General features: G+C 41.0%; 1 protein-coding gene across 3 annotated transcripts; it reads left to right on the forward strand.

The window, feature by feature from the left end:
* Positions 1-21,008: 21,008 nt before the first annotated feature.
* On the forward strand, positions 21,009-45,940 carry WRNIP1 (WRN helicase interacting protein 1). 3 transcript variants are annotated; one of them, XM_021696913.1, is made up of 7 exons: positions 21,009-22,101; positions 24,302-24,493; positions 25,713-25,954; positions 39,146-39,375; positions 43,659-43,814; positions 44,533-44,612; positions 45,208-45,940. In XM_021696913.1, exons 1-7 carry the CDS (start codon positions 21,286-21,288, stop codon positions 45,481-45,483), a joined length of 1,992 nt encoding a protein of 663 aa, XP_021552588.1. In that variant the 5' UTR covers positions 21,009-21,285; the 3' UTR covers positions 45,484-45,940. The 3 variants fall into 3 exon arrangements, with proteins under 3 accessions (XP_021552588.1, XP_044773532.1, XP_044773534.1); XM_044917597.1 differs by having other exon boundaries at positions 25,788-25,954; XM_044917599.1 differs by lacking the exon at positions 44,533-44,612 and having other exon boundaries at positions 45,208-45,902.
* The last annotated feature ends 22,117 nt before the right edge of the window (positions 45,941-68,057 follow it).

The following is a 68,057-nucleotide window of genomic DNA, read 5'->3' on the forward strand; positions in this document are numbered from 1 at the left end:
TTGAGCGTGCCTTCCTCTTGACTGTAAAAAAAAAGGGGCGTGGGGAACAAAGATCTCATCACTTACTCACATATTTGACTTCTGGAGAAAATGACCAGTGAGAATTTTGAAGTCCCTTCTTTTTTTTTTTTTTTTTAAGATTTTATTTATTTATTTGAGACAGAGAGCACATGAGAGGGGGGAGGGTCAGAGGGAGAAGCAGGCTCCCTGCCGAGCAGAGAGCCCGATGCGGGACTCGATCCAGGGACTCCAGGATCATGACCTGAGCGGAAAGCAATCGCTTAACCAACTGAGCCACCCAGGCGCCCTTGAAGTCCTTTCTATTTAAACTGGAAAGAAGACCCAAAACTAGGAAAAGAAATGCTAATGTTAATATCAAGTTTCAAATGCTGGAACTTTGAAAGAAAAAAAGGATTTTTTCCCCCAACTTGTCCTACAAAAGTGAACAGTAAAAGGCAACCTTCAGTTTCCCTGGGTGACTGTATCTCTCAGTGCATAAAATGAGATGTATATCAAGTGGCCAATTTAAATATAGAATATAAAATTTCGTTGGGGTTAATTGGGATTGCAGGTTTTGCTCCTCCCATCCCCAGTAGGAAGGGCTCTTTCCTGTGTGAGGGGGTCTCTCATGCTTCCCCCAGGGGAATTTTGTCCCCATATGGGGAGTAATCTCCACCAGATGGCCCATTTCCAGAGCCCTTCTCTGCCTACACCAGAAATGTTTGGTGTTTATTCTAAAAAAGAAATTTCCTTACAGCGCTGTCACGCAGATAAAATACCCAGATAGCTTTCTTCGATTTGTCATTAACTGCTAGGTATCGAGTGCAAATCCTTGTGCTTTCTTTGAAATACTTTTATTCCAAATTAAGTAATACACATAATACCGCTCTGATACTAGAGATCTACACATAGTTTATGTCCACACGCTTGATGGTATGGGGGCTTGGGGAGAGAGAGATTGATTGGAATTTGCGGCGGGTTCCCACCGCTGACTGCTGAGGCCCCCTGCTGGAGATTTTCTGAAAATTGTTTCCAGCTTTTTTTTTTTTTTCATTTTTTCAAAGTTGCAAGAGTTTGAGAGTAGAAATAAAGCTTACTCTCACACACCAAAAAAAAATTTTTTTTTTATTTGAGAGAGAGAGAGAGAGCATGAGAGGCAGAAGGGTCAGAGGGAGAATCAGACTTCCCCCTGAGCAGGGAGCCTGATGCAGGACTCGATCATGGGATTCCAAGATCATGACCTGAGCCGAAGGCAGTCGCTTAACCAGCTGAGCCACCCAGGTGCCCCTGCTTCCAGCTTTTTCTCAAATTTAAAATCATCTGCAATTATGTCCACAAAACTTCATTTTTCATTCTCTCAACTCAGATAGTAAAATTCATATAAACCTTAAGTTCCAAATTATTAAAAATCCAATGCTCTGCAAAAGTCTTCTTAGCCACACAAAGACCTTACTTCAAACACACTGAAATGTAATACCAACCAGAGTTCTAGAACTATGATACATTATAGATCAATACTAGCATTCTTTCAAATTGCCCTGAAAAAAAAACATTATTAAAAAAAGGAGGCAGATGCATGGCTATTTCTAAGGCAAACTATGACTTATACACAATATGTAGTTGCAGATGGTACTCACGTTGGATCAGGAAGCCACATAAAAATTAACAAATTAAAAAGAAAACAGGTCCAAGATATAATAATTTTGCAAAGAAATAATAAATGTTAAGCTCTACCTGGAGTTTGGTACAACCTGTTATTTAAGGCAACATAGAAAGAAGAGATGTGAGAGGTTATAACAATTATTTAAAATAGAGTAATTACCATGTATAGGAGGACATCCTAGGGTTCGGACCCCTTCAAGTGCAGAGTATAATATCCAGCAGATAAAAGGAAGTTTTACAGAGTTCAAAATGACTACACAATTCTCTGGTAAAGGTCTTTACTCTCAGTCAGAATAAGTCTTCTGAAAAGACAAGTGTCCACTCTGAAAGGAAGTATCCTCTCTCTCAAATGCCACTTTGAGCCCCTGTTTAAACTAATATGGTCCTTGATCTCATGTTGCTCAGCTGTTGCCTTCTTAGTCAGATGGGGAAGACTATTAATTTTAGACACCAGGCTTTTCAAGGCCAATGGCTCCATTTCAGAGGTCAGGTAAGGAGAGGATGTACTGGGAACAGTGGATGAAATATCACCTTCACCTTTTCTTCTCATCAGTGTGGTAATACTCAGAATTACCAAGCAGCATTTGCCTTTGGCGATCAGATGCCCCTGTTATCCACATAACTATTGAATTTTCTTCCTTTCAAAAACCATCGAGAATGAGCCGTAAAAGCAAAAATTGATAAATTGCACTTCACTGAAATTCAAAATTTGCTCTTCAAAAGACAGCATAAGAAAATGAAAAGACAAACTACAGACCTGGAGAAAATACTATGAAATCACATATCTGATAAAGGATTTGTATACTGAATATACAACCAACTCTTACAAATCACCAATATAATAACAACCTAATTTTTAAAAATGAACAACAGATTTGAAAGACATCTCATCAAAGAATATATATAAATGAGTGGCTACAAAGCACAAGAAAAAATGCTCAGAGTCAGTCATTAGGGAGATGCAAATTAAAATCACAATAAAATAACATTTTATACCCACTAGAAGAGCTATGATTAAAAGAACAGACAAGAGTAAATGTTGGCGAGGATGTGGAGTGACTGACTGGAACACTCATCATACATGTTGGTGGAAACGTAAAATGGTACAGTTTTTGGAAAACAGTTTGGCAGTTTCTTAAAAAGTGATTTCCCAAGGGACCTAACAATTTTTTTCTAGATATCTACCCAAGAGAAATGAAAACATGAATACTCAAAGCTTTGCACATGGATGTTCATAGCAGCATTATTCACAATAGCTAAAAATTGGCAACAACACAAAGTTCCATCAATTGCCTTGGTAAAAAGAGATATGTGATACATCCATTCAAATGGAATACTCCCCAGTAACAAAAACGAATGTAGTACTGATCCCTGCTACAACTTGGATAAACAAAAACATTGTGCTAAGTGAAAAAAGCCAGAAATAAAGACCACATACATAATTCTATTTGTTTGAAATGTCCAGAAAAGGCAAATCTACAGACACAAAAAGTAGATTAGTGTTTGCTTGGGGCTCAGAGCAGGAACAGAGATTAAATATAAATAAAATCTTTTTGGGGTGATAGAAATGTTAAAAAAAAACTATTCTGTGGTGATAAGTGTGCAACTCATTAAGTTTCCTAAAACATTACTGGATTGTATACTTAGAATGGGTGAATTTCATATGTAAATTTTACTTCAATAAAGTAATTAAGAAAAAGGGAAATCTAGTAATATGATTAACAAAAAGTAAACTTGTTAAAAGAAAACAAAAGAACAAAGCACTACTGAACATTTATGGCCAGCTTTTCCAGGTGACCAAGGCTGGGATCCAAGGGGACGTAAATTATACCCATACTTGCTGGGTCACCTGGGGCCAAAGAAAAGGGGAAGGGAACAGTGAGTCGGGGAAAAGTCAAAAATCTCACTCTTCTCGTGGTATGAATACTACGTAATGCATGACTTGTAATTAATAGAAAAATTAATGGCAATTTAAAACTAAATTCTATCTCATTTTCTACTCAAGCCAGGATTCTTAGAGCAAGGAGGATAATGACATTACAAAAGTCCAGATGTATTTACATTAAACCCTTAATATTTCCAAGTGACTTTGAGTAAGTAGCTGAATTCTGTGTAATAAAAAATGAACATAAAAACAGGGGAGTTTAAAAAACTAGACAAAAATATAGATGGGACCATTTAAAAATTAATCTCCTTCAGAAATATTAAATAATGTTTTAGTTCATTACTTCTGTAATGGTTTCACAATTTGTTCATCTAGTTATACCCTTTTTTACTTTCTTATAAAATGTAAATGCATGTCATTGAGTAAATATGCTGTGTATTAAACAATACACGTGATATTCAATTGGAACAAAGAACATTGTGTAAATACTATTCATAAATAAATTTCCAAAGCTCATATGACTTTCATATAATTTTTGTTAAATATTTTTCCTTTCCTCTGACTTCTTTCTTTTTGTAAAGATTTTTTATTTATTTTATATATGTAGAGAGAGTGCATGCAAGCAGAGGCAGTTTGGGGGGGTAGAGAGAGAGAGAGAGAATCCCAAGCAGACTCCCCACTGAGAGAGGAACTCACACGGGGCTTGATATAAAGACCTCGAGATCTTGACCTGGGCCAAAACCAAGAGTCCCACTCTCAACCACCTGAGCCACCCAGGCGCCCCTCTTCTGACTTATTTCTTAAAACTTAAAACCTACAGAGAATTTACATGAATAGAACAATGAGTATCCATATACCCTTTACGTAGATTCACCAAATGTTAACGTTTGCTATATTTGCTGTCTCTCTTTTCTGAGAGTAAGTTACAAACTTCATGAAACTTTATCCCTAAATACGTTAAGCATATGTCTCCTGAGAATAAAGACACTTTCTCACCTAACAGGATCCAATCACAAATCACATAGCACATTTAGTTGGCAAGTCTTTTTAGTCTACTTTTATATATTTGGGGAACAATCACCCAGTCTTTTTTTTTTTAACCCTCATGACACTGATGTCATTGGAGACTTCAAACCTATTTTTTCACAAACTATCTCTCATTTTGAATCGCCTCGTTTTTCTTCATATTTGGAACTGGGCAAACCATTGGGTATGAAAACCATGGAAGTGATGTTGTGTCTTTCAGAACATTACAAGAAGCAATGGTGTAGCTTGCAGCATGATCTGTCATGTGAAATTTGGTTATCTGATTAAGTTTTCTCCAATGCAAAGTTACCCTTTTTCTTTTTGGAATTAATAAGCAGCTCTGTGAATTTATGGATATCCCATTCCCCAACAATCTATCACCCTATGATTTTAGTATCTATTCTTGCCTGAATCAATTATTACCACAGCAATTCTTTTTTTTTATAAAGATTTTATTTATTTATTTGAGAGAGAGAGAATGAGAGAGAACACATGAGAGGGGGGAGGGTCAGAGGGAGAAGCAGACTCCCCGCCGAGCAGGGACCCCGACGCGGGACTCGATCCCGGGACTCCAGGATCATGACCTGAGCCAAAGGCAGTCGCTTAACCAACTGAGCCACCCAGGCGCCCTACCACAGCAATTCTTAAGCGGTGATTTTCTAATTCTATCATTTCTTCTACATTTATTAATTGGCATTCATCTGTAAGAGAAGAGCTCTCCATCTCCATCCTGGTCCCCTTTGCTTTTTAGTATCGCCACGAACTGGTGGATTTTTTTAAATGAATATACATTCCCTATATTATTCATTTTTAAGCTCAAATTGTTCCAGGTTTGGTCCATGGGAGCACTTTTGAGCACACTCCTGTGTACTTCTGACATGCCACCATTATTTTTTGAGTACTTCCTTACTTTATGGCATAACAAGATGTTCAAAGCCCATGTTGTACCTTTCCAGCTCTATTTCTAGAATCTGCCATTTCTCAAAGGAGCCCTGGTTCCTTTTAGAGAAGAATGTATTTAGAAATTAAGACAAGGGCAATAGGAGTGTTCTTTGCTACTGGGGGATCATTGCTTCTAGCTCCTTCATGGACAAAGCTAGGAAATATAATTTTTTAAAAATCATGAGTTCATACTTGTATATTTTTAATTCCAACCCAACACCATAGGATTCTTTCTTCCCCTTCCCCCATTCCATATACATATCTCCCTCCCATTAATTATTTAACCATAAAAAATTTTTAAAACACAATAAAATGCTTGCTACAAGGTGAAATCCATGCTACAATGTGACTACCTATTCCAAACAATGGAGAAAAGTCTAAGCGTGTTTATGTCCAATTTTTAAAAATTCCATTCTACAGCATGAATCATCAATTTCTTGGTTTCTGGAATTGGAAGAAGGGTATATTTATGTTTACATTCTTGGGTATGCTTTTCTGCCTTCTAAATTAGAAGTGAATTTCAGGAGTTAGAAGAAGCTTCTGATAGTAACAAGGCATGAAATTACAGAAGTGCAAAGCCCAAGTCACGCTCTTCTGACCAAATGTTGGCCTGCTCTTCCCTTCCCTTCCCAAGAGGGTAAGGTTCAGGAGAGAGATTTTCCATAGGGAAAAATGCTGCAGTAGAGAGGGTATTAGTGGCCTATGAGGAGATGGATGAAAACTTCACCTACTTTTAGGGATGTGTTATTCCCTACTAAAGGTAAAAGTTGTATTTTTAGGTAGAAAGTAAATCTGGCTATTATGTAATGGTTTCTAATAGGTTCTTAGGTTTTATGCTCTATGCTCAAAAGCATTGAATTATTATTATTATATTTTTTTGGTGCAAAAGGACCATAGGAACTGGCAAAATGGCATTATACAGAAAGGACCACAGGAGTTGGTAGAGTTGCCTTATACAGAAACATCCTCAGTGTAAATGAAGTCTGGGTGGGCATAGAGCGATGGACACTCTCATATACTTCTGGTTGGAATGTAAATTGTTCTAATCTTTATGAAAGGCAATTCAGCCATACCCTTTGACCCTCAAGTGCATTCCTAAGAATTTTGCCTCCCCCAAAATAGAGTTGTACACAAAATATTATCTTTGGGGGCGCCTGGGTGGCTCAGTTGGTTAAGCGACTGCCTTCGGCTCAGGTCATGATCCTGGAGTTCCAGGATCCAGTCCCTCATCGGGCTCCCTGCTCGGCAGGGAGTCTGCTTCTCCCTCTGACCCTCCTCCCTCTCATGCTCTCTGTCTCTCATTCTGTCTCTCAAATAAATAAATAAATCTTTAAAAAAAATATTATCTTTGAATTCGTATATGATGACATTATTTATTGTATTTAAAACACTGAAAGAGAACCTAAGTATAAGCTGGTTGAATAGATATGGTACTTTTATAAAAAGAATACTATGCTTCCATTAAGTCCCATGTAGAAGAATGTTTAACAACACAAGAAAAGATGAATGTGGTAGTTAGGAGGAAAGGGACAGATTATAGAATAGTATATGCAATAAGATTCCAATTTTGACTAAAAAAAGATGATTTATAGATATATAGATGAATGGTAATACAGATAGACACACAGTTAGGAAAATGGATAAGGTTGCTACACCAAATATTAGCAATGCTTAACTCTAGAGTGGGGATGGGAATTAATGTTTGTGCTTTTCAAGAATTACCAGTTTTTCTAAAATAAACATGTATTTTCTTCTTAATCTGAAAAAAATGCCATTAAAATAACAAGTGCCTTAATAAAGAGACCAACCTAGTGGGTAAAGCATGGGCTTTGTAAACAGCTTAGGCTTACATTTGAGATTTACTTGTGTGAACTCAGCAAAGTTGCTCCATTTTCCTAAGCCTAAGCTTTTTTCATCTGTTAAATGAAGATAACATTTACCTTACAGGGTCATTCAGATATAAGAAATGAGATAAAAATGGCTGATGCATCAGAGGGACTTAATAAATGTCAGCCTTGATGGTTATCGTTGGTAATATTATTGTTAATATTACCAAATCTCATAAAAAATAAAAGATTCCAGTTGAAAACTTAAAACTTAAATTCTAAGGAGGAAAAATACTTCCAAGTATCTCAATTTTCTTAACTGCAGGGCAAGATCACTTACTGTTACTGTACATCAGGGCCTTACCAGCCTATGGCTGCAAAATGAAGTCATGCTAACTTGAAATATATTTTTCTTTCATTGGAATATACACATTTAGAAAGGACATACAACTGTATGTACAGCTAAGAAATAATTGTAAACTCCCATAAAACCACTATCAAAACTAGAATATTGCTAGTGTCCCAAAATCCCATTCCCTTGTCCTCCCCCTTAAATTAACCACTATTTTGAACTTTTTATAAAAATTTCTTTGATTTTCTTTGTAGTTTTACCACTTATAATGTGCACACTAAATATACTGTTTTATTTTGCTAGTTTTGGATTTGTTTGTAAATGTATTCATACTATTTGCATTATTTTGTATCTTTTTTTCAGTTAAAACTGTCTTTGATTCATCATATTATTGGAGATAGCTGTCTTTGTCATTTTGCATTGTTGTGCAATATTTCATTCTATAAATATTATGAAAGTTATGCATGCACCCATTTTGGCTATTTTCAGCTTGGGACTTGTATGAATATTATTGTGCATGCATGATGTATATTTTCAATGTATATACCAATATAGACTCTCGCCAGCACTGTGAGAATGTTCCTGCTGTTCCATATCTTTAACAATACTTTACTTTTTCCTGATCTAATATACAATAATTTATCATTTTTAACTTATATTGCATTTCTCTGTCTCCTGAAGAATCGAGAACATTTTCATGTATCATTTGGCCTTTGTCTTTTATTAAGAACATATTTCTTTGCTAATTTTTTATTAAGTCTGCTATCATTTTTTCTTACTGCCATGTCATTTTTCATGTATTTTATTACTATTAATTAATTAAATTTAATTATTTTTAAATAATTTTTTAAATAATCTAAATACTGTGCTTGACAGTAGTGTGTAAAGTCAGAGAAAGAAATAAAGGGTGCTAAGGGTTGGAAACAGGGAGAAGGCCAATCTCACTCAATAACCATGTAACATTAGAGATGTACATGAACCATGAACATAGATGTAACATTGATAGAAATGATGCTCACAGACATCCTGCTTCCGTTCCTGATTTTAAAAGGAAAGGTTTTACCATTTACCATTAAGATTAATATTTGCTCTAAAATTTTCATGGATTCTCATTTTCATATTAAGAAACTTCCCTTTTACTCCTAGTTTTCTAGGAGTTTTTAAATCATTAATGGATGTTAAATTTTATTAAGTGCTTTTATTTTTGTGTGTCTTTTGAGATGATTGCATGGTTTTCTCCTTTAATCCATTAATGTGGTTATTTACATTATTGAATCTTCTAATTTTTGAATCTAATTATTGAATCTAAAATCAACCTTGTGTTTCTAGAATAACTCAACTTGGTTATTCCTTATTATCTTTCATATATTACTTAATGAGATGTGTTAATATTTTGTTTTTAAGATTTTTCCATCTATGGTTCTTGAGTAAGATTAGCCCACAGTTTTTCTTTAAAAAAAAAAAAAGTCCTTATGGGGTTTTCAGCCTTCTTTCTGTTATAATAAGTGCATTTAAGATTATAAATTTATCTCTAACTATTGTTTTAGGTATGTCTCTCAGGTTTTGAAATGTAATATGTTTGTATCATTGAGCTCAAAATATGTTCTTATTTCCATTCTGACTTCTTCTTGGACTCATGGGTTATTCGAAATGTGCTTCTTTCTCTAGAGAAAGGTCTAGAGAGGGTCTCCCTGTCCCTCTGCCAAGCCCTGGGAGCACTTCTCAGAAATCCAGGACCTAACAAGTTTTCGGCTTGAGGCTCAACTCAGGAAACTGCAAGGCTGCAAAATCACACAGAGCTGAGCCTGCAGCCACACTGCTCAAAGACAGACACTTTTTTTTTATTATGTTATGTTAATCACCATACATTACATCATTAGTTTTAGATGTAGTGTTCCATGATTCATTGTTTGCATATAACACCCAGTGCTCCATGCAGAACGTGCCCTCTTTAATACCCGTCACCAGGCTAACCCATCCTCCCACCCCCCTCCCCTCTAGAACCCTCAGTCTGTTTTTCAGAGTCCATAGTCTCTCATGGTTCAAAGACAGACACTTTTAACATTATTGCTCAGTGCCAAGGCAACCTTCCCCATGGTCCTACAGGAGTAGTTATGGCTTTGGATTTACTTCTGGTTCACTCTCACCTTCAGGGTATTGCCCTTTGGGGGGCACGAGCTTAATGGAGGAAGGTGTAGTAGACCCCTCTGCTTGGGTAGACCCCAAGCTGGACTACTGTCATCCTCATCCTATAAGGCCACCAAAATCCAAGCCCACATTTGGCAGAATTGCCAAAAGCCCTCAGGGCAAGAGGAAATATTGTGTGCAGGTCCCTCTTGTCTCTGGATTTGGATTTCCCTTGAAGTTTTGCCTATTTTATCAGGCCTTTGATACTTTAAAGATTTTTTAAATATTTTACTCAGCATCTTTAGTTGTTTTCAGCAGGGGTGTTGATCTGAATTTCCCAGCTGCCATTGTTGAAAATGGAAGCCTCTCCCATTCATTTTTTTTTAACCAAGATAAAATTTGCTTATGGTGAAATGCACAGATCTAAAATACTATACAGGTCTGTGGGTTTTGAGAAATGTGCATACCCAATTAACTAACATCCTAATCAAGATATAGAATATTTCTATTATAACCCCTTTCAGGGAATTACCCCAGAGACAACCATCCTTCTAATTCCTTTTTTTAAAGATTTATTAACTTATTTTAGAGGGGGTGCAGAGGGAGAGGGAAGGAGAATCCCAAGCAGACTCCCTGCTGAGCATGGAGCTGGATGCAGGGCTCAATCTCACAACCCTGAGATCATGACCTGAGCTCAAATGAAAAGTCAGACGCTTGATGAACTAAGCCACCCAGGTGCCCCCATCCTTCTAATTTCAAACACTATAGTTTTCCTGCTCTTACCTTTTCTTGAGCTTCCTATTAATGAAATCATAGTCTGTGCTGTTTTGTGTCTGGCTTCTTACACTCAACATAATATTTGTGAAAATCTTGTATGTTGTTGCATACATCAGCAGTTCATCCTGTTCTATTACAAGGTAGTATTTCACTGTGTGAATAGACCACAGTTTATTCCTTCAGCTACTCATTTACATTGTTTCCAGGTGTTTTTTTGTTTTGGTTTGGTTTGGGGTTTTTTTGCTGTTAAGAATAAAGATTCTAGAAGGGGGGGAAATCGGAGGGGTAGACGAACCATGAGAGACGATGGACTCTGAAAAACAAACTGAGGGTTCTAGAAGGGAGGGGGATGGGAGGATGGGTTAGCCTGGTGGTGGGTATTGAGGAGGGCACATTCTGCATGGAACACTGGGTGTTATGCACAAACAATGAATCATGGAACACTACATCTAAAACTAATGATGTAATGTATGGGGATTAACATAAGAATAAATAAATAAATAAATAAATAAGAATAAAGATTCTATAAACCTTCTTCCACAAATTTTTTTGTAGACATGTTTCATCTCTCTTGGGTAAATACTTAGGAGTACAAGTGCTAGGTCATAGGGTAGGTGCATGTTTAATTTTATTAAAAAACAAGAAATTTTTCAGTGTTTGTACCATTTATACTTCCACCAGCAATGTACTAGCAACGTATGAGAGTTCCCATTGCTCTACATCCTCACTGACATTTGGTATTGTCTGTCATTTTGAATTTTATTCATTTGCATGGGTATGAAATAGGATCTCACTGTATTTTTTAAAATCAACATTGTTCAGATAAAATCTGCATTAATAAACTGCACTCATTTTAAGGGTACAGTTTGATGTGGGTTTTTTTTCAGTTTGATGTTTTTATAAATATATACAACTGTGTAACCATCTCCTCAATCAATATACACCATATTGCTATCACTATCCCCCAAAAACCCTAATACTCTGTCACCATCAATAACGCCCACCTTTCTGCCCCAGATAGCCACTGATATGAGTGCTATCACAAGAGATTAGTTTCGCCTCGTCTTGAATGTCACATAATTAGAATCATACAATATAGACTCTTTTGTGTCTGGTTTCTTTCATTCAATGTAATGTTTCTGAGATTTATTTATCTTGCTGTATATATTGGCAGTTTATTTTTTACTGAGTAGAATTGCATTGTATGACAAAACCAAAATTTGTTTTTCCATTCATCTGTTGAAGGGCTTTTGGGGTGTTTTCAGTTTGGGGCTATTATGAATAAATCTGCTATAACCATTTGCATACAAGTCATTTTGTGGACATGTTGTAGATATGTTTTCATTTCTCTTGGGTAAATTCCTTAGAAGTGGAATCACTGGGTTATGCAGCAAGGGTATGTTTCACTTTTTAAGAAAACTACTAAATGATTTTCCAAAATGGTTATACCATTTCATACTCTCATGATCAACACATTAGGGCAATGCGTTAGAGCTTCCAATGCTTACTATTTCCAGTCTTTTTTTCTTTTCAGTCATTCTAGCAGGAATGTAGTAGCATTTCATTGGGCTTTTTGTGGTTTTTAAGATTTTATTTATTTATTTGAGAGAGAGAGAGAACAAGTTGGGGGTGCCGAGGAAGAAGGAGAAGCAGACTTCCCACTGAGCAGGGAGCCTGACGCAGGGCTCAATCCCAGGACCCTGAGATCATGACCTGAGCTGAAGGCAGATGCTTAACCTACCAAGCTCAGGCCCTCCTCATTGCAGTTTTAATCTGCATCTCCCTGTGCATGTTTCATGTGTTTTGGCTATTCATATATCTCCTTCATGAACTATTCTTTTATACCTTCTCCCCATTCTGTTTTGTCTTCTTATTGAATTGCAATAATTCTTTATAAATTCTGGATATAAGTCCAGTATAGATGTATGTATTGAAATATTTTCTCTCAGTCTGTGGCTTGTGTTTTTATTTTCCTAAAGCTATCTTTTGAAGAGCGGATGTTTTTAAATTTTGATGAAGTCTAATTTATATATACATATATTTTTTAATAACTAGTGCTGTTTGTGTTCTCCCAAAAAATCATTGCCCCAAAGTCATGACGACATTCTTCTATGTTTTCTTGTAGAAGCTTTATACTTTTAGCTTTTACATCAAGGCCTGTGATTCATCCTGAATTAATTTTTGCCTGTGGCGTAAGGTAGAAGCCAAGGTTCATTTTTTCTCTTTTGTTTATTCAGTTTTTGACAAGAACATTTGTGACCTTCATATTAATTTTTAATGCCTTTTTTAAAAGATCTCTGAGATTCTCCTTTGCAATGCCTCACTCTACCAACCAGTCACCTAGCAGCTCCCAAAGTATCCCCAACTTATTTCTGGAAATTCTTCACCGGGTTGCTTAGTTTGTGTTACAAACTATTCTGTTGACCGCATCATCCTGTGTCTGCAGGGCTCTACGCGTACTGAAGGCCAATGCTCAAGAGCCTCCTTGAAGAAGCCTGACTACTTCCAGTGTTCATGGTGTCCTCGGTGCAACACCAAAGTCTGTGCTGTGGGTGCTGTCCACAGGTGCTCCTTAAGCTGCCCATCCTCGGGGGCCAGAGCAGAGGTGGGGAATATGGCCTCCTCTCCAACTCAGTGCTATTGGGTCTTTTAGCTCCCAAAGCAGCACCATTTATGCCCAGAACATCCAGTTTCTCGCAGTTTGTTCATCTTCTGGGCTTCAGGCCTCTCTGCATGAGGTTTCAAATGCAGTTTGATTGGCAAGAAGGAAACAGATGTCATGGTAAACCCTCTGCCATCTTCAATTAAAATCCATGTTTCCCCAAAGCAACTCAGTCTGACTTCCCAGTGGCCATTCTCCATTGTTGGAGATGACCATCTTATTCTCACCCGAGGGAAAAAAAAAAAAAGGTATCTTTTTTCTTTATGGAATGTTGTCTAAATACCTCCGTGTCATTGGGAAGTCTTCATCAAACCTTCCCATACCTGAAAACCCAGTCAGGTGACTTTTACAGAAGAAACAGAGTGCTCCAAAGGTGAACCTTAGGAAAAAGGCATTAAGTCTATACTTGAAGCCTGCCTGATTGCTTTTATTCATGGATTCCATTCGAGTACATTCCTAGTGTCTGCTACATGGCAGGCCTGGGGTCTGACCCTGAGCATACAAGGTGAAAAACTCTGTCCTATAATGGAAGTAGAGGCAGGAGAGCAATGGGAAGACCTGTAATTGGGAAGTATAATCCTATGAAGTGTCCACTATAAGGAATAGACAAGGTGTCAATAGTCACCAGAGCATATGGCAAAGGGCACCAAAGCAGCCTGGAGGGTCGGGGCAGGTAAACAGGACTTATCTAAACTGGAGAGTAAATACTTACCCAGACATAGCAAAGGGCTAGAAGGGAACTCTAGGGCAAGGAAGTAAGATGTGTATGTGTGAAAATATGATGAATATCTTTAGTGTTTTTACCATGAAACATAACAATGACTGCTAGTTTGTGGCAAAAAAAAAAAAAAACCTTAAGGAGGTATCTTTCTCCTATTTTACTAGAAGTTTTTTTTTTTTTTTAAATCAGAGATTGAATTAGAATTTTGTCTACGCAACTTTAAATTTCACTTCAGAAGATTAAGAGACCTGCTTTCTCCAATAATTTAATAATACCTAGTACTGGCTAATGCAATTCAAAAAGAAAACAAAATAATAGATAAATGCATTGAAAAGGAAAAGGCAAGAGTATTGTTCTGACACCAATTCTCTGACACCAGCTCGGTGTCCTGTAATTCAATTCGATTCTGACACCAACTAACCAGGGTTAGTATCAGGCTAAGGGCAAAGTCCTCCACAAGACTGCCCCCACACCATCCTCAAGTCTGAGGGGCCAGCTACACTCCTGACCAACTGGATACAAATCTGGGGGTTCTCAAGACCCCCTCAGTTTTGATAATTCACTAGAACAAATCTTAGAACTCACTGAAAGCACTCTACATATAATTACAATTTTTTGGTAAGGGATACACAGAATGCAAGGTCTGGGAGGATACCAGAAGCAGAGCTTCTATGCCCACTCCCATGGAGACAGGGCTCATTACTCTCTCTGCCAAGAAGAGAGATATTCACCAGCCAAGAAGCTCAAATGGGCTTTGGTGTCCAAAGTTTTTATTGGAGTTTCATTATGTAGGCATGATTCATTAGATCACTAGCCCTGTGATTGAACTCAATCTCCAATGTCCCTCTCACCCCCAGGTTGGTCTGAAGTTCTAATCATGTGGGTGGTCTTTCTGGGGACCAGCCACCTTTCTGAAGCTATGTAAGAACCCATCAGAGGCAAACTGATTAGCATAATAAAGACTCTCCTGTCACTCAGGAGAGTCCAAGGGTTTTTGAAGCTCTGTGTCAGGAGGTAGGGACAAAGTTCAGATATATTATTTTTATATTATATCAATAGAAAATCACTTAAAATACAAAAAAAGAGTTTGAAAAAAGCCAAACATAAAATAGATTAATAAAAAGTCAATGCATTTCTTTTATACCAGTAAGACCAGTAAGAAAATAGAACAATCAGAAGACATTATTACAATATCAAGAAAATGTATACAACCTATAAGAATAAACTTAATAAAAAATGTGGCATAGATTCCAGAAGATACAGGGGAATATTAGGAAAGAAAGCAACATGAGGTTAGGTTAAGGGAGAGGAATCACAAAGCAGAAAGGAGAACAGATAATTATAGGGCTCACTTCTAAGATGGTGACTAAAGATGTCAGGGATTAACTGGACTCAAAATGTCCAACATACCTTGGGTATGAATATGAGGAGGCAAGATGATGCCTGGAGGTTCAATAATACTTGTGGTTACTTATTTGAGTCATCCACTGAATACATCATTCCCAAACTGACTCTGGGGAAGGAGGACAGAGAAGATCGTTACACTGCTCAAAGTAAACTGCCAAGGGCAGTTGAAAATAATTAATCATTGGGTTATTTAAAGAGAAAATTTAAGCCTAGATTTTACTGTTTTACAATGGTCTCATTTCCTGCAACCTTATCATATGGTTTAAATTTATTTGTATTTAGCTGAGTAAAAAAAAAAAGTTTAAATTTGGTTAGAAAAGTTGCTATGGTAGATTCACTTTATTTTTCTACCATCACCATCTAGTGGAGAAAACTTTGAACTTCAGGCAGAATGAGCTAGGGTTCAGGAATAAAATAGAGGCATTGTGTGTCAAGCAATATACTACACACTTTACATTTATAAGGTCATTTGCTTTTCACAGCAGATCATTTAGTGCCTCATCAAGATAGGCATTGTTGTTCCTCTTTTAGATTTGGAAAGTGAGTCTGGGAAGTTGAGTATCTTGCCCAAGGTCACACTGTGGACAACTCAAACCCAGATTCCTGAAGTCCACGTCAAATGCCATTTTCACCTCACAGTACAACCAAATACCTCAACTTTATTCATGGATATGACCATGGATGCACAATATACATACATATGTGGAGAATTTTGTCTTTTCTTTATATTCTTTCCTTTTTCTTATATTTTCTTATATATAATATATACATGAGCAAAGCACATGTATTAAAAAGAAAATACTGTATAGTTTTGAATTCTAATTTTTACTCCATATTATATAAATACTTCCCCTTATAATAAATACTTTTGATTTTACCCATAAATACATATACATATTAGGTAACAATGAAGACAGATATAGAATCACATTTATATGTAAATATACAGTGTAATCTTGAAATGCATTTTATTTTTTAAGGCATTTTTATTTATTTATTTATTTATTTATTTATTTATTTATTTATTTATTTATTTATTTATTTGACACAGAGAGCACAAGCAGGTGGAGTAGCAGGCAGAGGGAGAAGGAGAAGCAGGCTCCCTGCTGAGCAAGAAGCCCGATGAGGGGCTCGATCCCAGGACCCTGGGATCACGACCTGAGCCGAAGGCAGTTGCTTAACCAACTGAGCCACCCAGGTGCCCCTAGAAATGCATTTTAAAAAATTGGAAGAAGCTGCTAAAATATTAACGATGCTGATCTCTGTCTGAGTAGATTTTCCATAATAACATGTATTATTTCTAAAAATATATATATTTTAAGCCTTACATTTACCAAAAGAAAAGACATTCAAGAAACTTCACAGTTGTCTAATTTGTTGTAATTAAAATAATTTGCTTGTGTTAGGGGTGACCATAAGTCCCTATCTTTCTATAATCATTTAAAATTAATGTAGTGTATTACATTTCCATATTTAGTAATACTTTCTTCCACAACCTGTTTTGAGGACAGCCCTAGAACCTGAAGGGTAGCGGAATTTGGCACACCAAAATATACCACTTTGGCATAATGATTAAAAGTGACCCTTGAACAACACAGATTTGAACTCGGCAAGTCCATTTACACATGGATTTTTATCATAAAAACAGTACTGATATGTGGAATTTAAGAAACAAAACAAACTAACGAAGGGGAAAAAAAGAGAGAAGCAAATCAAGAAACAAACTCTTAACTATAGAGAACAAACTGGTGGTTGCCAGAGGGGAGGTGGGTTGGGGGATGGTTGAAATAGGTGATGGGGATTAAGGAGTGCACTTGTCCTGAGGAGCACTGGGTGATGTATAGAAATGTGGAATCACTATATTGTACACCTGAAACTAATATTATACTGTATGTTAACTCTCTGGAATTTAAATAAAAACTTAAAAATAAAATAAAATATTTGAGCCTGCCAAAAAATAAAAATAAAAACAGTACTGTACTGTAAATGGATTTTCTCTTCCTTATGATTTTCTCAGTAACATTTTCTTTTCTCTAACTTACTTTAAATACAGTATATAATACATAAAACATATAAAATATGTGCTAATCAACTATTTATGTTATGGGTAAGGCTTCCCATCAACAGTAGGCTATTAGTAGCTAAGTTTTGGGGGAGTCAAATGTTATATATGGATTTTCGACTGAGTTGGGGGGGAGATCACTGCCCCTAACACCACAATTGTATGAGGGTCAACTAACTGTATTTTGACTTGAAAGCAATTAAGAAGCAGCAGATACAAGAAAAGCTCTCTGCTCTCCCCACATTTGCCTAAAAGCAGAACATAAATTTGTAAAGACGCCCCTCCTGCCCTCTCTACCAGAAAGGACATGGCTTAGTTGGCTAAGCCTCTGACTCTTGATTTCAGTTCAGGTCATGATCTCAGGGCCGTGGGATCAAGCCCCACATCAGGCTCCGAGTTCAGCATGGAGTCTGCTTGAGATTCTTTCTCTCCTTCTCCTTCTGCTCCCTCGCCTGCTCGCATTAGCTCTCTAAATAAATAAATAAAATAAAATCTTAAGAAAAAAAAAAGAAGAAGTTAGTTACCCTCAGAGACAACTCCAGACCTTTATCAGCCCACAGATGGCACCAGAGAAATCACAAACTTAACTGGCCCTTATCTTCCATTAGTTTCCCATATATTTACCTTTCCACTATTTGCCACTCTTGAAACTCAGTCCTTTTCCTTTGTCTTGTCACTCCTCTACAGATTATTCTTTGGTTAAGATGTAGTAAGCCCAAGTTCAGCACTAAGTGATGAACTTCCATGTATATGAGTGCCTTACATGTTAATAAATGTTTTTCTTTCTTTAATTTGTTTTCTCTTTTTAGTCTCTTTTGAAGATTTAATTCACGGGGGCCAATAAACTTAAGATGGGTAGGGGAAAAAGACTTTTTCTTGCACTAACAAACCTCAAAGTACTTGCTTCTGTGATGTTCCTATGTTGGTTGCTCTGGGGATAGGTAAAAGGTTATAAGAGGTCATGCTCTTTCATTTTTGCACAGTTTCAAATTATGATGACCAAAGAATAAAGATTCTTAATTGATTTTAACATACCTTTTCTATTAATTTTATTTTTGAAACTAACATATCTAGTCAGAAAACCATGAAAAAATCAGATCTCACACCTTTTCACAATTACCAGGAGGCTGGGCCACACACTTGACATCCAGTATCAACAGAAACAATGCTTCCTTTACCCTATCTTTTGATTACTATTCTTTATCTACTTCTAGTGCCTCGAGAGTCATTCCCCTATTTGTAAAATCATCTTGCATAAAGAGACATAAAATCCTTAGGCATTTGCTTTGGGATAAGTTTCATGGAGATGTTCTTGTGCAGATTAAATAAAAATCTCATTCTGTCAACTTTTAGAAAAGTTCATTCTTTCCTAAAATTCATTATTTTTTCATTCTTCACTCTCCCTCAATTTATTTTCTTCCAAAATACCAAAAAAATAAATGCATGCTTCTGATACATTTTTGAAGGAGAGGTTTACAGAAAAGTAGAAAATCTATCCAAAATCTATAAAGAACTCATCAAACTCAACACCCAAAGAACAAAGAATCCAATCAAGAAATGGGCAGAAGACATGAACATTTTTCCAAAGAAGACATCCAAATGGCCAACAGACACATGAAAAAGTGCTCAATATCGCTCGACATCAGGGAAATCCAAATCAATACCTCAGTGAGATACCACCTCACACCAGTCAGAATGGCTAAAATTAACAAGTCAGGAAACGACAGATGTTGGCGGGGATGCGGAGAAAGGGGAACCCTCCTCCACTGTTGGTGGGAATGCAAGCTGGTGCAGCCACTCTGGAAAACAGTATGGAGGTTCCTCAAAAAGTTGAAAATAGAGCTACCATATGATCCAGCAATTGCACTACTGGGTATTTACCCCAAAGATACAAATGTAGGGATCCGAGAGGGTACGTGCACCCCGATGTTTATAGCAGCAATGTCCACAATAGCCAAACTGTGGAAAGAGCCAAGATGTCCATCGACAGATGAATGGATAAAGAAGAGGTGGTATATATACACAATGGAATATTATGCAGCCATCAAAAGGAAAGAAATCTTGCCATTTGCAACAACGTGGATGGAACTGGAGGGTATTATGCTGAGCGAAATAAGTCAAACAGAGAAAGACATGTATCATATGATCTCACTGATATGAGGAATTCTTAATTGCAGGAAACACACTGAGGGTTGCTGGAGTGGGGGGTGGGGTGGGAGGGATGGGATGACTGGGTGATAGACACTGGGGAGGGTATGTGCTCTGGTAAGCGCTGTGAATTGTGCAAGACTGTTGAATCTCAGATCTGTACCTCTGAAACAAATAATGCAATATATGTTAAGAAAAAAAAAGAAGAAGAAGAAGAAGAGGGTAGCGGGAGGGGAAGAATGAAGCGGGGGAAATCGGAGGGGTAGACGAACCATGAGAGACGATGGACTCTGAAAAACAAACAGGGTTCTAGAGGGGAGCGGGGTGGGAGGATGGGTTAGCCTGGTGGTGGGTATTGAGGAGGGCACATTCTGCATGGAGCACTGGGTGTTATGCACAAACAATGAATCATGGAACACTATATCTAAAACTAATGATGTAATGTATGGGGATTAACATAAGAATAAAAAATAAATAAATAATAGCAAAAAGGCACATGTAAATCCAACTACATCAATAATTATAGATGCAGTCTAAAGGCAGAGATTGCCAGACAGGAATTTTTTAAATACAGCTGTATAATATCTATAAAAAAAAAAAGAAAGAAAGAAAAGTAGAAAATCACAGAAAATGGTAACCCTATCATTTGAAAATGTGTAATACACTTTTTATTTTCATTTTTTTTTCACTTATGGCGGGCATTATTTGTCACTGCCTATAACGTTAATTTTAACTGATTGCCTAACATTTTATTGCTGTGGGGGTAAATATACCTGACTTGGCTAACCCTCCTTTAGAATTAAGTCTGTTTTTAATTTTTAACTCTTAAATAGCAGACTGAGACAAGCATCTAAGTTTGTGCTTCAAGTAAAAAGCCCTTGGATGAAAAGGCCAAAAATCAAAAAGGGGGTGAGGTGGGGGTATGTTCTCTTTATTTGCATTTCTCTGACGTAAACATTTTTTTCAGACGTGTAGTTGCTTGCATTGTTTTGTTTTGTTCAGGTCCTTTGTCCAGTTTTCTTCTGCAGGATTTGGGGGTTTTCCCCATTTCCCTTTAATTAGAAACAACCTGTCGTGGGCCTCCCCACCCCTCCCCACACGCCCACTCAGTTCCCTGGGTGTGAAAAGCCGCTTTCCCAGGTGCAATCTCGGCGCGTTGTCACGGACTCCGCCCCGGTGTCACACGCCCCGAAGGGCGCGGAGGAGCGCCGTTTTCGCCACCGCGCGCTCTTGCGCACGCGCAACCCGTCAGTCTCACGGCCCCTCACAAAGGTGGCTCTCGGGGCCGGCCGGAAGTGGACGGGCAGCGGCCAGGGCAGGGTAGTGCGTACTACATTTCCCGAAAGGCTGAGGGATGCGAGGCCAGCGGTGGCTCGGTTGAACCGCCGCGGACTACACTTCCCGACGCGACGCGCGAGACGTTTCCAGCGGCGGCTGAGCTAAACGGCTGCGGACTACTCTTCCCGACGCGCCGCGCGAAGCGCCGCCGGCGGCCAGCCGAGGGCGGGCCGACGCGGGAAGCTCCGGACGTGAGGCATGAGCGGCGCCCTCCCCCGGCCCGCGCGCGTCGTGCTACCTCCCCGAGCGAGGGTCGCGCGGCGCGGGGCCTAGCGACGGGCATCTCGAGCCCTCGGCGTGCGCAGGGGCTGCTGCGGCCGCGCCGGGCGCCGGCGAGGGCGGCGGCCACCATGGAGGTGAGCGGGCCGGAAGACGACCCCTTCCTGTCGCAGCTGCACCAGGTGCAGTGCCCCGTGTGCCAGCAGATGATGCCCGCCGCGCACATCAACTCGCACCTGGACCGCTGTCTGCTGCTCAACCCCGCGGGGCACGCGGAGCCCACGGCCGGGCCGCACCGCGCCGGGGAGCGGGCCAAGGGGCTCTCGCCTCCCAACGCCAAGAGGCGGCGGCTCTCCGAGAGCTCGGCGCTGAAGCAGCCGGCTACCCCGACGGCGGCCGAGAGCAGCGAGGGCGAGGGCGAGGAGGGCGACGACGGCGGCGAGACCGAGAGCCGGGAGAGCTACGACGCGCCGCCCACGCCCAGCGGCGCCCGCCTCATCCCCGACTTCCCCGTGGCCCGCTCCAGCAGTCCCGGGAGGAAGGGCTCGGGAAAGAGGCCGGCGGCCGCGGCCGCGGCGGCGGGCAGCGCGTCTCCGCGGAGCTGGGACGAGGCGGAGGCGCAGGAGGAGGAAGAGGCGGTGGGCGATGGCGACGGGGACGCCGACGCGGACGGCGAGGAAGACCCGGGCCACTGGGATGCGGACGCTGCCGACGCCGCCGCCTTCGGGGCCAGCGGTGGGGGCCGCCCGCACGCCCGGGCGCTGGCGGCGGAGGAGATTCGGCAGATGCTGGAGGGCAAGCCGCTGGCTGACAAGATGCGCCCAGACACGCTGCAGGACTACATCGGGCAGAGCAGAGCCGTGGGGCAGGAGACGCTGCTCCGGTCCCTCCTGGAGACGAACGAAATCCCCTCCCTCATCCTGTGGGGCCCGCCGGGCTGCGGCAAGGTGAGTGCCGCCTTGGCAGGAGGGTTCTGAGTATTGATCTGTACGGGTCGGGCGTGGATCTAACGGTCAGAGAGCCGTGGCGGAAGCCGTCCCCGAAGAATCCGCGCGTCCACCGTGGATGTTGAGACCTGAGGGCAGGGCCTCAGATACCATCTGAGCCGGGGCAGCACCTAGTCCACAGGTGGAGTTAGTGATGGGTGTGAAAAAGACACACCCCGTCAGATTTGTAAGACACGTTTTCCGGTCATTTTCAAAATGAAGATGTCTGAATTCAAAGGTTTACAAAAATATTTGCACTCTTAGATTTGATCTTTGTGTTCCAACGTGTACCCCCACCCTCCCATTAATGACCCAATTCTCAAGGAAATGACATGCTACAAATTGCAGAGGAACGTTTGTATATTCAATTTGTAGGTACGTAGGTTTAGCTTCGGGGCGAAAGATCAAGATTTTTTTTTGTTTCATTTGTGTTTCTCTTCCCTCCCTCTAGCTGTTGGTTTATTTAACAGACTGATGTTTATTTATCCTTGAGAATATATTTATTTAACAAGACTAATATGAAAACTCTTTTCCCTTTCCAAGTCGTTTTCATCTAGCACTTCTGTAACTATCCTCACTATGCTTTCTACTTTAGGGAAGAAACATCTATGCATTTTGGTGTCCAGTTGTATGTACCTTGTTAGGAATTAGCACATGTCCAGAGGAAGGTGGTTCAGATATTGGGGTTTAGAAAACATATCATTGGAGAACACTTGAGAAACAGTGACAGAGTTAAGCAAAACAGAGAAGGCTAAGAGGTGTTTAAATACATGATTTTTTTCTATCCACAGGAAGAGAGAGGAAGATGAGCACCCGTGAGTAAAAGGCAAAATTCAGTATCAGAACGTAAAGGGGCCCTCTTAGCTTTGTGATTCACATTCCTTAGTTAGTATACAAGGGCTTTGATGATTTTTCCCAGTTTTCTTTCCAACTTCATCTCCAACTTAGTCACACCTTCCTTTGCTCCAGTTCCCAGAATGCATCTTGCGCATTTTGTGCCTTCTTGTTCGCGCTCATACTTTCCCTTTGGCCAGGAATAAATCATATCTATCCCAAATAATTTACCTGGTAGTAGATTTAGTTGCTACCCCATTTAGGAGATTGAGCGAGAGCATTATTAGTAATTGTTCACAAAATCTTTACATAAGGTCATGAGAATGGCTAATCAGCTGTTGGCAGACTAGGTGGCAAGAAAAAACTCCAGAGGAAAATGAGTAGGGTGAATAATAGAAGACGCCACACAAAAGATGTGATGGGCTGCTCAGCATAGTGGTTGGTGGTCACAAGCCTAGGCATATGTGGTGTGGGAGCCCATAGGCCGAGATTTGATGAAGAAGCAGCCACAGTATCTTAATGGTACTATAGAAATTTTAGAAAATAAAATGCACCTTTCCATTCATTCAGGACCAAATTTGTCCCTCTCATTAAACACACTTTTTTTAAATTCTCATTCTTACTATTATACTCTTTTGCTAACAATAATGATATTAATAACAGCATATGCACATTTATGGAGCACCTGGTAAATGCCAGGCACTGAGCAGTGGTTTCCTTGGATATCGGCATTGTCTTCTCGTAACTGCTAACATGATCAAAGTGCTATTGTTTAATCTACTTCCAAAGTAGACATTCAGAGGGGGCAGCATGCAGTCATCTTAAATGCTAGGTAGTTGTCATTGGCCTTTCAGTTCAAAGGCTCACTCCTTTTCTAAGCTGCACTGATGAGCCTCCAGTTGTAGAATTGATTGATTCTGTGGTTCTGCACTCCATTTCTACAACTAGTCCTTCAACAGTAATGCTTTCTTGGCTGGAAGAGGTCACAGCTGTCACTCAGGCTCTGCTAAATCAAGACAGCTACTCTTTATGGGGATTCCAAAGATCTTAGAGTCCCCAAAAAAGGAATCAAACAGGGTTAGGTATAAAGGAGAAAAGGTCAGGATTAGACTAACGTTTAGCTACTTTCCTGTTTTATTTTTAACATTTTTTTTTTAATTTTTAAAAAATGTGCTGTGGTATTTCGGATTGTATCTGTGCTGCTGAGCATTCTTTAGAGTTCAAGTTGCTTGGTAAATAGTGCTGATGCTGCTTGTGTTGGTGCCCATGGGTGCTTTTCTCTCTGTGTCTGATCAGCTTTCCAAACTCTTTGTGTCATATTTTCTAGACTACTCTGGCTCACGTCATAGCCAACAACAGCAAGAAACATAGCATAAGATTTGTGACATTGTCTGCAACAAATGCCAAGACAAATGATGTGCGAGATGTCATAAAACAAGCTCAGAATGAAAAGAGTTTTTTCAAAAGGAAAACCATCCTTTTTATTGATGAGATTCATCGGTTCAATAAATCTCAGCAGGTATATTAACTTCCTTCTACCTTTTGGTCATTGTGAACATTACAGTGAATATAAAGTATGTGAGATTACTTTGAAAAGCATAAAACACTATGCAAATGTAAGGACTGTCGTTATCATTAATTTTTTGTGTATAGAGAGGTATAGATTGTTAGCCCATCTCCTTTGAGCCTATTTCCCCACTTTTTCTTAGTGTTTTTTGGTGACAAGAAAATGGTTTTCTCTGTCTGATAAATGAAATTATTAGTATGGTCCTGAGCTATAAGCAATTTAACTTGATTTTAAGATCCTTATTTTAATATTTTTAAACTTCTCCTCTATACAGTGTTACTTTTTTATTTTCAAAATTAAAGAGTGTTTTCTGTGACCTCAGGCTCTCAGCAGGGTGAATGTTACAAGAGCTAATCCCCACTACTTATTTAAACGGCTTTCTGAAATAAAAGTAAAAGGACAGTTTATTTATATAAACAAAGCCAAGTCACTTTTGTATCCTTTCTAAGTAAACATTAACTTTTTTCTTCAAGTACACTTTTTTCTTTGATATAGGTGTTAATGCTTTTTAATCAGAGATAGAAATATTTTACAAAACCTTACTAAGCTTTTGTTACTGATCTGAATCTCTCTTTATTTATTTATTTATTTTTTTATCTGAATCTCTTTTTAAATAGACTCTTCAGAGTTCTGACGGGATGTTATCACTTTCAGTTTCATTAGACCATTGACTCATCTTAGCATTTCTTCCCTGTAAGACAACATCCAGTGGTTACATATTCACCAAGGCATATTTACCAAGTTTGTTAGGAAGAATAACTTATGATTGAGTACTCGAGGAAAATTTTAGAATTACTAATGTTTTTGTGTTTTCTTAAACTTAAATAGCTACTGTATGTAAGCTATCTGCCAGTTGGGATAGAAGCCCAGTTGGGATAGAAGATAATTTTCTAAGTAAAAAAATCATTTATGTTGAAATTACGTTAGAATTCTACTTTGAGCTGTTAGTGTGCCAGCAGGTGGCCAGGCTTAGACATTCACAGTCCAAAAGGTGTGTTTTTGGCTTAAAAAGCATGAGTGCTTCCACTCCCAACAGTGCAACCATCTCCAATGAATATAAAGCTGTTGTTCCTGAACTGAAAACTAGGAAAAGGAAGGAATGGGCAACTTACATAGGATTCTGCAGGTTGTTGACTGGAATCAATTTCTTCTGTTTTCTTCCCATGATTAGGACACTTTCCTTCCTCACGTGGAATGTGGGACGATCACTCTGATTGGGGCAACCACGGAAAACCCTTCCTTCCAGGTCAATGCTGCTCTCCTAAGCCGCTGTCGGGTTATTGTTCTTGAGAAGCTTCCTGTAGAGGCAATGGTGACTATCTTAATGCGGGCAATCAACTCACTGGGAATCCACGTCCTAGACTCCAGCCGTCCCACTGACCCTCTGAGCCACAGCAGTAACAGCAGTTCAGAGTAAGTTGACTGTGGGCAGTATCCTGGGGGCACACACCTCTCAGAGAATCCCCTGGCAGAGGGCCAGAAAGGGCTGGACGGCAGTAAGGAGAGGGCGGGGACAGAGAAGTAATGTTGATCTAGTAATGAAAACAAGAACGGAGGAAAGTGCTCAATTGTACCAAATGTATCTCTGCAAACATTTCCTTTTTTTAAGATGGATTTTATAGCCCTCTAAGGGGTACATCTAATTTTTCAAGCTTTAACATTGTTTTGCCTATTATTTCAGTCCTTGGGTGTTTGCTTTTGTGCTTAAGGATTTTGTTTTTTTTCCTAACACACTTTTTTTTATAAGGCTTGGAAGACTATGGGAAGCCTTACTGATTATTTTCTTTCATGGAATAGGCTTAACCCTCAAATCTTTTGAGATTTATATTCAGATTCCAATTTCTTTTTTCCTGCAGTTTATTCCTCTTTTAAAAGTACTAACTACAAATTAATATAAATGTTATCATAACAATTTTTAAATCTTTTTAGAATTATTTTCGCACATTTTAAAAGTCAAGCTCAATTCGATAAAAGTAAAGAAATTTTACCTGAAAATGACACATTAAAAGCTCTCTCTTTCCTTTTGGCAACCTATTTCTGTGTCATGAGTACTGTGTGAGTTCATTAATACACAGAGTATATATATAGTGTATAATCAATTAGATTACTTGGGTTAGAAGTTAACTTTATATCCAGATATATTCTTCAGATGTCGTTTATTCATGTGTCAACTGAAATAACACAGTGGAACATAATCTGGTGTGATGAGAGACTAATGCCTGCCTCTTCATGCTGTGGACCCCACAGCTGCTGGTGCCTGCCCTGAGGCCAAGTTCTGGAGCCACTCTTCTATGAGGATTAAAGAACAAGACATAGTTTTAGGTTCAGGGTTTAAGTTTCAAGAGTCTCTCCTTGTGTGTCTGGCCTCTTCCATTTGCCCCTTCTCATCTAGGAGGAATTATGCTGTGCCTCACAAAGCCTTGAAACATGGCCAAGGACCCCCAGGTGCAACAAAGTCACATCAGTTTAGGGTAGAGTTGTGATGGCAGAGCCATCAAAATTGTGGCTTAAAAGAAATATGGAACTTGCTGGTATCCGTTAAGTGTATCCATACTTAGGGGCCCTTTGTGTGCTTGGCCCTTGTCGGGGTTAAAAGGGTCTACATACAGCCAGTCCTCACATCTAGTATAGCTGTCCTGTAAACAGTATTTTCACTACAAAACTCATACAACCAACTGATAAAAATGGAAAGGCAGAGGAATAAATATCCCAACATATTCCTGTGTATTTTATTTCTGGGTACTGGTTATCATAATATATCTGCAACTGTATATCCTGCATTTTTATTAATCTAGGGTAGTTTTATTGATTTCAGTCATGTCATGATTTCATGGAATTGTTATTCAGGTACCCTCAGGTTTTTTCTCTCCCCAGTCTCTCCCATGCCATAATTAAGTGAAATGAGAAGGACAGTGGAAGAATCATGGAGCTCATCTTGAAAAGGATTTCTGCATTTTAACCGGATCCCCGAATCATTTGCATGCACAGTAAAATTTGAGAGGATCAAGTAAAAGAATTAAGATTTCTCTTATTACTGAGACTGGGAGCCTGATACAAAAGTGAGCCAATGATTCTTAATCTGCTAAAATTGCATTTCAGTCAGAGAAAACCTGCCATGTCCAATAGATGTTTGCTTTTTCCACTATCACTCATTTGGAAATGATCCTAATTATAACTTATTTTTATTCACTTGTTTCCTTTCTAATTCCCACCCCTCCCCTTCCTGGGAGGGCTAAGAGGATAAGAACTTGTCCTCCTTGTTCATATTCCCAGCACAGTGCCTAGTGTATACATGCTTAGTAAATGGTTTGTGAATGAATAAATTCTAACTTTCAATATGGGAAAAATAGTTTAATTTTATTTTTGGGTAGTCCAACATAAGGGATGATTGCCCCATTGCCCAGGTATCAAGAACCTTTGTCTTTAATACTATTGCCTAAGCAAACAGAATGAAATTGAAGATTATTAAGCTTAATTAATTGATCTACTTGTTAGTAATTCTGACAAGAAAGTTAAGTTGGGAGATGCCATAGGCCACAAAAAGAACTCTTACATTATAAGTGATTTCCTAACAGAAGCATCTGACCACCCCAGTTGCCATGGAGAATTAAAAATGGATATTGTTTTCTTTCAATTTTAGGTAAAATTGTACTTTCACATCTATTGATTGTCTTCAAATGTATACACATTCTTGTGGACATAAATTAGATTTGGTTACACTAATTTAGCTAGAAGGAAAGACTAAACCCCAAATAATTACTTCTTTGGGAAACCATGAGTGTATTTGTAGTCTTGTATTTTGGTGCCCTAGTTTACAGAGAAATCTAGACTACTTATGGCTGCGCATGAGAGGAGCTGAGCAGGTACTGGTCTGGACACTAGTCAAGCTGATCCTTAATTGTTGGTTTTTCTTGAGGACTTGTGAGTTCTCATCTAGTATGTGTTTGTACATGATGGATTCCCATTAGAGTAAGATAAAAGTGTTCTTTTTAAATTTTTCCTTCTGTATTTTATTTGTTCAGCATTAATTGAAGGCCCCACATATGCTAGGCATTGGCTGAGTGCTGAAAAGCACATTCCTGTGCCTTTACAGAGCTTAGTATATGATAAGGAGATAGGTAAGTAAATGGCTTCCAGGAACATGCTGTGATTGAGTTATGACCAAGGAGTGGTAGAGGACAGAGAAGAGGCATCTAGAATATGTGAAATCGGATCTCTCACCTGGTAGATGAGGGGATGCTGAGTTGAATTTTGAAGGATAAGCAGAATTTAACTAGATGAAATGGAAAGCTCATTTTGGCAAGGGAATATGGCCCCTAAAAGTCAAGGTGGTAATAAATAGTATGTTCCATTCATTATAGCTGAGTGGAAGAGTGGGCGTGAGGAAGTGATGGTCAATGAAGTCAGGGAGGGAGGCAGAGCCAGATTTATGAAAGACCTGTGTTCTAAGATAAGGTAAGTGATGTGGAGAGCTATGGGAAACCATAGATTTTGAGCAAGAGAGTGACATAACAGCTCTACGTTTTAGGAAGATGAGAATAGCATTGGAGAGGGTGGGTTGGAGGGAGTCAAGTTCCATCTTCCCTACCCCTCACCAGGGAGCAGGAAGACCAGTTGGGAAGCTATTGCAGTGGTGCTGAAGACAAATGACAAATGCAGGTGACTTGAACAAAAGCAGGAGCTGCTCTGAGAAGTTGCAAAGTCGGGTTGTGAGCCTAGGTGTGAGGAGGGAGGAAAAAGGATTGTCTAAGATGATTCTCATACCTGGTGACTGGGCAAATAGTTGCACTTTTGACAAGAGGGATTTAAGGAAGAGGAGCAGAGGAGGTGTGGAGTTCAGTTCGGGACTTGTTCAGTTTGTGGGGCCTCTGGATGATTCATATGGAGAGGTTTTCTAGGCAGTTAGGTAAAGAAGTAGGAGAGTAATAGAGATGTTTAAGCCAGAGATTTGGGAGCCGCCAGCACTTCAGAGAACATATAGCCCATGTGTTTGAATAGGAGAGGTGAAGAGAGCCAGGAACTAAGGGTATAAGTTGAGGTCTTGTCAGCATTTGTTGTGTAGGAGAAGAGACAAAGTTTAGAAAGGTAGGAAAACTAGAAAGATGCTCCACAGAGAAGAGCTTCAGCAAGGAGGAAGTACTCAACGTTATTGAACCATTTAGGATTAGGTTTGGCTGCATGTAACAGGAAAAAAATCAAATTAACTGGCATTAACAAGATAGAATTTTCCTTCTCATGTGGAAGAGTCTGAAGGTAGAGAAGTATAAAAAAATGCAGCTGCTAGTCAGCCTCATGGTATCATCAGGGACCCAGACCCTTATCTTTCTGCTCTACCACCTTCAGCACATGGCTTCTACCTCATGCCCCAATGTGGCTACTAGAGCTCTAGCCATCATATCTGCATTCCAGGCAACAGGAAGGAAGAAGAGCCAAAGAACAGCATCTTCCCCATCCCTAGTCCCCTATTTACCACCTCACAGCTTTAGTGAGACATCTGCAAAGTAGTACTCTGTACTCAATTGTGATTTGATTGTGAAGAGAAAGTTAGAGGTAAGCTGGTAATTTATGTTGAATTATCCATACCATAGTTCTTTTGGTCTGTTTGGTTAATCAGCAGTTTTCGTGTACTTTACTATAAGCATCTTGGTCACATGGTACAAACTGTGAAGCATGGTGTCTGCACTGGATTAATTTCGGAGACCAGGAAAAAAAAAAAAATCCATGGTCTGTCATCCAGTGACCTTGTGCTGCTGGCAATAAGAAAGTGAACTAGTGTTTAGTCACTCTGAAAACTTGCTTTGAAGGGTTATAGATTCCAGATAATAAGACACACGCATATTCAAAAACACCCCTAAAGAATCCATTGTTTGTGGGCTAGATAACAGTGCACTTGTTTGTGGGTATGAGGAGAATAGAGCGAGGAGCCAGGATTGCCCTGTTGCTGTCCAACGAGGCAGTTCCAGCAGTTGGTTGGAAGTTAAAATGGCTCTGTCCTGCTGGAGTGAGGGTGCTGCGGCTTGACTCTGAGACTGGGGCTTTTCTCTATAATCACCGGGAGAAGAGAGCCCGCACAGACCGGCTGCAGGCTGGTTTGGTTGGATTTTATTAATTAATATTATTAATATTAATATTATTGCCTGCCTTTCAAAAATAATCTTTTCTAAACGCTGAATGGAGAGAAAGAAAGGTAGTGGAACACCAGAATAGAAAGTACTGATCGGAATGAGTTGTGGATTTAGTTAGAGTGGACTTTAATAATTCTCCTTAAAAATGGTTTGCTATAAAGAAAAAAAGGTATATAAGAATATGTTACGAAAATGATGACAAAAATAATGGCAACCGGAAAGAAACACCAGTCAATCTCACTGACCTTGCATCTGTTTCCTGTTCCTGCCATCACAAATTATGGGTATCCTCTACTTTCTGAAAGTTCACATTATACCACTTCACATCCATGGAGGAAATCAGAAGAGGATTTTCCCTCTTACCAAAAAAAAAAAAAAGGCAAAAAGCAAAAACAGCATTCAGCACTTGTTTTTCAGTGAGTCCTCTATAGAGGCAGTGCCCACCCAGCTCCTTCCCCGGGAACCACACTCAACATCTTGAATCGCGCCACCATAGCTTTGGATCATGTCTGTGAGCGTGTGCTTTATCTTAATTTATTTTGTGTATCTGTTAGCAAGATGTGCCCTAAGATCTCAGAAAAGCCTAACAGAGGTCACTTTTTGGGTCTGGGAACACTAAAAAAATCTCCATTATAAATTAATGGTAATGGCCTTTTCACTTTATGCCATTTTGGCTTGCAAAAGATTTCAAAGGAACCCTCTACTTTCGGATAGTGGGGAAAACCTGTATCACAAACTGGGTGGCTTACAACAATAGACAGTTATTCTCTCACAGTTATGGAGGCTCTTAAGTCTGAAATCTGGCTGTCGGCAGGCCACATTCCCTCTGAAGACTAGGATAGAGTCCTTCCAGCTTCTGGTGGCTCGTGGCATTCGTTGGCTTGTGGCAGGATCACTCCAATGTCTGCCTTCATCTTCACATGGCTGTCTCTGTGCCTCTGTCTTCTCTTACTGTCTCCTATGAGGACGTTTAGGATTAGGGCTCATACTAAATCAGGATGATCTCATCTTGAAATCCTTAATATGGCTAAATTCACAGATTCAGGGATTAGGATTTAGGTACATCTTTGAGGCCACTATTCATCCCACCATTCTCTACCAGGTGTAAGGTATAATGTAATTGGGAATGTGTGCTGCCATGGAATTAAACACAAACGGCATCATCTGTGAAGTTGATGTTCTCTCTTTTTGGAGAAAGTAGTTTTGTTTTGTGTTATATTTAGTCTGGTTATCCTGGAAGCAGCAGAGTTGAGGGCTCTGCTTTGAAGATTTGCAATTTTAGAGAGTATGTTACTGAATAGGCTAATTAGAATGATTCTCTTCGATATAGGTATCTTTACCTCCTTTTATTAGATGAGGAAACTGAGGCACAAAAGGGTGTAAGAATGTGTTCAAGATCATCCAGCTTGACATCAGGAGGGCCGGTTTCTGAGGCATATTTCTAACCATAGGCATACCTCAGACGTAATTTGGGTTTGGTTCTAAACCACTGCAATAAAGTGAGTCAAATGAGTTTTTGGTTTTCCAGTGAATATAAAAGTTATGTTTATACTACACTGTAGTGTGTTAAATATACAATAGCATAATGTCTAAAAAATCAACGTGCATACCTTAATTTAAAAATAACTTTACTGCTAAAAAATGCTGTCCATCATTTGAACTTTCAGCAAGTCTTAATCTTTTTTCTGGTGGAGGGTCTTGCCTTGATGTTAGTGGCTGCTGACTGATCAGGGCGGTGGCTGCTGAAGGTTGAGTGGCTGTCGCAAATTTGTTAAAATAAACAACAGTGAAGTTTGCCACATCAGTTGACTGTTCTTTTCACAAACAATTTCTCTGTAGCTTGTGATGCTTTCTGATAGCATTTTACCTACAGTAGAACTTCTTTCAAAATTGGAGTCCATTCTCTCACCCCCTGCCACTGCTTGATCAACTAAGTTATGTCATATTCTAAATCCTCTGTTGTCATTTCAACAGTCTTCACGGTATCTTCACTGGGAGTAGGTGCCATCCCAGGAAACCACTTTCTTTGCTCCTCTGTAAGAAGGAACTCCTCATCCATTCAAGTTTTATCACAAGATTGCAGCATTTCAGTCTCATCTTTAGACTTCACTTCTAAGTCTAGTTCTCGTTATTTCCACCACATCTGTAGTTACTTCCCCCATTGAAGTCCTGAACCCCTCAAAGTCATCCATAAGGATTGGAATCAGCTTCTCAAGGTCCTGACATGAATGTCCTGTTCATGTTGATATTTTGACCTCTTTCCATGAATCACAGATGTTCTTAATGGCATCTGGAATGGTGAATCCTTTCCAGAAGGTTTTCAATTGACTTTGCCCAGTCCATCAGACTCTCTAGCCTTACAAGATGTTGTATTTCTTAAATAATAAGACTTGAAAGTTGAAATGACTCCTTGATCCATCAGCCACAGAATGGATGTTGTGTTGGCAGGCATGAAAACAACATTTATCTCTATACATCTCCACCATAACTTCAGGATGACCAGGTGCATTGTCAATGAGCAGGAATATTTTGAAAGGAATCTTTTTTTCTGAGCAGTAGGTCTCCACAGTGGGCTTAAAATATTCAGTAAACCGGGCGCCTGGGTGGCTCAGTTGGTTAAGCGACTGCCTTCGGCTCAGGTCATGATCCTGGAGTCCCGGGATCGAGTCCCGCATCTGGCTCCCTGCTCGGTAGGGAGTCTGCTTCTCCCTCTGACCCTCCCCCCTCTCATGCTCTCTGTCTCTCACTCTCTCTCAAATAAATAAATAAAATCTTTAAAAAAAAAAAATATTCAGTAAACCATGTTGTCCACAGATGTGTGGTCATCTAGGCTTTGTTCTTCCATGTATGAAGCAACAGCAGAGTAGATTTAGGATAATTCTTAAGGACCCTGGGATTTTCAGAATAATAAAGGAGGATTGGCTTCAACTTCAGGTCACCAGCTGCATTGGCCCCTACCAGGAGAGTCAGACCACCCGGCTTTGAAGGCAGGCTTTGGCTTCTCTCTAGCTATGGAAGTCCTAGATGGTATCTTCTTCCAATAGAAGACTGTTTTCTCTACATTGAAAATAATGCCATTTAGTGCAGCCACCTTCATTAGTGACCTTAGCTAGATCTTCTGGATGGTTTGCTGCAGCTTCTACATCAGCACTTGCTGCTTCACCTTATACTTTGATGTCATGGAGAAGGCTTCTTGCCTTAAAGCTCATGAACCAACCTCTGCTAGCTTCAGACTTTCCTTCTGCAGCTTCCTCACTTCTCTCAGCCTTCACAGAATTGAAGAGTTTCCTTTGCATTCTTAACTTGGCTGTTTGGTTTAAGACGCCTAGCTTTTGGCCTGTCTTGGTTTTCATCATTACTTCCTCACTAAGCTTAATCATTTCCAGTTTTTAAACTGAGAGACATGCAACTCTTCTTTTCACTTGAACGTTGAGAGGCCACTATAGGGTTATTAAATGGTCTGATTTCAATATCGTTGTGTCTCAGGGAATAGAGGAACCTGAGGAGGGGGAGAGAGATGGGAACGGTTGGTTGATGAAGCAGTCAGAACACAAATATTTGTCAGTTGATAAAAGTTATCTGTCTTATGTGGGTGTGGTTTGTGGTGCCCCAAAACAATTAGAATAGTACCGTCAAAGATCACTGATCGTAGTTCATCATAACAAATAATAATGAAAAGTTTGAAATATTTCAAGGATTAAAAAATGTGACCTAGAGGGGCGCCTGGGTGGCTCAGTCGCTAAACGTCTGCCTTCGGCTCAGGTCATGGTCCCAGGGTCCTGGGACCGAGCCCCACATCAGCCTCTCTGCTCAGCGGGAAGCCTGCTTCTCCCTTTCCCACTCCCTCTGCTTATGTTCCCTCTCTCGCTGTGTCTCTCTCTGTCAAATAAATAAAATCTTTAAATAAATAAATAAATAAATAAATATGACCTAGAGACACGAAATGAATAAATGCTATTGGAAAAATGGCACCGATAGATTTCCTCAGTGCAGACTTGCCACAAACCTTCAATTTGTAAAAAGATGTAGTGTCTGTGAAGTGCAATAAAATGAAGCAGGGTAAGGGAGATGTGCCTGTACTCAGTTTAGAAGGGATCTAGGTACCAAATTAAGTGAGTCACTTGCTTTCATTTAGAACCAAGTTAAAATGCTACTGGTGAATATTAACATTTGAATCTTTCTCTGTGTTTCTTCATGTAAGAACAATACTTTTAATTTGTAAAGGATTAGGAACAAAAGATTCCCATCTATAATTTAGCAGTATTGCCTTTTAACCACATCTACGCATCACATTTACCAGGAATACATTTTGAAAATATAGTTGACCCCTGAATAACATGGGTTGGAACTACATGGGTCCACTTATATACATATTTCTTACAGAACAGTACTGTAAATGGATGTTCTCTTCCTTATGATTTTCTTGATAACCTTTTCTTTAGCTTATTTTATTGTTAAGATTGTAGCATGTAATGCAGATAACATACAAAATATGTGTTAATTGACTGTCTTTGTTATTGGTAAGATTTCTGTCAACAGTAGGCTATTGATAGTTATGTTTTAGGGGAGTCAGAAGTTTTACATGAATTTTAGACTGTGTTGAGGGTCATTGCCCCTAACCCCCACATTGTTGAAGGGTAGCTCTACAGGTGCCCAGATTCTGTCCCTGGAGATTTTAGAATCAGTAAATCTGTGATTAGATTTACACATCTGTATTTTAAGATAGTTCTCTGTAATCTGATGCACATCCCTGGTTGAGGACCACTGTTGAGCAGTTGTTACCCTGACCATGGAATGTTCCTTGTCTTTAGTGAAAGAGATTCACAGAGTATAGTTTTGTAATTTATGGAGAGAGAGTTTAACTGAGCCATACATACTCTTTTGTTCTGCCATGAAATAACAGGTGCATTTTCATTTATTTTCACTCCTCTTCCAGCTTAAACAGCTCACCATCTAAAAAGAATTCTCCAAATCCCAGTATCATCCACCACAAAAACAGTGTGCAGAAAGATTCAGGCCCTTGGAAATGAAAAGGAAAGGAAGAAGTTGTCTTTACAGTATGCTTCCCATATTCCTGCTAAGATGAAAGCATTTCTCTTCAGTTAGAGAAACAAGGCTAAATCTTTAATTTCTACATCTGTTAACTGGGAATATGATCTTTTCCAATGCACTTATTTTAACCATTGTTTTCTAAGTTTATGCTTAAATTTTAAAATAATGCCTCTGGACTAGGAGCGCTCTTGCAAGATAATGTGTGCAATAGTTACTGTTTGCTGAGGAGTTTTGCAAATATCAATATAATATTCCTTATTTCATTGTCCTTGGCGTGAGCACTCATGTGCTCCCTCTTCTAAGATCTCAAGGTATCTTAACACATTTTATTACTTTTCAGAACCAAGGTCTTGTAAACTGGGGTTCAAGGTATATTGGAGGATAGGTAGAACCTTTTGAACATCCTGTACAGTGTTCTTAATAGCAAAATTCCATTTGGTAAATTGCTTGTGTGACCACTGTGAGTGCCGTCAGCAGTCACCTTTTATTACTTTGAACAGAGTTGCTGACAGATTCATTTGTGTTTAAAAATACTCCTCATTTTGGGCGGGGGTGAAATTTGGAATGTGGATCATATCAAGGGGGAGGGAGAATGGAACAGTGGGAACTTGGGTGAAAGCTCTCAGCTCTGGTTTTATTGTGGCAGCTCTCCCGCTCCCTGTGACTCCAAACCTGATTAAAAAGGTAACAATAGAATAATTCAGACTTTGGTTAAGAATTTAAAAATTGAAGGAAAGATCCTATTTTCCAACCACATAAAATACCCATTGAGAGGCCTGTTTACATTGTGCTGTTTATAAATCTGTGGCGCAGTCTGTTAGTTGGCTTCTCTCGTAATTATTAAGGCCTACTCGCTGCCTTTGCATGAAGACCAATGGAAATGAGGCCATAGAGTCAATGCTAGAGTGTATAAGGACACCTGTCTTTTTTCTGTCCCAAAAGCACTTCATGCTGCTAAATATATACAGTGGACAAGTCCATAGAAAGGGGATATATACCAAAATACTAACATTAAGGTAGTACAGCAATAGGTGATTTGTACATTTTGTTAAAATAAAAGTAATATTCAGAGTTCTGAGTATTATTTGTTAAGGATGCAAACTATATATAGTATGATCCAAATTTTGTTTTAAAATTAGGTTGTAAGATTGATGGTTACATCATAAAGGAAATTCGACAAATGACCTAGTAGCTATTGTTAATCTTTAGGTGGCGCAGAAAAGGATTTTTTGTTTTGTTTTGTTTTTATGTTTTCCCATATGTTATAATTTTTAAAAAATAAACATTTCATTCTGAGATTATGGGGAGAATTGAAATTAGTCCATTTATTGTGCAGATATTGAATGCCTGTTCTCTCCCAGGCACAAGGGATGTAAAAAAGGAATAAAAACATAATTCCTATCCTTGAGGCCTCAACATTTAGTGGGGATGGAGAGATGACAAATGTGATCAACAAATGGCCTCACTCCTTGTGATGGCTCAGTCAGTTAGGATTGATTAGGGCTCCTGCTTTACTCCTTTTTTTTCTGCAAATGATCCTGTAGGCTCTTTGTTGCTAGGAAGCTTTCCAAGGAGATGGAAGGCTTGGCTTTTATTAGTTCTGGGGCTGAAATGAGATGTTAAGGCAATTTTGGTTTTCTCTACCCACTTCCACCGCCACATAACACGTGTTTGCACACACATGCACACACTCAGAGATAATGTACTGTAACCTAGCCTCAGGAGTGCCCTTCCCTTTCAGGCACATCGGTTGCTACCACACCCGCTCTGACGTTAGTCCCTCCTAACACGTTTTCTTGAGTATGTATTGTCTGTCATTTTCTTCCAAATCATCTAGAATCTGCTAAACAATATCTATTGGAGAAATGCTTCCTTGGCTTTAAAAAGTGCCAGTGATATGGGCTTGGTGTATGTTTTGACTATCTATCTGGCCAGGAGGGGAGGAAGATGGGCTTCTGAACTGTAACCATGGTTCCTGGGGCCCAGGCAGCTGTGAGGAGGAGTGTGATGAGAGAGTCATTCATTATCAAGCTAAGACAAAACAGGTGCCTTATGTGTAGTGACAGATGAGAAACTGGAAGTCTTGGCTTTGGTAAATAAGGGGTAGGATGAGGTAGTCTTTAAGATGTTAGAAACAAGGGGCACCTGGGTGACTTAGTCGATTAAGCCTCTGCCCTCGGCTCAGGTCATGATCTCAGGATCCTGGGATCAAGCCCCGAGTCAGGTTCAGTGTTCAGCCAGAAGTCTGTTTCTCCGTCTCCCTCTGCCATGCCCCCCTCACCTTCTTGTACTCACTCTTCCTCTATCTCAAATAAGTAAAATCTTTAAAAAAAAAAGAAACAAATCTATTAGTGAATTGAATGCAAATTAGTGTAATTCAAGCTATTTACTAAAGCAAAGTAGCAGGTAGGTGTATTATGCATAGACCTTCATAGGCTGGGTCCCCTCCTGGACTGGACCCCCACCACCCTGCCTTGGCCCAACCCAGTTGGTGCCTGTGCTTTGTTTTCTAGGTAGCTGATTTGGACAGTCCCATTTGGCTTATTAATCACTAGAGACATTTTCAGCTGAAGGTTGGCAATGACATGGGTGAGCTTTAACTTTGAAAAATTATATTTTGCTTTGCACATGTGCAGCTAGCAGCTAGACAAGAATTAGTAAGACCCCTCTAAGTAACTAAATATGTGAGATATTTTGTTTGACTAGACTAGAAATAGAAAAGTTTGCCGAATTAGACTTGAGAACCAATCCTAATTAGACCTTCATGAAGGTCCACATCTGGAAATGTGAGGGTAGGTGACTTACCTCAGGTCTTACAGCCAAGTTCCGTCAGAGTCTGATGGATACCCAGGCTAGTGACCTCTCCACTACTCTGTGCAGGCTTTATGTGATTAATACCCTCTTGGAAGCACGCCTCGGGCCAAAATCCCAGAGGTTTGCTTCTAGGCCCTGCTGTGTCCAGAGTAAGTGGGGACTCGGGTTGTTTGTAAAATGAGGGCCTTGAACTGCATGATGCGGTCCTGGCCCTTCCCTGTTTGGGAAGTGATCTGAGCATACCTGTCTCGTCAGGATGTACACTGTGTTTGAAGTATGTTTTCTGGATACTATAATGAAGCCCTAGTGTTCCTGTAGTTTTCACTCTTGTAGGATAGAACCAGAGAAGCCATATATCTTTCCATGTCTCCTTCATGCATGCTTAATGTGTGTGTGCTTATACAGTAAAATAATCTCATGACTCGAGGTCAGGTCAGTTCCCAGTCTTGATAATGCTTAACCATGTTGACAACATGAGTTAGGGAGCAAGAGCCTTGAACCTAAGGTAGCTTTTTAATGACCTTGCTAAGACAGAGCTGTTCTGTAAGAAGTGCTACAGCATAAGAAGTGTCGAACATGAAAGTGATGGTAACTAACCCTGTTTGTGTTGCAGGCCGTCTGTGTTCATAGAGGATAAAGCAGTAGACACTCTGGCTTATCTTAGCGATGGGGATGCCCGAGCTGGATTGAATGGACTACAGCTGGCAGTGCTGGCCAGGTTAAGCTCGAGGAAGATGTTCTGTAAGAAAAGTGGGCAAACCTATTCTCCCAGTAGAGTTCTGATCACTGAAAATGATGTCAAGGAAGGCCTCCAGCAATCTCATATTTTATATGACCGAGCAGGTAAGTAACGGAAAGTGAAAAGAGGTGAACTTTAATAAAATAAGTTGTGTCCACACATTCGCATCCCAGGCTTCTGACTTTCAGCTGAGTTCAAAACATGAACTTGATTCTCAGTTGGATCTCCATATTGGTAATTGAATTAAACCTCCAACTCAGAGCCTGATTTCAAAGACCTAGCTTCCTGACCGATCTTTCTTGTGAGAGGCACAGAGCAGAAGCTATCCTGATAAGAATTGAAAGGAGTTTTCATGTTTAAAACTGCAGGCTTCACACTTACCTTGTAAGGTAGGTAGGTATTTTTTCCATTACTCTCTGGTAGTGCCTTTTAAGATATAAACATTTTTGAAAGCTCCTACATTCACAGTTGACAGTAATCTTCGTGATCACTTACAATGGCAGTAATAACAAGAAGACTTTTACAATAAGTGACTTATTTCTGTTAGTTTAATGAGAATTAAAGGCCATAATTTCTACAGTCCCAACTAAAAATGAAGTTTATGTGGATCTTGATGTGATGTTTTGGGTTGTAATAGCTTTTTTAAAAAATTAATTTTGCGGGCGCCTGGGTGGCTCAGTTGGTTAGGCGACTGCCTTCGGCTCAGGTCATGATCCTGGAGTCCCGGGATCGAGTCCCGCATCGGGCTCCCTGCTCGGCAGGGAGTCTGCTTCTCCCTCTGACCCTCCCCCCTCTCATGTGCTTTCTCTCATTCTCTCTCTCTCAAATAAATAAATAAAATCTTTAAAAAAAAAAAAAAATTAATTTTGCTGTGTACACTTACCTGTTTTTGTAGAACTGCATTTACAGATAACAGATTTGAAACAGACTCTTATTGGATCCATGACCTGGCAATATTAAATGTCATAAGCATAGCACAGTTGTAAATTTTTATAAGAGGGAATGGTGATGAAGATTAGCCTATGGTAGATTAGGCTGGACTCTGGGGCTTGAGTGTTTGTGTGATTCTGGATAGAGTCATACTGCAGTAATGGGAATAATTTCCACATCTTTCAAAGCTGTGCCAGAACAGGAAGCTGATCATCGAAGAGTCCAGGTATCCAGAGGCAGTACTTTGTCCACAGTATTCCAAAATGCTTTTTGATGATGGAGAATCCTTCTTAACTGGTTAGAGAAGGGGAGTGGGGGAGCTTAAGAGTGACTTTGGGTTCCAGGCACTGCCTCCTGATGAGTTGAACAGAACACTGTGTGACTTTGGGGAAGTGGCAGAAGCTCGTCAGCCTTAGTGTGCCTCAGCTGATTGGGAGCTGGGTGGGTGGAGGGTACTAGTAAGTACTACGGACACATTCGCAAGGACTCCTCAGAGGCATTTAACAAACAGTCCTGGCTCCTTTCTGATGTGAATGTGCTGCTCGGCAGGACCTCTCCTAGCACAGCCCAAAGATCCCAAGTGGCCAGCTATCTGTACTCCTGAATGTCATAGGAATGCTGAAAAGTCTGAAAAGTAAAGCGTTCTGGACATAGAGCTTTGCTTTACTTTTGGCCAAATACAAGAATGGAGGATATGAACAAAATTTTAAATTTTAAAAGGTAAAAATATTCCCACATGCTGGACTCTCCACTGTTTCTGGGGGTTCCAGCAACAGTTGTCTCTTTCCTTTGTACGTGTCCTAAAGGAGACTCTTCATTTTGACTAGATGGACTGGAACTGTTCTTTCACATTTTATCAGACTGTCATTTAAAAATCAAAAGGCTACCATTTAACATAACATTAGTTAATACTGAATATTTGAGTATTTTATATATATTGTCCTTTTTTTTTTTAATTCTCAAAATAACCTTAGGAGGTAGTTATTAATATTATCTCCATTTCACAGATAAAAAGCTTGCCTTAGTTCACAAAGCAAATGGTAAAACTCATTCCCAGCCCCAGGTATAAGACTGGTTCCTAGGACTGTGTCCTGCCCCACTCTTGGTGCTGCCTCCACGCCAGCCCTGGCCTGAAGTCACCAGTTTCCCACCAGAGCATATTCACTCACACACAGTAACACACACTCACGTGAGTATACTCACAGACATGCATACGCACACAGTGGATGTTGGACATGTCTAGTCCTAGGGTTTCTGCTTCTCGAGGCTCACATTCCATCCAGGGGAACCATGCACAATGGGGATCACTTTCTCTATAGCTCTGCACTGCCCCAGGAAGAGCTGGGGACAGTGGAGGCTGCCTGGGGTCAGGCCTTGAGAACCCACAGTTTCTACAAGTCTGACACTTAATGTGACTATGCCCCCCCCCCCCACTACCCCACTGTAGTGTAGCAGTACAACCATGGATCTGTGGACACTCGTAAATACAGTTCAGATCCTAGAGAATTGTTCTCTTCCAAGCTGTGTTCCATAAATAGGGATGATAGAAGCATTGCCCTGGAAACCTGCTAGCTTATACTCCTGGGTCTTTTTATAACTCTGGTGAGACAAAAATCCCCAGTCTCGAGATTTTAATTATTTCTTTTAATGTCATCTAGTATATAGTTACCCACTTGTAGGATCCAGTAACTAGCTCACATATTTCTGTATCAGAGTGAAGAAATTCCTAAATGAGAGCAGGTTCTCTGCCTTGCATTGAGGTCAGGGTTTTATGTAAATAATGTGAAATTTTAGGTTTAAAAAACGTTATATGATAAAAGCAAAAATGGAAGCTAGCATAGAGTAATATCTAACACTTAAATGTTTCTGTAGTGCTTACTCCATACCAGGCATACATTATTTGAGACTCAGAATCCTAAAAGCCAGCTAGGCTTTAATCCCCATTTTACAAATGAGCTGCCCGAGGCATAGAGAGGATCAGTACCGTGTTCTTGGTCATGTGGCTAAGAAGTTTGGCGCTCACACCCAGGCTACCTGGCTTTAGAGCCCATGCTCTTCACTGTTATTTGCCTCTCAGTGTCGACCTGCAGGAAAGGTATGAGACAGTGAGTAATGTTTGTGTAGGGGAGATTTGTTGCCACCTCCTTATTTACATTTCACAGAAAGTGGAGCAGAAGTGGTTTCTTTCATCTCCCATATATCTGCGAGGTGGCCAGGCCTGTGAATGGGGCCAGGACCTTGTAGATTTCACCTAGAACCCTTTCCCAGCCTGTCTCCATGACATTGTGACTTAGCTAGGAAGCCTGGAGATAGATGACAAGTCCATTTGTCTACAGGAATCTGCTGGCTGGACTGAAAACCACTGATCCGCCCTCTTCCTGAACAGGAGGTGCTCAGGCCCCTGCATTCAGCCTCCTGGGTCTTTCCTCCCTGGCAGGCCAGCATCTTGTCCCATGCTGTCTTCAGATGAAGGCCAAGGATGGTCTTACCAGCATGGTCAGCTGCTGGGACTCGTTCCTGGGGCCCAAATGCTGTGCAAAGGAGGTCATGGTCTCTCTGTCCACCTTGGTGCTTTCCAGGAAGGACTAATGCGAATAAGAATAACTCCCTTGCTTTCATTCATGAGGAGACTATTCTCTCCTCAAACTTAGGAAAGAGTTTGTGGTCAGAAAATCATGAAATTTCTCTTCTTAAATATGTTTTTTTTTAAGCACATTTCTTGTTTGCATGTGAATCCTGGGTGAAAAGTTGAGGGGAGACCCAAGTGGTGAGGGAGGGGCTACAGAGCTTTCAAGGTGAGAGCTGTTAGTTCCTGTGTCAGCCCTCTGGGATCCTGCCACATGGACATCCCCACACCAGATTTAAGTGACCGCAGCCTTCAGATACCAGAAAGGCAGCTGGAAAGGACACTGAGGAACAAATGGGCCGTCCATAATAGCTGTACTTGTCACTGACTCTCCATCCTCATGGCTCCAGCCAGGCCCAGGGACAGTTTTCCTCAAAATGACAGTAGGGGCACATGGAAACGGAACATCAGATCAGTCCCCTCCCCCTCTTGGCTGTGGCAACCCACTGAGGTCCAGGAGAACCAGCTCTCCACATGAGGCTCTCCTTGTCCCCCCACCCCCGTGTCTTTGCTCGGGTTCAGCATGGGCCGCACAGGTGCTCCAGCAGCCTCCTGCTCTGAGGCTGACTGGGTTACTAGATAGGCCCACAGGCCCCACACAGAGCTGCTCCGGTCTCTCCAGCATCCCGCACCCCTGGCATCGCGCCCGCCCACTGAGCAGCTTGAGGACAGCGGTCAAACCTCACTCTCCCAGGCTTTTCTAGGTCCCTTATTCAGGCTTCCTTAAAATCAACCAGTTGAAACAAACCTATGGCTTAGATGACCCGCCTGTGAGCTCTGTGGATTCCCTCTTCTGCCCGTAATTGAGCATGTCCTTTTTGTGGTATCTAGGAGAAGAGCATTACAACTGCATCTCTGCGCTTCATAAGTCAATGCGGGGCTCAGACCAGAGTGCCTCCCTCTACTGGCTCGCGCGCATGCTTGAAGGAGGAGAGGACCCGCTGTATGTGGCCAGGAGGCTGGTGAGGTTTGCCAGCGAGGACATAGGTGAGTGTTCTGGGAAGGACCAGACCCTGGTGTCCACAGACGGTGGGGTTGCGTGCTTGGGGTGGGGGGGGCAGGAATGCGACCACTTTGGGGCCTAGGAATTTCTTGGTACCATGTGGACAGGGAAGGAGAAGAGAAAAAGACAAGCATGAACTCACTGCTTTATTTCTCGGCATTGTGTATGTGCTTTTGAGGGGTTGTATTCCTGAAGTCATCATTATCTGTTTCTTCTTCAGGACTGCTTTTCCTAACATGGGCATTGAAATAAAAGAAATATTTTAAATGCTTTGCAATCACATGTTCAGGTTTTCATTGGACAGCTTTGGAGAGCTTCTGAAATAGAAATGGAAGATTCTGGACACTATATAAAGAAAAACTTTAGAAAGACATTTTTTGGTATAGTAGATGTTCTGCCTTTAATGTGTCCTTGTGCCTGTCCGCATGGCCTTGGCTCCTCACGTTTGTCATTCATACTCTCGTATTTTTCCTGCTAGGTGTAGTTTTTATCCTGAGGAAACAATTCTTGACACCACTCAGTAAATATTTCTCAAATAAGCTAGTGAGATCAGAGAAGAGTCCGTTTTGCTAAATGGGATTTTTGTGGTCAGTAACGTCTACACGCAGTGGTGATCTCTGGTCGCAGCAGCTCGTAGACAGGTCTGGCTGGGAGTGTGCGTTATGACTTAAACTTTCCTTTGTCTTTCCGTGTGTGTGACAGGTCTCGCAGACCCTTCTGCATTAACACAAGCAGTTGCTGCCTACCAAGGCTGTCATTTTATAGGCATGCCCGAATGTGAGGTAAAGTAATCAGCTCAGTTCCTGCAAATCAGTTCCTTTTTCTTGTGCCATGTCCCTTTGTGGATTTGAACACATGTCCTGCTATCACCTTTAATGTCCGGGCCCGCCGAAGAAGCTGCTTGGCTTTTTAACTCCCATTTTAGAAGCTTAGACTCTAGAGAGAGGGGAGACCTTAGGTATCAACAAGGTCAGGTTTTGAAACTTTTCAGTAGTTGTGGTTTCAGAGGAAGTGCTCAGCCTTTCCTGGGGGCAGAAGTATTCAAAGTGCTGAACAGGAAGTTTCTGTAAATTCACCCACAAACAGAGCAGCTTCATATTTATGTTTTATATGTTGGGGTTTTAAGAAAAAATTCATTTAATAAAAGTTCTTCTGTTTAACAACAACAACAAAAAATAAATCATTGGTCTGGTTCAGCCTCTTGCCTCCTGTAGGAATTTCTTCTCTCCATCACAAGTGGTTATCTTGACTATAGGCATAAAAGGGGGATAACAAAAGCACATTGGGAATCTTTTCAGAATTAAGTAGAGATGTCATAAAATATTCTACAGGACAGAAACTTTCTGGCACCTTCATAATGTTTCCTTTTTGTCCTAGGTGCTTCTGGCCCAGTGTGTAGTCTATTTTGCCAGAGCCCCGAAGTCCATTGAGGTGTACAGCGCCTACAACAACGTCAAAGCATGCCTGCGAAACCACCAGGGGCCCCTGCCCCCCGTCCCGCTGCACCTGAGGAACGCACCCACCAGGCTGATGAAGGATTTGGGCTACGGCAAGGGCTACAAGTACAACCCCATGTACAGCGAGCCTGTGGATCAGGAATACCTGCCGGAGGAATTGAGAGGAGTCGATTTCTTTAAGCAGAGGCGATGCTGACTCTCGTAGGCTTTGACAGCAGATGGATATGTCTGTTTTTTTAAGGAGAGCAAGAGTAACTGAATTGTGAAGTCGGTTGCCCGGTGGAAGTTAAATGAGACCAACATTTTGTGCCAGAAATGTCAGAGTTCCTTAGGTGGAGGCACACGTACTTCAACTAAATGTGTAACATTGAAATTGTGTTCATTTGCACTCTGTGCAATGGTTATGCTTACGAAAATATCTGGCAGCTTTGTGCAATGAATTAATGTTATAAGGAATTATCTATTTTGTCATAGTATTTAAGTCATAATGTCATTTCAGAATTCAGTTCTGTAGGATTTTTTTTCTTTAAAAGATGTATATTCAGGGTAGTTTGAATTGGTAAAAAAATGTAATTGTGATTTAATACTGCATAGTGTTTTGGGTATTTTTTTTATATGCAAAGGTCTTATGAGCCAATAAAACTATTTCAAAGTACTCTTCCGTTCTTTCACATCTTTCCCACGTGGGATCCTAGCTACCAACATCTGTCACCATCACATGTTGGTAGGTAAATACTGGGAAAGAAAAATGCCCATAGGTGAGAAGGTTGGAAAGCTTAGTGAGAAATCTGGATATTTGTAAAAATCCATTTTAATTTTTAAAGGACTACATAGAGTTTTAAATGGCTTATAGAAGAATCCAGTAGTCTGTTCATTCCTCCAGTTTCTTCTTGCAGGTCCGTGTTTCTAAATGATACACTCCTGTTTTACTTTTGTGATTCCTAAACATAAATACCACACACACACAGCTTTGTTTCCTTTGCAGCTACTGCTAATTCTTTCCAAACTACTTAATAGTCATCCACAAGGATTGTCCCATCCAGTAATCTGTCAGTTCTGTTTTCCTCCCCACCCCACCCCCCAACACACACACACACAGCTGATGCCCTGGGATGTCCTCTGCCTTTCTCCTACGTGAGGATTCCCGTTTTCTCCATAGTATACTCTGCCGTCTTGGTTAATTCCATCATTTCTGTACAACACATGCTTTGCTAGTTTTACCAGGCTGGAGTGACAATGACCTCGCACTCAGCAGGCCTGGTGTGCAAACTCCCCTCCTCAGTCTGGATATCTCCCTTGTACCTGCCTCACAGGTCCTGGTTGCAGGGTCCAACACCTGCCTTTTTCTGCTGAGGGGATCCACACGCTTTAGGAGCTTTATGGAACAAGGGTGCATGGGAGATGAAGTATTTTTAGATCTTAAGAGTCTGAAAATGCTTCTAGTCTACTTTCAGACTTACCTGACAGTTTGGGAATAAATTCTAGATTGGAAATTATTTATCAATTGTCTCCCTCTTTCCCATGTTGCTATCAAGAAATTTGAAGACATTTTGATTTGTGACCCAGCAAGTTGATAGAATCTTCTCTCTTTGTTCCTAGTGTTTGAAAAGCTCACAGTGATTTTACCAGGTGCTCGGTGGATCCTTTCAGTCTAGAAATTCATGTCTTTCAGTTTTGGGAAAGTTTCTTTATTCATTTAATAACTATTGGATACTTGCCTCATGCTAAGCACTCTTGTTGGGAACACATCAGTAAAGAAAAAAGAACATCCTGTGCTCATAAAAAAGATGGTATGAAAAATCGTATTTTAATATGTTTGCTAATGATGAGTGCCATGGGGGAGATAATCAGAGAACCAAGCTAGAAAGGGTGGGGAGATGTTATGGTTTTATTTGGAGTAGCCAAGGTAGACCTCATCAAGAAGGGAATATTTGAGTCAAGAATCAGAGGAGTGATTATGCCGTTCAAAGATACGGGAGATCGTTCCAGGCAGAGGGAACAGCAGGTACAAAAGCCCTGAAGAAGGAAGGTGCCTGGCCTGCTCAGTGCTACAAAGGAGGTGAGTCTAATTGGAACGGAGGGAAGGGAGTAGTGGAAGTTGAGAAGAGGAGATGATGGGGTTTGGATTAATGTGTGGGACCTTTCCAGTCCTGGGAAAGATTCGTTTTTACTCAAGGATTCTAGCAAAGGCGTGTCACAGTGGCCCTTGTATTTTGTAAGGATAGCTATGCCTGCGTTGTTGAGGAAAGGCAGGGCGGAGCAAGGAGAGGGTAAATCAGAATTTGCAGCGCTCTAGTGGAGGAGGTGAGGAGGGGTGTGATTAGGATTATGCTTGAAGGGAGAGTGCATTTTCCTCACCTCCGTTTTCCCTGAGGCCGGTTGGCCCTCTTGAACTGTCTTTGTCTACGTCTTCCCTCCTTATTTCCCATCCTTTTGTCTTTTTGCTCTACTTTCTGGGAGATGCCTCAACTTTATTTTCATCCCTTTTACCATCATCATGTTTTAAATTTCCAAGAGCTCACTTTTAATGTCCCCCGCCCCCTCCTCCTTTTTTGGAGTAGACTGTTTATTTGCTTACTCATTTGTGTGAAGACTGCTTATCTTATCTCCCTAAGGATATTGTTTGTTTTTAATTTTCTCCCTACATACTCTCTTCCTTGTTATTCTCTTTCTTTCTTTCTTTCTTTCTTTTTTTTTTTTTTTTTTGATCGCTGTCTTTCAGACTGAAAGCTCTGAGCCTTTGGTGGGAATGGACTTCGATCCTTGCTGAGCCATTTGTTGGAAATCCTTAAAGTCCGTGTCTTCAAGCTGGTTAGGTAGGGCCCCAGAGAAACTCTTCTCTTCTGCTGAGTAGGTCAAGGTTGGCTCCCTGCATTCTGGATGCCATGTAGGTGGTCGTCATACAGCAATAGGTGTGTGTGCCTATGTCCCCTTGATCTCTGAATATGAATCAGATAGCCAGGCCCCCAGCTCTATCTGGGGTCTAGTTTAGAGATTCCCCAATCGCCCGGAATAGGAGAGCCCTGCCGTTGTCCAAGCCTTTGAGACAACTGCCACATGGATCAGGTGGGTTCTTGCCTTTCCCCACTGGGATCTCCCGAGTCAGTTACCACTTGCCCATCATCTTCCCAACCTCCAACATTGTGTTGCCATTATCACTTGTTCTCCGCCATTTTAACGGTCGATGGCTTTTAAAGATTCCTTTATTGTAGTGTTTTGGGGGAGTGGGGATGCTTGAGAGAAAAAAATTAGGTGTGGGTTCAATCCATCTTTATGGATATTTTGGATAGTTAATTTAATGAAGATATTTACAGCTCACAACCACAAGAACCAGTTCCTACTCAAGACCTGAGGAGGCAAGGGGAGGGAGCCGAGGGGAAACGCTAGGACTGCCTTATGACCAGGACCGCGGCTCAGCAGCTACTGTACGTCTTGGCAGAAATAGGGGAGCAAAAGGTGGGAAAAGGAAATGAATAGCCTGACCTCCCTCCTGCCCTCTGGTCTCTTGCTGGTGCCTCCCATTGGAAGAACCTACCGAAGTTTCCCTGGTTAAGAAAGCAGCACAAGAAGGGTGGAGAGTCGATTTAAAAAGGAGTAAGTGATGAACACTTAGAACGGACAGATCTCTGAAGTAAGAGATACAACTGCTGTATTTAAAAAGAAAATTCTGCGTGATTATATATATGCCTTGAGAACCAGAGAGAATAGTTTGAAAAACTAATAATGGAGTCCAGGAAAACGGTCCAATGTTAACAATACATGAAAATTAGTAGATTCTGGATGGTTAACTATAGTCAGAAAATACACCAAGAAAAATACCCTGTTCTCAGTAACAGCCTGGGAATAGACCTGAGTCTCTGAGGAGCAGGACCAGAGAGAAGAAACTGCTGTACTATTGAGACATAGAGAACAGTTGAACAAAAGGAGAGGCAAGCTTTGTTCCTTAACATAGTTTTATCATAAATATAACTTACAAACACTACTTAAACTTGTTTTCATATTCCCATCGTGCTTGGCATTTAGAATGTGATCGGTACATATTTGTCAGATGATAAGAGTGAATAAATAAACTTTCACTGAGCTATTTATGTAGATGTCTTCTACTAGAGGCCTGTCCTTGATACTTCTGTCCGCCAGGAGTCAGGCTTCAGCCGTGACAGATGAGCCAATGTTTCAGCACCTCCTCCAGGCTCTCCCCTGGGACGCGTGGCCACACAGCCAAGACTGGGCTCACTATTTGAGATTAGCCTCATACACTAATAAACAGGTTTTTTGTTTTGTTTTTGTTTTGAATAAACAGGTTTTAAAAGAACTTATTTGATTATTCAAGTAGCCAGTAATCACTGCAAAAAAGGTACAGGAAGGGAGACGGCAAAAACAAGTAAAAAAAAAAAAATACACGCGTACAGAGAAAAAATAATAAAAATCAACTTCAATCTTTCCTCAGTGATCCCCAGTGTTAACATTTAGTAGACGTCCTTCGGGTATTTTTCCAACGTGTATGTGTGCGTGTGTGTTGTGTGAGAACTGGAAGCATACGTCATCTGCTCTACAGCTTGCTTTCTCTCACCTCACCACATGATTTTCACATCCCGAAATTAGTGTCTTAGCATCTGACTTTTATTGGCTGCCTACAAAGCCCCCCGGGGGTCGCACACGGCGTGTGCCCCCCGCCGCCGCCGCCGTGCCATCCACGCAGGCCAGGACACGGCGGGCGCCTCGGAACGGGATTTAGTAACCACCCGAGAAACATACCCTGTGGGCCTCCAGCCACTTCCTCGGAGTCCTTTGCCAGCGCCGGACTCTCGGCCCGGGTTCCTTACCCCGGGCTCGCCCGCTCCTCCCCCTGCCCTCCGGGCCGCGCGGTCCAGCCGGGGAGGGAGGGAGGAGAGCAATGGTCCGATCGCGCACCAGCAGCACCCCTACCTGGTGCTCACAATCTTTCCATGCTGTTTCTCTGCTCTCAGTGTGAAAACAAGTCCATGACCTGACCCCGACCTCCTCCCCAGCTCCACTTCGCCCCACACTCCTGCACCCCAACCCCCCCGCCCCGGGTTCTTTCCGCCCCTCCTCCAACTACGAGGGTGAAGAGCGTGGCCCAGGGACCTGTCTGCTTGGGCTCGAATTCTCTCTGCCACTTCTCCACTATGTGACCTGGATCAAGGTTATCATCTTGTTCACGTTCCTCCTCTGTAAAATAGGGATCAAAATATTATCTAATCAGGACGGGGATCACCTGATTTAAAATACATATCGCTGGGAGCATGGGGGGTGCTCATAAAGAGTAGCTAGGAGCCTCACTCATTCGGATCTCAGCTGAAACATCACTTTCTTTGGAAAGCCCTTGGACCCCGCAGGTCCAGTGAGGTCCAGGAGACGCTCCCACCGCCCAAGTACTTTCGCCTGTCGCTCTGTGAGCAATTGTGCTTTTCCAGGCCTGCCGTGTGTGGGCTGGACGTCGCCCTGTTCCTCTGGGCTGTGTAACATCAGAGGCTGGTGCCCGGCCAGCTGGCTGGCATCCTCTTTCATTTCCTTCCCTGAGGTGCTGCGCTCGACTAGGGAGCTGGCCCCGGGGGCAGTGCAGGGTGGCAGTCTTCTGAGGACAATTGACACTTATTTTTGGCTGGTGTCAATAATCGCAAACATGTGTACTGACTGCTATGTGTTGGACACTATTCGAAGTGTTTTACATTTATGATCTCAATTTCCAAAGTAACTATCTGAGCTAGTAGTGTTATTACGTCTATTTTAAATATAGAAGAGGACTTGGGGGGGTGCCGCACCTGGGTGGCTCAGTCGGTAAGCGTCTGCCTTCCACTCAGGTCATGATCCAGAGTCCCAGGATCGGGCCCCGCCTTGGGTCTGCTTCTCCCTCTGGCCCTCCCCTTTCTCGTGCTCCTCTCTCTCAAATAAATAAATAAAATCTTTTAAAAAAAAAAGACGACGACTTTGGGCCTTGGGGTGGTTAAGTGACTGTCCCAGGGTGACAGATCTAGGCTTGGAACCCATGTGGTCTGGCCTGCTCAGCCACTTTTCAGGGGATTCTCGACTCTCCTGTGCCTCAGAAGAGGCACCTGGTGTTCTTGTTTAAACCCCGGAATTTCTAATTCCGTCAGTCCGCCATGAGCCCTAAGAATTTGTTTCTAATGAGTTCCCAAGCGATGCTTTTGCTGCTGGTCCGGGCAGACCACACTTTGAGAGTTATTGCGCTATGCCATGCCCCCTGCCATCAATACTCTAGGTTTTTCAGTGGCAAACACACTTTTCAGACTGAGGGTAAAATTGCCATGTTTGTCTTTCCCCAACCTGTACACCCATTTATCTTCCCTTTATTGCCCCAGTCGGGGACTTATGAAGCCATGAGGCCTGTCCAAAGTCCCCATGCCAACTGGGCCTGCCTCCTTCCTGCCCCACTTTTCCCTCAGCTCCTTCAAATAATCAGTGTGTGCTTTAAGTCATCCGCACCTGAAATGGTACGTGAGTAGGGGAACAGGGCTGCTATGCATTGTGCCGGCCAGGCAGGCTCAGGGGCAGGGCAGAGGAAACGGCCTCTGTTTCTGATTCTCAGGGAGGTATCACATGGGCTGCTGAGGCCTTTGAAGGAAGATGGATTCTGGGGCAAGATGATTGCTGTGCTTCTTACCTATCTTGATGAACTTCTAGCTTCTACCGAAAACACGGCTTTTCCCTGACTTGGCTCCTTCCTGAGGAATGAGATGTATGGACTTCATCCTGCAGCCAGCAAATTCTCTACCTGGCTGGCCACCTCCTCACTATTACAATGAGCAGAAACAGGTATTGTGATGAGAAAATCTCTCGGGCCGAGAACGTGGAGACAGTCAGAACTGAGCATGGATATGGGAAGTGCGCACACACGGGGAAGGTGCCTTGTGCCTCAGGAGGGGTTGTGCCCCGGTTAAAAGCAGCTCTGAGGAAGCCAGGGTCCATGTGGTCACCTGCTTGGGCAACCTGCAAAGTCATAGGGCTGGTATTGCTTTACTGTGAGTGGAAGTTATATAACCGGCAGCCTAATGACCACACAACTATTTTCTGAAGTAGACAGCATTTGAGTTGGAATCCTACATCTCTTCCATTATCAATTTTTTGAAATCTTGCCCCAAGATCCCTCAAAAATGTGAAGTCTTCACTAAACCAACCAGTTAGAATAAATTGCTCTTTCCTCTGCTTACATCACACCCGCCCGCCAACATTGCCTAGAGTCTGTCTTTTGGATGATGGACGAGAAGCCTGCTGAGAGCAGTCAGAGTGCTAATCATGTTAACCTCACAACATCCGGCTCCTAGCAGGCTTTCAGCAAGCATTTGTTTAGTTGACTGTACTTGCTAGAGAAGATGGTGATATCCAAGAGTAGACATCTCCCTGTCTCCAGTGGTGCAGGTATGAACTTGCCCTAGCTCAGGGCAATACGTCCGGCTTGCTGGGCTCCTGAAGAATGCTTGGGAGTGATGGTGTCGTTTAGGATAAGGTATGAATTTTCCATTTCTGCACTAAAAACAGAATGTGTGTCCCTTTTGCAATATCTTTATTGAAGCAATAACCTGATTGCAAAGTCAGTGTTTCTTGACCTTTCCATGATGTCTTAAAGGAGCAGAATAAAAACGATATAATTAACATGATTAAGGTGGGAAATCATAAAACACATTTGGACAACGTCCAGAATCACAGAATATTAATTAGCCTCTCTAAACCTCTGTCTCCTTATCTCTTGAAGGAGAGTAGATTATAATAATCTCTAAAAACTCATACAGTTTGCAGATACGTGCTTGTTATTCACATCATAAAACCACTTAAAGGAAAGTCCCCCTTTTGCTGATGAGTCACTCAAACAAAGTGAACATTTTAGATCTTTCTAGAACTCTTCGATACTGGGCAAATGAGATTTGGAGACAAAGCCATTATCCAATCTCTGGCAAGTCACATAAATTCTTTGGGCCTCTGTTTTCTCAGCTTTAGAGTGAGGGTAACAGTGGCTGCCAGGCTCACTTTGACCTTGGCTGTTTCTCACGAAAGTCATTAAGACAACATAGGTCACGTGGGTACTTTATCAACTGCCAGTAAACTCTAAAAATGAGGGACTGTTATATTTTTTTGGCCACTGATAGATGAAAGTGTTAAGAAATATTAGCAAGTTTCAGAGGCCTAATGCCATGACAGATTGTTTTCATCAGCTTGCTTAATACTCACACAGGAATGGAAGGAACTCCGGAAAACTGATAAATACGCCCCCACTCGCATGTCCCCGGCTCCTTGTCACCCTGCGGTCTCGACCACTTCCTCCCCCTAACGGCCCTGAGCAGCCACAGTTGGGAATGAATTTCTGCTCTTCCTTGTCCTTGCTCCCATTGACAGCATGAGCCAAATCTCTCCTTGCCTGTCTGCCTCCACCTTCCCATTCCCAGAATCGGAACCTGGTGATGGTGTGGAAATCATGAAAGATCAAAGGAGATGAGACCTGAGCTTCATATCAGGAACCTCTCTTCGAGTGTCTTGTGTCATATGAGTGTCCCAGCAGCACAGGGGACAGAACAGGGAAGACACCACAGGTGTTACAACATTGACGTTTAGGAAATCTTTGCCAATGTTTTCCCAAGTCATGCTTGAACTGGGAGTGTCATCTGACTCCAGGGTGGACAATAAATCTTGTAGCATTCTGCGGGACAACCAGCTCTGTCTTCTCAGTCAGCACTACTCAAAGTGGGGTTCCCAACCCAGCAGCAGCCCCCCGAGCATGTGAGAAATGCCAGGTGTGGGAGCCAAAGGGCTAGGGTCCAGTAGTCTATGTTTTAACAAAGTCTCAAGGGATTTTTGTGCCCGCTAAAATTCAAGAAACAATGTTCTAAGTTATTCTAGGAGACCTTGGTCCCGTAATACTAGGGAAAGGGATTGTGGCTCAGTAACAGTCAGATAATATCAAATTGCCAATCAGGTTCTCCAGATTCTTCTCTATCTTCTCAGGAGCCTCCCTGGGACTTCCCTTTCTGTCTACCTAGAACCTGGATCTTCCCACAGTTCTAGAAAGCTTCCAGAGCAGAGTGTGGAAGCCCTAAAGGGCAGGGAGAAGGAGAGGACAGATGGCTCTCTCATCCACCTCCCATCAGCATCCAGAAACCTGGCAGATCCACTCCGTCTCATCCGTCCTTTTCCACAACTCCAAATCTCTTCCTAGAAAGATATGTCCGGGCCACACCAAGGCTGGATGTCCCTCAACAGTAAGAATCTTACTCAGCTGTTGGTATATCTAAAGCCCACCCTATTACTTACTGTGGCCCACCCATACCTTCTGGATTTGGGGGAAAGATACCAGCAGGCCCTGGCAGAGGAAAGAACTATATGGGATAGCCCCCATGCTGGGCCCCACGAGGCTGGCACAGGGCTGGCCGTGTCTGCAGCCCAGTTAGAACCATTAGTGGTATGTGTGAATTGATAAAATGGGCCCTCAGAGGAGAGAAAAGGAGGTGAGAGGAGGCAGGCCCTGTGTGACTCTGGGGCCGTAGGGCCCAGAAGCCCAACACAAAACCCATTCCTGCAGTTTTGCAGACCTGGTTTCACCCTGGCCCCCTTCATCCATGAGTTCATTCTCTATGTGACAGAAGCCCCTGAGGCTCCCTATGCTGGTGAGGGTAGGAGAGAAGGAACTGGCCCCCAGGGATGGAGTGAGCCAAAACGTGTCCCTGGAACCGCATGTTAGGACCGAGAATGAGTGTGTCCTCAGTTCTTGCCTTCTGCCGGTCCTCTGCCCTCTGCCTCCGAGTCCCAGTCCCCAGCACCCAGCGCACCCTGGAGGCCTCCAGGGGACAATCTACACCTGAGGGAGCAGGGAGGGGTTTGCTCAGATTTACACAAAGAAGCCATCAACTTGAACCCACGGTGCACGTTCCAGTCACCACCCGGTTTCATCAAAGGCAGGCTGTCGTCTTCTGGTCCTTCCTGAGTTGCTGCAGGCAATTCTCGGAGGAGAAGTGGAAAGAGCTGTGTTTCACTTTAAAATCAGATTCCAGGGTTGCCTGGGTGGTTCAGTGGGTTAAGTGACCAGCTCTTGATTTCTGCTGAGGTCATGATCTCAGGGTCCTGGGATCGAGCCCCGAGTCAGGCTCTGCAATCAGCGGGAAGTCTGCTTCAGGATTCTCCCTCTCTCCCTCTGCCCCTCCCCCCCACAAAAATAAATAAATCTTTTAAAAAATCGGATTCCACTGCAACTTCAAGCTAATGCCTCCCACTTTCTTCAAATGAACCCCACCCACGACATCCGAATTTGTTTAAATGTCCTCGTTTCAGTTTTTTCAGCATCAAAAAGATACTTTTACATAGATATTTGTTAAGGTGTAAGGACACACTTGTGAGATTGTGCTTAAGTAAATAATATCTTGAACACAAAATTCCCCGTAAAATCCTCAATTGGCTTCTAATCCTTGAGTATAAGGAGTCGCGGTAGGGAGAGCTACCGGCTGGATTTCCAGCCACGTGCCCCCTCTCCCTGGCAGTGCCGGGGATCCCCTCGCGGAGGTTTTCTTGGGCAGTGATGGGGGACACCTAGAATCTTGTGTATATAGACCGACCGTCGCTTTCTTCGGGGCCCTCCTGCTGCTCCGCTCCGAGTGTGGGACGTGCAGGGGAGTTAAGGCTTCCACAGGCCCAGGAGCCCCCGCCCCTGCCCGGGAGCCCAGCCGCGTGCACTTGGCTTCACTGGGCGCCTGACCTTCAGGCCCTGACCGCTCGGCCCCGGTTCTTCCCGGAGACCAGAGGGGCGAGCCCGGGTTCCTCCTCGGCCGTGACACCCAGAGATGTGAAAATGGGTTTCCTGCTTGGTGAAGCAAGTCAGTATGAGGAAATCAGGCTGACCCAGGGAAAGATGCGAGCAGAGACAAGCCCGGAGGCTCGGAGGCCTCGGTGAGGACGTTCCTGAGCGCCCCACCTCTGTCATTTCGGGGGCAGCGTCAAGCTCCCATAATCCCCCCTTTCTCTCCTCTTCATCCGGTTCAGGTTGGGCCTCTACAGCCTGCTGACTAATGGACTGCACGGGCTCAAGTGCTGGGCTGGGGACGCTGGAGCGAGGGGTGGAGGCCTTACTCAGCTCTGACTCAGTGGACCTCCCGAGGCAGCGGGCAACGGGCAGGTCGAGGGCGGCTCTCGAAACCTCATGCCCATTTTTATGGGTAACTTGCTCTGTCAGATTTCCTATCGAAAAAGCTCCGACTTTATTTTGAAACGGAGGTAAAGGAGAGGACCTTTGTCTCCCAAGAACTACCGAAGTCTGGTGGGAACATCCTTGTCCTTTATGATTCTTTGAGATCAAAAGCAGCCAGGGTTGTCGGCTGCTCCCCTCTCCCACCTGCCCCTCTTCGCCCCGGGCCTGTCCATCTGTCCCTAGCCCATGCCCTGCTGCCACAGTTGTCCACTGGCAGGTGCCCAGGGGTGGTGAGGAGAGCCTGGGGCTTGGAGTCAAGCTTGGTTCGAATCCTGGCTCGTTAGACCTACGTTCTGGACTTTGGTCTCTTCACTGGTATAACTGGGCTAATGACACCTACTTCTATGGCCAGAGAGGAGTCAAAATCATGCCTATAAAATGCCTGGCATATAGAAGGTGTTTTGTTATCAATCTTGAAAGACCCCTATGTAATACCCTTTCTGAAAGTAAAGATTTTTTTTTTTTCTGATCCTGGGTATTTTCAAAAGTGGCCAATATTGTTTCCATGTGCCGGGACCAGTCCAGATATGATTTTCCCTTCGACCGGTGAAGCCAGGTGTGCCAGACATTCCCTCTGTGATTTACTCCTGGGGATCCTTTTCCTTGTGTTGTTAGAGCAAATAAATTGAGCTGGATGTCCGTCCCGGATTCAGCCCTAAGAATAGATCACTTATGGGGCGCCTGGGTGGCTCAGGTTAAGCATCTCCCTTCAGCTCCGGTCATGATCCCAGGGTCCTGGGATTGAGCCCCGAGTTGGGCTCCCTGCTCAGCGAGGAGCCTGCTTCTCCCTCTACCCCTACTCCCTCCTGCCCCTTCGTGCTCTCTTTCTCTCAAATAAATAAAATATTTTTTTAAAAAAAGGATAGAGCACTTATAGATAATCAATCCTGTCTCACATGGCATCATAGGACTGTAAAGGAACTTCTGAGTCATTTAATCCAGGTCCTACAGCACCACCCACTGCCCATGTGACAGACACTTGACTGTGGTAGAAAAAGAAAAGATCAAAATCACAGTTATTTTGATGGAGCATTTGTTCAATCATAACTTTTCCATTAATATACTTAGTAAACACCATTCCCTAATTAATCATCTTGATAATACTTGCTCCTGCAAGCAAAATATAACACATTAAAAACAAAGAGTAGGCTATCGTTATGGAGAGTTTTACTTGAGACCTGACTCCTTTCGGTGAGTATGTGCTTAACAGACCAAGTTAACTCCCCTACTGGCTCTGTGCACTTAGACAAGTGCCCATGACATCATTCCGTTTCTCTAGTCTCTATGGATGTTCCAGGTTTGCTGGAGAACAGTCTAGAAAGCTTTCCTGTGAATTGAATGTAAAAGGAAGAAGTGGGAGATCAGCATGTCATTTCAGAAGCTCCACCTGACAGCATAGCATCTCCATTTAAATCCCTATCTGGTCACTGGACACGGTTACCTAATTGTATTCATTCACTCACTCACTCATTCATTCATTCATTTCCTCCCTTACTGGTTTAACAAAGATTCAATGTTGGGAATATAAAAATCAGTGAGAGAACTTCCAAGTTAAGCTGGCAGAATAAATATACACACAACTAAATTACTTTCACGTATCATTGTAAAAGAGTTGGTACTTTGTGTGGGATAGCAAATTTCCTAGGAACAGGCAAGTTTGGCTTGATGCCCTCTCCTGGAAGCCTCTTAATCTGCATTCATCTTTCTCTTCTTCACACTCTAACAGGGCCGGTACAGCATCTTTGGTATGATAGTAATTTCTGTGGTCTGTTTTGTATGTTAGTGAAATGACTATGATCTGAAGAAGATGAAAAGAAATAAGTAGAAAGTGGGTCTTTGCTCTCAAGTTGTTTATAGTCTATGGCCAGCTTTCAGACAGGGCACCGGCGATCATTCCAAGACATATCTGGTAATGTTAAAGGAGGTCCGCACAAAGAGCAACAGAGAGGATGTGAGCAAGAACACTGCATCACCAGGAAAAGATTCAGGCAGCAGAGGCAAAGGTGACAGGAGACTTGAAGGTTAAGTAGTATTTCAGCAGGTACAAAGGGTAGAAATCAGCATTCCAGAAAGAGGGAGGGGCACACTCATTCTGCTTCAGTGTAGAAAAGGGATTCTCAACCTCAGCGCTATTGACATTTGGGGTCAGATAACTCTTTGTTGTGGGGGCTGTCCTGTGCAGACTGGGACGTTTAGCGGCCTCACTGGCCTCCCCCCACTAGAGGCCAGCAGCACCTGCTCCCAGTCATGAAAACCAAGAATGAGTCCAGATATTGCCACATATCCCCGGGGATGAGGGGCAAAATCCTCTCTGTTGAGAACCCTGACAGGGAATATATACACACGCAGATACACACATCCCTACACACATACACAGTTTTTGTCCTATGCTGCTGTTTGGACTGAGTCACATCCTTCGACTTGTCTGAAAGTGGGAATGAAGGCAGTAATGCTTGCATTAAAAGATTATTGCAGGGATTAAATAATGTACGTCAAGTCTGTGGCACATCGTTATTATCGTTCCTTAAGTCAGTTGGTCATGGGATTTTAGAGCAGAAGTTGGTATGTTCTTAGCTGGATTTTTTTTTATTATTATTATTAGCATCAAAGAATGGGTTGATTGGAGGGTACCAAGCAGGGAGAACTCTGACGGTGTTAACTGTAGAGCAGGCAAAATATAATAAGGGCTTGACCATAGGTGGTTCCGTGGGAGTGGAAAAGAAGGAATGGCTCTGGGAGAGAGATTTTAAACAGCTTTATTGAGCTATATTGACATACAATAAACTGCACTTATTTAAAGGGTATAATTTGCTGACGTACATATACACCTGGGAAATCACCATCACAATCAAGATATACACAATCAAGATATAATTTGCTGACGTACATATACACCTGGGAAATCACCATCACAATCAAGATAGTGAATGTATCCATTAGCCCCCAAAACTTCCTCATTCTCTCTGCAATCTCTCTCTCCCTACCCCTAGTCCTGTCCCCAAGCAACCACTGATCTGTTTTCTGTCACTTTAGATCAGTTTACAATTACTAGAATGTTATAGAAGTGGGATCATGTAGAGTGTGCTTTTATTTTGGTCTGGCTTCTTTCATTCAACAGAGTCATTTTAAGACTCATCCATGTTATTGATTGTACCAATAATTTGATATTTTTTTGCTGAGTAGTATTCTGTCATATGGATATACCACAACTTGTATATTCATCTGCCTGTTGATTGACATTTGGGCTGTTTTCAGGTTTTGATTATTACAAATAAAACTGCTATGAACTGGGGCGCCTGGGTGGCTCAGATGGTTAAGCATCTGCCTTCGGCTCAGGTCATGATCCCAGGGTCCTGGGATCGAGCCCACATCGAGCTCCTGGCTCAACAGGGAGCCTGCTTCTCCCTCTCTCTCTGCCTCTCTCCCTGCTCATGCTCTCTCTCTCTCTGTATCTCTGTCTCAGGTGAATAAATAAAATCTTTAAAAAAAAAAAACTGCTATGAACTTTTGCATACAATCTTTGTGTGGACACGTGCTTTCTTTTCTGGTAAATACCTAGAAGTGGAATGGCTGGGTCCTCTGTTAGGTACATATTTAACCTTTTGAGAAATTGTTTTCCAAAATGGTGTCATAGTTTACATCACCACCAGCAGGGTATACTTAGTACAATCCATCTTTTTTATTTAACCAATCTAGCGGATATGTGCCTCATTGTGGTTTAAATCTGCATCTCCCTAATGACTAATGATGTTGAACATCTTTTCATGTGCTTATTTAGCATCCATATATCATCTTGGCGCAGTATCTGTATAAATCTTTTATTTTAAAAAATTGAGTTTTTGTCTTGTTATTATGTATTAAGTATTCTTTATATATTCTAGATAATGTCTTTTGTCAAATATGTGTCTTACAGATATTTTCTCCTGGTCTATGGCTTGCTTTTAAAAAGCAAGGTGTTTCTATTTTGTTTTGCTTTGAAAAGATCCAATATATTGATTTTTTTCTTTTATACTTGGGTGGTCTTTTTATGTATTTTTAAAGATACCTTTACCAAACCCAATGTCACTAAGATTTTCTCCTATGTCTTACTCTAGATGTTATTTTCTTTTTAGCTCTTACATTTGGGTCTATGTTTCTGTTTGTAGTTAATTTTTGTACATTAAAATTACATGTGAGAGGAGTGACATAAGCATCATGGCAGCATAAGCTGACCCTCATTTTGTTCCCCTCTCAACAACAAAAAAATCAGCATCTATCCACAAACAAAAGTGGCTTTGTAGGAGCTTAGGGATCCATGACCATACCCAAGGGACCCAGGAAAAGTCCCACCCACCTGTCAGTTAAGTAATAGGCAGCAAGACCTTGGTTTCTACTGCTGACCCTGAAATGGCCCAGGAACCAGCTCCAGCCCCTCTTGGTCATGGTCCAGGATCCTGGAAAACACTGTCTTAGACCAATCACCCACAGATGAGACTGGGAGTTTTCACTGCTGAGTTCTACCAAATATTTAAAGAATTAACGCCAATTTTTCTCAAACTCTTCCAAACATTGAAGAGAAGGAGACACTCCCAAGCTCATTTTATGAAGCAAGCATTACCCTAATACCAAAGCCTGATAAGAACACTATAAGAAAAGAGAACTACAGGGGCACCTGGGTGGCTCAGTCAGTTAGGCATCTGCCTTCGGGCTCAAGTCATGATCCCAGCGTCCTGGGATCAAGTCCAGTGTCTGGCTCTCTGCTTAGCAGGGAGCCTGCTTCTCCCTCTCCCGCTGCCCCTACCCCTGCTGTTCTCTCTCTCTCTCTGTCAAATAAATAAATAAATAAAATCTTTTAAAAAAATTATAGAAAAGATGGGGCGCTTGGGTGGCTCAGTTGTTCAGTGTCTGCCTTCAGCTCGGGTCATCATCCTAGGGTCCTGGGATCAAGCCCCACGTTGGTCTCCCTGCTCAACGGGAAGCCTGCTTCTCCCTCTCCCACTCCCCTGTTTGTGTTCCCTCTCTCACTGTGTCTCTTTCAAATAAATAAATAAAATCTTTAAAAAAAAATTATAGAAAAGAGAACTACAGACCAGTATCTCTGGTGAACATAGATGCAGATATTCCCAACAAAATATTAGCAAACCAAATTCAAGAGCATATTAAAAGGATCATACACAATGATCAAGTAGGTCTTATCTCTGGGATGAAAGGAGGGATCAACATCTGCAAATCAATAAATGTGATATAGCACATTAATAGAATCAAAGGTAAAAATCGTATGATCATCTCAATAGATGAAAAAAAGCATTTCACAAAATACAACATCCTTTCATAATAAAGACACTCAATAAATTGGATATAGAAGGAACACACTTCAACATAATAAACACCATGTATGACAAACCCATAGCTAACATCACTCTAAAGGTGAAAGGTTCAAATATCTTCCTCTAAGATCAGGAACAAGACAAGGGTGCCCACTCTCAGCTCCTCCAATTCAACATATTACTGGAAGTCGTAGACAGAGCTACCAGACAAGAAAAAAAAATCCATTCAAATCATAAAGGAAGAAGGAAAATTGTCTTTGTCTGCAGGTGATATGATCTTATATAGAGAAAATCCTAAAGACTCAACTAAAAACGTGTTAGAACTAATCAATGACTACAGTAGTTATAAAGAATCAACAGGGGAGCCTGGGTGGCTCAGTCGGTTAAGCGGCTGCCTTCAGCTCCGGTCATGATCCCAGAGTCCTGGGATTGAGCCCCACATCTGGCTCCTTGCTCAGCGGGGAGCCTGCTTCTCCCCCTGCTTGTGCTCTCTCTCTCTCTCTCACTATCTCTCTCTCCCTTTCAAATAAATAAATAAAATTTTTAAAAAATCAACATACAAAAACCAGTTGCATTTCTATTCACTAACAACAAAATATCTGAAAAAGAAATAAAGAAAACAATCCCATTCACAATGGCATCAAAAACAATAAAATACTTAGGAATAAATTTAACCAAGGAAGTGAAAAATCTATACACTGAAAATTACAGGACTTTGATGAAAAAAATTGAAGAAGACACAAACAAATGGGAAGATATCCATGTTCATGGATCAGAAGAATTTATATTGTTAAATGGTCATAATAGCCAAAGCCATCCATAGATTTGATCATTGGATCATTCAAAATTCAATATTCCAATGGCATATTTCACAGAAATAGAAAAAAAAAACAAAAAAACAAAAAAATGTGTGGAACCACAAAAGACCCAGAATTGCTAAAGTAGTCCTGACAAATTAAGAACAAATCTGGACATATCACACTTTCTGATTTTAAAATATACTACAAAACTGTAATAATCAAAACAGTATGGTACTGGCATAAAAACAGACATATAGACCAATGAAGTAGAATCAAAAGCCCAGAAACAAACTCTTGCATATACAGTCAACTAATATTTGACAAGAGAGCCAAGAATACTCAATAGAGAAAGGTTAGTCTCTTCAATAAACGGTACTGGGAAAACTGGGTAACCACATGCAGAAGAATGAAATTGGACCCCTATCTTACACCAGTCACAAAAATCAACTCAAAATGGATTTAAACACTTAAATATAAGACCTGAAACCATAAAACTCATAGAAGAAAACATAGGGGAAAATCTCCTTGACATTGGTTTTGCAGAGATTCCTGGGTATGACACCAAAGCACAAGCAACAAAAGCAAAAATAAGTCAGTAGGACTACAAAGAAGTAAAAAGTCTGTACAGAAAAAGAAACAACAAAATGGAAAGGCAACCTAGGGAATGAGAGAAAATGTTTGAAAAATCGTATATCTGATAAGGGGTTAATATCTAAAATATATTTAAAAACTCAAGCAATTCAATACCAAAATACAATCTAATATAAAAATGGGTGGGGAAACTGAGTAGACATTTTTCAAATATATATATATATATAAATGGCCAAGTAGGTACATGAAAAGGTGCTCTACATCACTTAATCATCAGGGAAATGCAAATCAAAACCATGAAATAATCGGGGCACCTGGGTGGCTCAGTCGTTAAGGGTCTGCCTTTGGGTCAGGTCATGATCCTGAAGTCCTGGGAGTGAGTCCCTTATCGGGCTCCCTGCTCAGTGCGGAGTCTGCTTTTCCCTCTCCCTCTGCCCCTGCTTGTGTTCCCTCTCTCACTGTCTCTCTCTCTCTGTCAAATAAATAAATAAAGTCTTAAAAAAAAAAAAACACGAGATAATCACCTCACACCTGTTAGAGTGGCTGTCATCAAAAAGACAAGAGATAACAAGTGTTGGTAAGGATGTGGAGAAAAAGGAACACTTGTGCACTGTTGGTGGGAATGCAAAATGGTGCTCACTATGAAAAAACAGGATGGAGTTTCCTTTAAAAATTAAAAATAGAACTACCCTATGATCCAGCAATCCCACTTCCTAGTATATATCCAAAGGAAGTGAAAACAGGATCTGATCTTGAAGAGATATCTGTACTCCCATGTTTACTGTAGCATATTCACAATAGCCAAGATATGGAAACAACCTAAGTGTCAGTCAAAAGATGAATGGATAAAGAAAGTGTGTGTGTGTGTGTGTGTGTGTATATATATATACATATATAAAATATATATATAGGAATATTATTCAGCCATGAGAAAGAAGGTCATCCTGCCATTGGAGACAACATGAATTGAATTTGAGGACATTAGTCTAAGTGAAATAAGTCAGACAGAGAAGACAAGTACTGTATGATATCCCTTTTATATAGAATCTAAAAAAGCTCAACTCATAGAAACAGAAAGAAGAGTGATTCTTACCAGGACCTGAGGGGTGGGGAAAATGGGAAATGCTGTTTAAGGGGTACACACCTTTAGTTAGAAGATAAATAATTCCTGGGGATCAAATGAACAACATGGTGATTATAGTTAATAATTCTGTATGATATACTTGAAAATTGCTAAGACAGATCTCAAATGTTCTGACCACAAAAGAGAAATGGTAATTATGTTATGTGATGGAGATGTTAACTAATCCTCCTGTGGGAATCATATGTAAGTGTATCAGATCACTTACAATATGTAAGTGTATCAGATCAACACATTGTATACTTTAACACAATGGTATGTTCAATTACATGTCAATAAAGCTGAAAAAGTACATATAAGAAATAAGTGTTGAGATTCATATTTTTTAATATGACTGTCAAATTGTTCCAGCACAATTTGTTGAAGAGATTATACTTTTCCCATGAAATGCCTTGGCACATCTATTGAAAATCAATTGATCATATGTCTGTGTGTGTCTATTTTTAGACTCTATTCTGTTTCATATATGTGTATAATGTAGAGACATGATATATATCATATAACATTATTTATTTAAATGTACTAAATACATATATACAGGTATGATATTATATATATGACATAAATATATATTTTTTCTTCCTTGATCTCAATAGTATACTTTCTTGATTATTACTAGAGCTTTATTACATGTCTTAAAATAATGTAGTTTAAATTCTCCAACTTTGTACTTCTTTTTCAAAGTTATTTTGGTTGTTTTAGGTCCTTTGCATCTCAATATAAATTTTGGCTAGCTTTTCAAACAAGGAAACCTGCTGGGGTTTTTACTGGGATTGTACTGAATCAATACATCAATGTGGGAGAATTGACATGTTAATAATAGCGAATCTTCTGATCCATAAGCACAGTAGGTCTCCCCATTTATTTTCGTTTTCTTTACTTTCTTTGAGCTGTGTTTTGTAGTTTTCAGTATACAGATCTTACACATATTTTGTCAAATTTATCCATAAGTAATTTGTATTGGTTATTATAAGTGGTATTTTAAAAATTTTGTTTTTGATTGTTCAGTGTGAATATATAGAAATGCAATTGATTTTTGTGTATTGCCCTTGTACCCTGAAATTTTGCTAAGTATTAGTTCCAAGTAGCTTTTGGATACTCCTTAGGATTTTCTACATAGATGGTTATATTGTCTATAAAGACAATTTTCATCTTTTATGTCCAATTTGGATGCCTTTATTCTTTTTTCTTGCTTTATTGCATGGGTTAAAGCCTCCAGTAAAATGTTGAATAGAAGTGATTAAAAACAGGCATCCTTGTCTTATTCTCAATGTTAGGGTGAAAGCATTCACTCTTTCATTATTAAGTATATTACCTGTATAGGTTTTTGTTTTTGTTTTTGTTTTTTGTAGATGCGCTTTATCAAGTTGACGATGTTTTCTTCCATTCCTATTTTTCTGAGAGTTGTGTGTTATTATGAATAGATATTTAACTTTTAAATGCCTTTTCTGTACCTATTGAGATGATCACAAACATAGTATTTTGTTTTTAATCTGATAATATGGTGAATTACATTGTTTTTTTATTGTGCATTGATTAATTTTTTTTTAAGATTTTTATTTATTTGACAGAGAGAGAGAGATAGCGAGAGCAAGAACACAAGCAGGGGGAGTGGGAGAGGGAGAAGCAGGCCTCCCGCCAAGCAGGGAGCCTGACGCGGGGCTCAATCCCAGGACCCTGGGATCATGACCCGAGCAGAAGGCAGACGCCCAACGACTGAGCCACCCAGGTGCCCCGTGCATTGATTAATTTTTGAATGTTAAACCAACCTTACATTTTTGGGATAAACCCCACTTGATTATGATATATTATCTTTTTAATATATTACTGGATTTGATTTGCTAAAATTTGATGAATAATTTTTGCATCTACATCATGAGGGATGTTTTTGTCTAATTTTCTTTTCTTGGAATTTCTTTTCTGATTTTAGTATCAAGGTAATTCTGGTCCCATATAACTAGTGGGAAGTGTTTTAGTCTTTCTAATTTTCTCGGGCAGTTTGTATATAATTAGTATTATTTATTCCATAATTGTTTGATGGAATTCAGCAATGAAAACCATCTGGGGATAGAGTATTGAGCTACAAATTCAATTACTTTCATTGACACAGTGTAGTGAAGTTATCAGTTTGTTATTGATGAACTTTGGTAGTTTTAAAATTTCAATAAATTATTCATCTCATCAAAGTGATTGAATGTTTTAATACAATATTTGTCATATTTCCTTATTATTTGTAGAGCTTGTTGTGATGTCTTCTGCTCATTATTGGTATTTATAATTTGCATCTTTTCTCTTTTTTTTTCTGATCAGCCTGGCTAGAGATTTACCAATTTTATTTATATTCTCAGAGAGTTATCTTTTAGCTCTATTGATTTCCTCTATTTTTTTTAAGATTTTTATTTTATTTTACTTGAGAAAGAGAGTGAGAAAGAGCACAAGCAGGGGGCTGAGCAGGGGGCCTGACGCGGGGCTCAATCCCAGGACCCCGGGATCATGACCTGAGCCAAAGGCAGATGCTCAACTGACTGAGCCACCCAGGCACCCCTCCTCTATTTTTGTTTCTATTTTCTGTTTGATTGACTTCAGCTCTTGTATTGCTTTTCTTCTGCTTACTTTGGGTTTATTTTGTTTTTCTTTTTCTTGTTTCTCAGGATGGAAGCTTAGGTCATTATTTTGAGAGCTTTCTTTTCTATTATAGGCATTTGATGCTATTAACATCCCTCTAAGCACTTTAGTTGCATACCATAAATTTTAATACATCATTTTTTTCCATTTCAAAATGAAATTCAGTTCAACATACTATTTTTATTTCTCTTTTTATTTTTGTTCTAACACATGGGTTACTTTCAAGTGCACTGTTTAGTTTCTAAATATTCAGAGATTTTCCCACATCTCTTTTTGTTATTGACTTCTAATTTAATTCTGTTGTGGTCAGAAAAAAACTTTATATGATTTATATCATTTTAAATATATTGAGCCTTGTTTTATGGCCCCAAATACGTTCTATCTTGATCGATGTGTCTTGTGTCTTGAAAAGGATGTATATTCTGCTGTTGTTGAATGGAGTGTTCTATAAATGTCAACTAGGTCAATTTGGCTCATAGTGTTATTCAAGTCTTTTATATCTTTACTGATTTTCTGCATACTTATTCTATCATTTATGGAGCAATATATTACAAGCTCTAACTATAATAGTTGGTTTATTATTGCTCAATGTATTTTTATTTTCTGTTATGTGCATAAACAGAAATGGGTTTTGGGGGGAAATCTATAATTCTTTACAACTCTATGGCGATTCAAGATGGGAGAGTTTGTGAGGAAGAAGGAGGAATCGGAATAAGCCTGTACTTGTCTGGTATCTGTACATTCAGGCATTTATGTAAGTCACTGGACAAGGGCACCATACTCAGGACCAACCCCAGGCCAATGTTTTTTTGAAGTCTGTGATTCAGGTCCATTGTCTTTTCATTTTACTCAGAGCCCAGTGTTCCCAAGATCTCTCTCCCACTCCTATCTTGTTCTCAGTTCCTCAATCCAACAAAGATATAAAGGACTGATCTTCACTAAGATGTAAATGGTAGTAGCTAAAGACTATTATTCCTTTAGTAAGCATTTTTATTTTAAAGAGGACTTAAATTTTTAAGGTAACAGGATGTAGCTTAGTCATGGAATTTCAGGCATTAATCAGAGGATAAGCAAATTCTCTGGAGTCCGAGGAGCCGGAAT

Source organism: Neomonachus schauinslandi, chromosome 8 (genome assembly GCF_002201575.2).
Source record: "Neomonachus schauinslandi chromosome 8, ASM220157v2, whole genome shotgun sequence".
NCBI classification, from domain to species: Eukaryota; Metazoa; Chordata; class Mammalia; order Carnivora; family Phocidae; genus Neomonachus; species Neomonachus schauinslandi.

Coding starts and splice junctions, on each gene's coding strand:
- WRNIP1 (XM_021696913.1), top strand. CDS start 21,286: ATGGAGGTGAGCGGGCCGGAAGACGACCCCTTCCTGTCGCAGCTGCAC. Junction 25,955..39,145: donor AGCAGTAACAGCAGTTCAGA/GTAAGTTGACTG, acceptor TTTGTGTTGCAG/GCCGTCTGTGTTCATAGAGG. Junction 43,815..44,532: donor GTTTGCCAGCGAGGACATAG/GTGAGTGTTCTG, acceptor TGTGTGTGACAG/GTCTCGCAGACCCTTCTGCA.